Source organism: Centruroides vittatus, unplaced genomic scaffold, assembly GCF_030686945.1.
Source record: "Centruroides vittatus isolate TY-2023 unplaced genomic scaffold, ASM3068694v2 contig_549, whole genome shotgun sequence".
NCBI classification, from domain to species: domain Eukaryota; kingdom Metazoa; phylum Arthropoda; class Arachnida; order Scorpiones; family Buthidae; genus Centruroides; species Centruroides vittatus.
Genome location: NW_027122325.1, coordinates 5,633,934 through 5,706,022, shown reverse-complemented (window position 1 = coordinate 5,706,022; position 72,089 = coordinate 5,633,934). Strand labels below are relative to the sequence as shown.

The 72,089-nt window shown below is 29.7% G+C and overlaps 1 protein-coding gene across 2 annotated transcripts; it reads left to right on the top strand.

Annotated features, from left to right (window-relative positions):
* Positions 1-33,175: 33,175 nt before the first annotated feature.
* Positions 33,176-55,232, top strand: fbp (fructose-1,6-bisphosphatase). 2 transcript variants are annotated; one of them, XM_067274553.1, is made up of 7 exons: positions 33,176-33,282; positions 36,103-36,312; positions 46,740-46,995; positions 50,352-50,492; positions 52,944-53,081; positions 53,188-53,304; positions 54,897-55,232. In XM_067274553.1, the coding sequence occupies exons 2-7, from the start codon at positions 36,140-36,142 to the stop codon at positions 55,077-55,079; spliced, it is 1,008 nt and encodes a 335-aa protein (XP_067130654.1). In that variant the 5' UTR covers positions 33,176-33,282; positions 36,103-36,139; the 3' UTR covers positions 55,080-55,232. The 2 variants fall into 2 exon arrangements, with proteins under 2 accessions (XP_067130654.1, XP_067130653.1); XM_067274552.1 differs by lacking the exons at positions 33,176-33,282; positions 36,103-36,312 and adding an exon at positions 36,578-36,851.
* The last annotated feature ends 16,857 nt before the right edge of the window (positions 55,233-72,089 follow it).

Genomic DNA, 72,089 nt, shown 5'->3' with positions numbered 1-72,089 from the left:
ATCTGTGTTCCTTAATCCTTTTACTTAGGCTTCTCGTCGTGACCCCGATGTATTCTTTATCAATCTTTAACTGGTCGTTGCTGTACGGTATCGAGTACACACCTGGTTGTTCACTCGGTCTAATTGCATCTTTGTCGTTCCTTAGTAGCCTATATATCGAGGGAGCTCTTTTGTATACAATAGTGCTGTTCATGCGGCCCGCAATACCTTCCATGACCGATGATAGACGTTTATTATACGTGAATTTCGTGATACCGTTTGTCAGATCCCGTTTTTTCTTGTTTACTTTAGGATTCCTGTAAGCGGCAATCAAACGTTCAACAGTTCTTGGACCAAATCCCAACACCTTAGCCACTTGCCTGATTCTATCCAGCTCTCGCATCGTATCGAGTATGTTAGAGCAATACTGAAACGCTCTTCTAATTAAAGCTCTAAACGCTGAGAGCTTATAAGTAATAGGATCATTCGATGTTGACGGTATATACAGCGGGTCGTGTGTAGGTTTGATATACACCTTCGTATCTATTGACCCGTTCCTAAATGCAATACTAATGTCCAAAAAATGTAATTCGTCGCTACTAACTTGCTCCAAGCTCAGCTTTAGGCCATGATCGTTGGAATTCATGGCACTTAAGAATTGTTGTATTCTTGCGTGGTTCCTCCATATAACCAGCACATCGTCCACGTACCTTTTATACATGATTATGTCCTCCTTGAAGTTGTTAAGTGTGATGCGCTCCATTTTTCTTACAACTAACTCGCACAGCAAACCAGACATTGGGCTGCCCATCGGGACACCTTTCAGCTGTTTATAGACTTTACCCTCGAAAACGAAAAACGATTGAACACATACCAGATTTGCCATCATCTCAAGGTCCTTACGGTATTCTACAGCCGTTGGATGTAAGCTATATAACACTTCCATTAGCGCATCAAAACATGAGGATGGTTTGATCGATGGATACATGCTCTCAAAGTCCATTACTGACCCAACCTCATTATCCATTAAGGCCAACCCTTGCAGCTCCTTTACCACATTCATCGGGTTCTTTGTAACAAACTGGTGATCGCCAATCAACTCCGATAAATACGAGTGCATACGCTTTTCCAGTTTATACGTGGGGCCTTTACATTTCTCGACCACGGGTCTAATTTCCTTGTTGGTTTTATGCGTCTTTGTGAAACCAAACAACCTTGTTCAGTTAGTGTGATCGATTGTAGGCTATTAGACCGAGTGAACAACCAGGTGTGTACTCGATACCGTACAGCAACGACCAGTTAAAGATTGATAAAGAATACATCGGGGTCACGACGAGAAGCCTAAGTAACAGGATTAAGGAACACAGATATGACGTGGCGAAGGGTAAATGCACAACAACGTTAGCAAAAATGGCGCAGACTGAAGGGTCCGTGGTGAAATGGGATCTTAACACCGATACATTCGCCGACACCTGCGGCTACAACCGACAAATGTGAAATTTATAAGTCCGGCTTAACCAAAAAATGCTTAAATTACAAGGATGCGGCGATTTTACCATCAGCTTGGAAGTTTTTAATTAAAAAAGTCACAGGAATACATTAGATACGGCAAAAGGATTGCCTAGAGAACTATAGACTATAGATTTTTACAATGTACACATGTAACATTGACATATTTTATTTTATTATTTTCTATGTTGTTTATATTAGTTTTAGTTTACGTTATCCAGCGTAGCGCGTGAGTTCTTTTGTAGTTTATTTCAATTTGAAATTGCTTGTTCGAAATTGTATTCGAATGTAGTTAGCCTGACGATGGCTCATGGAGTGGGCCGAAAACGTTTGTTTTTGATTAAATTTAAACGTTCTCAGCATCAAGGTGTTTTTTGTCTTATGATATATTATTTCCGATATACAAATATCTCTGACTGATTTCTAGAACTACTTTTTGACAAGCACTAAATTAAAAATACGAAAGATTTTGTTTTAAAATTTATTTTATAATTTGTAAACAATTTATCACTTAAGGATATACGTGGTACGATCCAAAAGTTCGGGGAATGCAGTAATCTATGACAACAAAAGCATGTATTTGAAGTTACAGCGTATGAAAAGGATTCTACCACCACCTCTACGTGTTCAGGTTAATTTCATCCATGTCATGTGATTAAACCGCGAGCACTGCTGTTTTTTTTCCGGAGATAGTTACCTTTGTCCTGCGACGTAATCAAAGTGGAGTTTCAAGAACAACCTCCAACACTAAATTTTGTCAGCGTTTAGGAAAACACCTACGGAGATTTTAAAATTGCTAAGAAAGGTGTACGGTGATTCTACGGTGAAAGGTCACGGTGAAGTCGAAATGTTGGAGGTTGTTCTTGAAACTCCATTTTGATTACGTCGCAGGACAAAGGTAACTATCTCCGGAAAAAAACAGCAGCGCTCGCGGTTTAATCACATGACATGGGTGAAATTAACCTGAACACGTAGAGGTGGTTTGGTAGAATCCATTTCATACGCTGTAACTTCAAATACATGCTTTTGTTGTCATAGATTACTGCATTCACCGAACTTTTGGATCGTACCACGTATTAGATCTAGTTCCGATAATTTGGTTTCCGATCAATTTGATTGCAAGTTCAAATGTATTAATTTACTTCAGTATAACTTAAGAAGTTTCTGAAGGACTCGCTGTAAAACTTCTTATGCAGGAATTGTAAAAAATAATTAATTTATTTATATATTCAATTTTATTTCAATATCAATGTAATATAACATTGCATAGTGTAACCTAGTAAAATGGCAAAATGCACTTACTATAGCAGTTGCTTAAATGTCTGGTGTCGATATGATGTTAATGGACAACACGGAATACGGAGTATGGTCAAAACAATATGACCCTATCCGGCGCAAATTCAACGACCACTTTAGGTGTGCGGGTGTTTGATATACAATATGGTGAATATCTGGATTTACTTTATTCAAACTTTACGGCTTTTATAAATGATAAAGTTATGACAAAGAAACAGATTTTCAAAGGAAACTTCTTAAGTGGGAAAATATCATTGATGGGACCAATATTTTGGAATATTTTACACGAGAAAACTTGTTACGCGAGAACTTGTTATGCGCAAAATTTTCACACACATCTTAAATGCTGGGACTGGAAAATTTGGATATCTTTGCGGGAAAATCTTTTATGCGGGAACTTCTTAAAAGGGTTCTACTTTATATTTATGGAATTTTATACAGGAAGTTTTAAACTAAACATTACTAATATTATTTGTTGTACTATAAATACACATGTAATTAAAATTGATAAATTCTGATATGCAATTCTCGTACCGCCGCGTTAGTATTGTTCAAAAAACTTTTCAAAATTGTTAATAAAAGATTTTCTTTCAGAAAACCCCGATGCGTTTCTTTCATATCGCTTCAATGATGTAATGATGTAACCCCATTGTCAATCTTTGTTAGAAATGTATTCACCCTAATAATTAGCTATTTTTTTAGAATATCTTCTTTATGCTGCATAATCTTATCAATGTTTCGAAATAATTGCTTTTACGATAAGGCATGAATTGTTTTAAATAAGCTGTACCGTACAGCATTGTTCCGTATTCGAATATCAATTTAGAATATTGGAGGTTGATTATTCGGACAGAAGATTCTTATATATATATTAGTTTTTTTTTATAAGATATACAGATCCGATATCCAGGTGATCGTAAATTTATTTTTGATATTTAGTGAACTGAGCTGTTTTTATGTGTTTTAAAATAAATTTTGCCAAATTTAGCCTTTAAAACTACAATAATAGTTTGTAAATGACTCTAAACAGGCATGCCCTATCCAAATTAATAAGGATTCAGATCACGATTAAGTCCTTTTCTACCTTGACCCGTAAATTTTTCATCTTTTTTATCTTATAATTAAAGAAAATTAAATTAGAAATAAAATTATTATGTAATATAAATATTTATAAAACACTTATTAACATTTATGTAGAAAGAAAAATTGTTATCGAGTGAAATGCTTGATATAATACATCACTCAGATGTTTATCTGTTAAGCATAATAATTCATTGTTTTGACATTTTTCATTTCCGGAAAGAACTGTTCATAAGTACAACATATGCATTGCCAAATAGAGAGACTTTTTGAAGGACTAGCTTTGTAAAATTAGAATAAGTTTCAACCTTAGTATCTTTTTCCATAAAACGTTAAAAGAGTATCATCAACGTAAACTGCTTGACAGAGCTATTATATTAAAGAGCAATTAGTTCTAATTTATTTTCAACATTTTTAACAATAATAAAAAAAAATAGATGACTAAACATTTTTATTATTCGTTATTATTTTTAAAATTAATAAATCTTTCTTTAAATCATTTTTAAATATACTAATGAGTAACGAGAGTGAATATTTTTCAATATCTATCTTTGTCTTTTTCCTCTCGATAATGTTTTGAAATGAACATTCTCATTAACTAATTGATTTTTAAACAGATTTAACTTTTCCTCGAGTACCTAACTAATTTCAATAACAAGATAGTCTTTCCCACGCACCTTGAAATTTAGGTCAGCGAGATGTCATATCTACAAAAAGTGCCAAATCATTTATCGGTTAATGTTACCTATGGTTCCAAAATGGCAGCTCGTCTCTGATTCTAGCAAATAGAAGAAAGGAAACAGTGGGGACGCACGTTCTAACCTAACCTAACCTATTCTAATAATTTTGTTGGTAATAATTATGATTATTTATTAGAATAGGTTAAGTTAGAACGTGCGTCCCCACAGTTTCCTTTCTTCTATTTGCTGAAATCAGAGACGAGCCGCCATTTTGGAACCATAGGTAACATTAACCCATTTATCTATTCGGATTTCTCCACATAAGTAACATTCTTTTCCTTCCTTTTCATTAATCTTTTTATTTTCCTAAAAGTAATTAGACTCGCTTTACTGTATCCGCTCTGCCGAGCCAACTAAAGTGACTGTAATAAATTATATAATCGCGTTCTAAGAGAAAGTTTTTGAATAGTCTATGGTTGAGACTTGCGATCTAATGAAATTTATAATTTCAACAGCATTTTTAATATTTTTCGAACACAGTTGCACTTGGTAAGTTATATAACGATATTTAATGATTACGTGTGAAATTTTACTGGTAATCATTAAATATGTTCGTGTTCTACGTATACTAGACGGCCCTTTTTAAGCCTGGTTCTTCCAGGCCACAATGGGACGTCTGAATGGTCTGGGACAGACCACTCCCAAAAAATTCCTGAGTATTTCGACCTTCCCGGAAATGATTCAAGGTTCTTCAGAGCGGTAAGCTGCCTCGGCCATCCGGCCTGCAGTCATAAAGGTTATAGTGATTTTCTTAGGATATACTGTAAAGAGTTTTTACACGTACTTTTGTTCGAAAATTTCTAATTAATTTGCAAATAAATTGCTTTAACTGGGTAAATTTATTATACTAGTTATAAAAACAATAATAATAAGTTTTAGTAAATTATTAATTTTCGATTTTTTGGCCATCCTCTCGAAAATGTTTTAAATCCGCCTTACCACCGTGAAATACTTTAGCTACATTTCCTATATTATTAAATATCACGAGAATAACTAAATCGAACTATTCTATTCTCGTAAGCAAATTTATTTCATCTCGTGATCACCATTAACTTGTCATTTTTCCAATGTGTTTTAATCATATTTTATGATTTACAACTTCGTTAAAAAATAAAAACTGTAAATATTTGAGAATATGATTCCAAAATTTGAATTGTACTAATATCATTTAGTATCGAAGATGTATACAAGATCCATTTAATTCTATATTATTTAAAGCTCATTTATCATTATTGTATTGTCCACAAAAGATTATATTTAATTTTTTTATAATTCAAATAATTTTATTATTACAATATTAATTAATGTTCGTAATGATTGCATAAATGATTACATCAATAAATTCTAATCAAATTAACAAAAGATAAACGAGTCTTCTTAATCTTTATATAGACCTATGTATATATTATGTAATGTTTATATTATATCCATTTCAATGTAACAGAAATAGGCTTATAAGAATGGAATTCTAAAACTTCTCTTAACCTTTACTGTGGTATAATTTGAGTTTCACTGATCTAACTCAAATAAGAATTACGACTATTATAATAAAGTAAAACAAGTCACGTATCTATAGATATGGATAAACTTAAAAGAAATGTAAAAAATGTATAGATTAGTTTATCTTAATGCATGGGTTACGCGGGTTTCGAAAAATAATTATTTTGATTGCCTATAATTTAATAGAAAAAATAAAAAGTAAGAAAATTTTAATAATGAAATTGTATAATTGAGACCCTAAATGGTAAAAACCTGTTTTAAAAAATCGTTAAAAATTTGGAATATCTACATATTTACTTTTAAAGTAGTTTGCAATTTTTACTTGTCAATTTGAATAAATCTTTTATATTTAAAGTAAGATGCTTAACTTACATATTTCATGTATTTCTAAAGAATACTTTTAACTTTTACCTAAGACTTTAATTGATTTCTACATTATAATATTTTTACTTGTTTTTTTTTTTTTGTTTGAATAAAATTGGTATATTAAGTAACACTATAGAACAAAAAGAAATAAAATGCTAGAAAAACTATTATTAAAAAACACATTTATTTATTTGACATCGTCACAATACCGCACTGCAATTTTTAATCATATTTTTAATTTACTTAATTTAAAATCTCCATCTCAAATTTGTAATGTCTTGCCCCTGTACATCATACTTTACCGTTAGCAATGGAGAGTGCCGGTCATCTATCTAAATTTTAAAATTGAAATAACGTTACTTCCGGTTTGCATCGGAAGTTCGTACATAGTTTGTATATTAAATAATCAGGACCCTCCTACCCCTGAGGTTTCTACATCTAGTCTCGTCTTTTATCTATCTACCTCCGACGGCTGGATGGCCGAGCGGTCAAGGTGGCAGTCTGGGGGACCCGGTTTGAATTCCGACTGGTTGAAAAATCCCCAGGAAATTTTCGGGAGGTGATCTGTCCGGATATGTCAGTCCCTCACCACCCGGCCGCCCCATTGTCAGCCTGGCCGAACCCATAATGGGCTTGCTTAAAGAGGCCCTCTTAGTGCCCACAGGGCGGAGAGAGTTAAAAAATAAAAAAAATCTATCTAACACCGTGTTCGAGATTCAGTAAAGACTGACGACAGTGGGAATTTATAGGTCTACATTTTTTTCAAATTGCAGCCTAATCACCATTTATATATGAAAAAGATTTTTCTGATAGAAGTGAATATATTTTATTAAATACTAGCAGGTAGGCCCGGCGTTGCTCGGGCAAAAGTAACAATAGCGAAGATTGAGATTATTACGTTATAGTCACAAAAGAAAAAGAGTAATTTCATCAACGAACTAAGTTTTTCTAAAGAGTCGAATTTGAAAATCGAATGTTCTGTTCTGATATTGTTCGATTTTCACGACGTGTTCTGATTTTATCGTTCGATTTTCATCGAATGTTCTAAAGAAAAACCGAACTAATCTGTTTAAATTTGAAAACCGAATGTGTTCTAACATATTACTCTTTCTCTTTTTTCTTTTTTTTTTCCAGAGCCCATAAATCTTGCACGTCGCTTTCTCTTGTTCTCCATTGTTACTTAACACTTTGGTACTTAAATCTGGTACCCTAACTGTGTACCAAATTTCAACTCCTAACCGTTTTAGCGAATATTAAGATTATTACCGACCTATAGTTATAGTCAACCTTACCCGTTTTTACAGAATGCAAGAATTGGGTCCTCCCTGTTTCCAGACTAATTACAGAATTTTTAGATAGATCTAAAAATATGTTCGATTTCCCGCAAAAACAAAAAATACTGCATCTGCGTCTTGCACGTCGCTTTCTTTAACACTTCCATGTTACGTAACACTTCCATCGTTGATGGAAGTGTTAAGACTTAATCCTGTCCCTCTCCCCGTGGGAAAAATTTCGAAAAATCCTTTTAGCGTGCGTTCTCGTGACGTACCCTAACTGTGTACCAAATTTCAACTTTCAACTCCTAACCGTTTGGACACGTCTCGATAATGTAATATGAAGGCTTTAATCCCGTCCCTTCCCCCCGTGGAGAGGAATTTCGAAAAATCTTTCTTAGTGTGCGTTCTCGTGACGTACCCTAACTGTGTACCAAATTTCAACTTTCAACCCTTACCGTTTGGGCTCTGCGCTGATTATTATTAATTTTATTATTAACTCGTCTCGATTATATATATATAGATATGTATTTCTATTAATGTAACTTTAAAAATTAATCGAAAGTTACGATGAATAGTTGAATGTTACCGTAGAATGTCAATTTCAGTATCAATGTTGAATTTAAAAACTAATCATAATTCAATTAATATTATAATAGAAAATACTTTTCTTATAAATTTACAATCTGCTTTTACCAGAATGTATCTTATATAAAATGTTAATATACTGAAAGTATATACAATAGAAATATCCTCTTTCAAAATACAGTGAAACCTCGCTTAACGAGCATAATTCGTTCCAGAGTTTTACTCGTAATGCGAAACACTCGTTAATAGAAACAAGTTTTTCCATAGAAATTAATGTAAAATACGATAATGTGTGCCACGCCGAAAAATATACTCAAATATTTTATATATAATGTTTATTCAAAGGAAATTATACAATAAACATTGTTAAGGAGCGTGAATCATCATCATCATCTTTTCTTCTAGCGCGGAATAAACCAACCTGAAATGCGAATTTGATTTGCAGAAAACAAAAAAATCACAGATAATATGTTTGATAAACACACCAAATGATATGCCAAATTCTTGGGCTATGTAAGGCGATACAGTAGGACCCCCATATAACACGGTAGATACGTTCCGTGTTATATGAATCCGTGTTGTACGAGTCACTTAAATATATGAGCAGCCCGGCACCTGTGCATTTTAGGGGCTACGGATGTTTGAAGGGTTTTCTTCCATAAAATTAATCGATTCTAGACTAATTTGACTCAACATTTCCAAACCACGTATAATTTTTTGGGAATAATCCATATAAACTATGCTATAAACAAAAAATGGTAGGATTACTTACCGAGTGCGCACCGTTCGACGACGCCATTGCTTAAGCTTGTTTTCGTCGCGGAACGGCTGATCGAACGGCGGGCGTGTTTCCTGATCAGCGAATTTTTCGCAGAAAAATAACTTAACTTTGGAGACATCATTAATAAAAATATAATTTTTATGGCCGTTAATAATAAATTTTTTTAGTAGATCCAGTGCTCGTTTAAACTCAACGGTTTGTACAATATCCGCTATTAGTCCAAATTCGACTAATCCTGTCGCGACACGAGTCGGCGATGACGTTTTACCGTGTTATACGAGTCTCTTTTAGCGTGTTATACGAACACGATCGCAATTTTTTCGCCGTATTATACGAATCCGTGTTATATGAACCCGTGTTATAGGGGGTCTACTGTACTTAAATAATAGAAATTAATTAATTTGACTAGAGTTAAGCAGTTATGTTTCCATCTCGTATTAAATTTAATAATTATAAATAGTTAATTTTTAATTCAGACGTTTCTAAAATTTAATTTGGAATCGGTCATTAAATTTAATACGAGATGGCAGCATAACAACTCATTTAATACCATCCATACCATATCATGCAAGACCAAGCACAAGACTTAAATACATTTGTCTGAAACAGAACAGTCACAGTAGGCTGCATTTTTCAGTTACCCCTGCAACAACTGCAATTCCAATTTCTTCAACAGTGTACGTTTTAGCGATAAAGCAGTTTCATATTAATGCCACAATCGCCACAATTGTCATTAACTGGTCACCAAAAAATCCCCAATGGGAACATCAGATTGGCGTGTAGCACTAACTGAAACATTACATTTGGTGCGGCATTATGAATGGAGAATTCATTAGTCCATACTTTTTGAAAACGCTGTAGTTTCTGAAAAGTGGATAATTCTGTTGCTAGAAAATGTCGCCTTAAATTTTGAGTAATAATAAAATAGCATGATGGAGCACCATCGCAGTTTTTCGAGGTATCAGAATTTACTTTGACTAAATCTTTCAAATAACTGGATAAGTCGAGGAGGACCTGTTTTGTATGAAATCGCCTCACTTAACACTACTCGATTTCGTCCTTTGGGGTTACATCAAAGATATAGTGTATGTATCGTGAACGACCAACAACAACACAAAACGTGAAAAAGCGAACACTTGAAAAAGCATTTCTCAACATATTTTGTAGCTCTTAGGAATTTCTAGCAAAGAGTAAAAAGATCACTTGCCTTCAGAAAAATGGTTTTAATATCAAACCGTTTTTCTAATAAAACATTGAAAATAAACTCTATATTATAAGAAACACATTTGGATAATGGTGTTCGAAACCAAAAATTATGAAGTAAATCACACTTGGACACACCGAACAATATTCTCAAAGAAAGATGTAAATCCAATTGTGCAACCTCTATTAGGTACAATTAAGCATAGGTAATGCTGGTAGTACACACATTATTAAACGGTGTTGCTAAAAGCGCATAAAACTTATCAACGTGGCATATTTTTGAGCATGATGTTTTGTGTACTTTAACATGATAAACTCAGAAGTAGGGTTTATATTTAAAATAACAAAAAACGAAGCTACATTTTCTGTCAATCCCCAAAAATTAGATTTAGGCCTATACATGTTCTTGACTAAGTTAACATAGTCAAATTTTTCTTCTCTGGTAGGATTGATGGAATAAAGCAACGCAACACAGCGATCTTCCAAGAAGGAGTGTCTACCGGGATGACTTTTTATGGGAAACTGATCCAATTCAGGTGTCCCTTTACTGGTCTTTATAGTTTTTTATTAAAAGTAATTTTTCTGTATTGGTATCCCTTAGCTTTCGAGATATTTGACTGTATTCTTTTTTCCTTTAAAAGAATATTTAATCGAATTAAAACATATTTTCCATCGAATTAGAAATCAGTTAGCGATAATTCTTTTTATTGAACAATGCATGCAATTACCTTTCGGATATAATTTCTTCGGAGTAGTTTTTCTTTTTGTTACAATTTTCTATCTATCAAAAATGAATTCTATTATATATTTAAATCATTTGCCAAATTTATAATGTAAATATTTTCTACATTGGTGGCTTTTCCATTAAGGTATGTAAGAAATGATCAAGCATGATATCAATGGCGTAATTTCAAGTTAGTGGTCCCGGAAGCAAACAATTACGAGAGCGCCCCTCCTTGAATCTAGATTAGAAATCAGAATTTTCGCGTACCGCTACCGCCAGTAGCGATATATAGAAAATTCATCGTGGGCGAAGGAATGGTCACTCGATATAGTATTTACTTTCTTCCACCATGATGGATACAAATTCGAACTGACCTAAATCGCATAGCTTTCCATAAATAATTTCGGGGTTATACTCATTCATCATCCGTACTAGCAGAGTCTATCAGTTTGAAGTTCACTGCTATGGATGCGAGTTGAACACATGGCTAATTACGAGTAGGTCTGCTTTCCCGAAATTAGTAAAAACAAAATGTATAACCCACAAGTGTTAGTAATCAGGCAAAACTTCAACATTTTATATATTATCCCCATTATTCAAAGTTAAAGAAGTGTGTTTTGTATTTCTACTTTATATAATATTATTACAAATTTTGATTTATATCAAATCTCAAAATTTCAAAAAAATATTGTCTTCGAAAAGTAATCTATTAGCTTCGTTTTAATCATTCTTTGCCATTATTTTGCGAGATACTTAAAATTTTTTATTTGCAATTTTTTAATATTAAAAAATTTCATTTGAAGTTTCCTTTACATATAAATATTTATTTATAAATGATGATTTATATGTATTCTTTTATAAATTAATATATAAAACTTCGCAAACCATTTTTCTCAAATAATAGTTTATAGCCTATTAAATGTTATATTTCATTATATTCAAATTTAATTTGCATTTAAAAAAAAACTGATGTCGATAGTAAATAAACGAAGTTGTATATTCCTTGATTCACTTCTTTAATATCAGTAATATAAAATACTTATTTATTTGCGTTTTTAATCCTTTTCATCCTAAGGGTACCAAAAGGAGATTATCCGTACCCATCAGGGGTATATATTAACCTGCATTATTATATATTAAGTGGAGTTTTTTTCACTGTGTTCTAGCAGCTTTATTAAACAGCACTGTATGTAATTTTTAATACAATTTTAATGCTAATTTTATACTATTTTATTACAATTATATTCAAATTGCAAAAATTAAAATTTTTAGAGTCTAAACTCGTTTGTATTAAAGCACTAGATTAGAAAAATCTATTTATATATGTAAAAATTAAAATATTACCTAGACAAAGGCTACAATCGGTACTTGAAAAAGTTTCATGGCAAGTCAAAAATCCTTAGAAATAACCCATTTTTACTTCGCTCGTTAATAGAATCAAAAATGCGTCAAATTTAAAGACAGTAATTTAAAAAATAAAATAAAATAAAAGTCACTTGTATTTATAAAATCAATGTTTAATTTGTTGTAAATCTAATATATAAGTAAATAAATGTAGTCTGCAACTTTCAATGGTAATAGCAAAAATGATTATCGTCTAGGCAATTAAACAATAACAAACAGATAACATCGGAAATTCATTGCAATTAAATTCTAGTAGATTTTGAAGTTCGGTTTTAAAGGTCAAAATTGTAGAGACTTATACGTTATACAAAATAAAATATCGATCGAAAAATACAGTTTTTTGATAACCTGACATCTCTAGTTTTGTTTGTCGTGGTCGAAAATAAGATGAGTTCCAGACTAGACTATTTGATTTTCAGGGAATGGATGCTAGAACCATAAATAATAACGAAATATCTCAATATAATTTTCCAAAATTTGCAAAAAAATAGCAATTAAATTTTAAATATACAAAAATTGACAAACTATTTTAGATATATTATAATTATGCTTCTATTTTATTTTATTTAAATCAAATTACATTACAATTGCATACAGTATATAAATGAATGCTGAATTGAACATTAAGTATTATTATTATTATTTTTTAATTAAAACTAAATATTTTTTAATTTAATGAAATCTACGGGGAGAAAAACATAGCCCAGATCTATAGTCTAGCCCTTTTACAAGTGCAAACGGAAATTTTTGTGCCTTGATTTTTTCGGTAGTACAGTCCTCAAGGGAATTTTACAAACTTAATATTCACTAAAACTTTTTATCACAAAATTTATAATAATAACGATAGTAACTCATTAATTTCAAAACAAAATAAAATATTATCGCATAACGCATGTATTTCAGAAAAAATAAACTAATTAAAGTTGTTCTTAATTTTTAAGGATTGATCGGATAAGGCAATGGAACACGTGGGCAATCTGCCAAGAGGATCAAAGGGAAGTACCTTCCGGGAAGACCTTGTACGGGAAACTAGCTCCTAATTAGGCGTTACAAACTCGAAGAAAACCCGGAAAACTGCACGTTGCACCCGTTGAAGAGATACGAACCCGCGACCACTCGTCGTTGTGAAATATCTCCATATGTAAACACGGTTTGTAGAAAACACTAGTTATTGAATATTTTAATTAATAGAATATGACCACGATACATCATTTAAAACTAATATATATAATTTAAATTGATATGATAGTGAAATTTGGCATAAACATTTGGTATATGATACAGTGGAAAAATGAAAAAATATAAATACCCTTAAAACTTTCTATTTAATCAAAATAAAATTAATTCTTTAACAACAATTTCTTTGTTTGATTCGTCTTTATTAATAAAATATATTATATACTTATAATGTTTAACTCATTGAATATTTACAAAAGAAAAATAAATAAAGGAAAGAGAAAATACGTTTGAATGAGTGATTAAGGAAAACAAGATCTTGTTAGAGATCCTTAGAAAATTTAAAATATTTGAAAGCATTATATAATCTAGACATTAATTATCTAGTGAGGAAATAATTGACTAAATTTCTGAAGCAATCATTAAGAATTCTTTTACAATATATTCTAAATTTAGACATAGTTAAAAGGAATATTCCACGCAACTTAATATTGGCTTTTTTTCTTTTACATTCCATAAATTTATGAAAGCTTTTCCATTAAAACAATCTTTAAAATATAAAAACTTCTAAATTTAAATCACAGATTTCTACTCATTTTAGCTTTTAACAACTCTCAAAAGTACAAATTCTATGTATAATTGGAATTGCGATCGTTGTCACGTATATTTCAATATGGAGAATGGAGATTGAAAATCGACAAACTGAACACTATTAAATAAAGTTCTTTGATTTTGATCCTAATACAATTTCTAAACATTATGTTTCTAAATGCAATATAATATAATGAAAATTGAAGTATAATATCGAAATATTACTTTAATCAGAATATTTTAATACTAGCAGGCACGAGGCACATCTTTAGGCTACATAATATAATTTGTATTACATGTTTTTATATTTTAATGTGGATTATATTGTTTTTGTTACAGTTAAATAATTATAAGAATCTTTAGGAATTAGTTTATGGACCTTCCATAAATTACGCTATTCTACATTTCAACTATCATCTCACCACCTGTAGCATTTCATAACGAGTCGCCATACTCACCCCCAAAATTACTTTTCGAAAAGAAAAATCGAATCGCATTATTATAATGAAACCAGATTTGCCGCCATTATTATCGTCCGGAATAGAAATTATTTTCATCTGAAACGACTATAAACACTAAAGTAACTAGGAAAATATTTAACAGATATATAACTACTCTCAAAATATATGCAGGTTACGATGAACTTTTAACCCAAAATGTGCTGAAAGTACTTTAAATCTTCAATTAAATCTCGGAAAGGTGAGAGAAATAATGGCGAAACTTCCGGTTCGTTGTTTGCCTATCGGCAAACTACAGATTACGTGTTATAGATGAAACTCTGATTCTGGTTGGCTACGTTTGATATTTTCGAGATTTATTCCTGTATTTAGGTTTTACTCGAGACTTTTTAATGAACATTTCATTGTGTCAAAGTGCTCTTTTAAGTATATGTTGATAATTTTTTCTTTTTAACTTAAATTTTATTTCAATATTGCATTGCAGAAAACCCTTAGATTTAAGGAATAATTTCTTAAATTGGAAACACGAGAAAAACTAATTAACAATATTAATCAATCAAATTTAATATTATTAATTCTGAATAACTGTTATCAATCGAAAGCTCTGTAAAGACATTTCATGCCTATTGAGTTAGAGATAGAAAAATTAGAATATTTTATATTTTCATTTAGCACGAAGTTATTCACGCAGTATCTTCAAATGTCGACAACTATTATTTAAATTTAAAATGTTTTTTATTTGAAATCTAAAATTTTATTTTATTGATTTGTTTAAATTGCTTATTTTGACAAAAATTCCGTAGCTACAAAATATATGTAAATTCAAAACCTGGGTGAATAGCATTTCAGCAGAAAAGTCTTTGATCAAATAAAAAAAATGTTTGGAAAAAATGCAATTTCAGTAAAATCTGTTCTTTATTGATTACAGAGTAACTTAATTATAATTTGATTTGTAATCATTTCTATATTGGTAATCGTAAATATCTGTCATTTTCGATTTCTATAAAAATTGGATTGAATTGATGGAATAAGGCGACGTAACACTTGGGCAATCTACCAAGGAAGGAATGCCTCCCGGGAGGAGTTTTAATGGGAAAATAACCCTCTGATAGGTATTAGACACGTGAAAAAACCCGGAAAACTCCACATAGTCAGTCAGCCCTTTGATGAAGCGCGAACCCATGACCAGCCTTCAGTGGTTTTATCCACTCGGTTCTATAAAATAATCAATAAGAAATAATATCATTTCGATAAATGTATATATATATTTAATTATGCATAGTACACATTGTTTAATACAGGATATTTTCTAGATATGATGAATAAACTACAGAAATTCGGAGGTATTAGTGAAAATATGTGAATTCATGCTAAAAAATATTACGAAGACGTCATTTACAGAATAAAATGGTTGGATGAGTTCTTACCAATTGATGAAATGTGCAAAGTTAGGATTGCCAAAATTTAATCAAGCGTTCTGTTAGATTGTTTTACAGAATATTAAAATCATTTACATTTTTAAATCAAGGTTAGTTATATGCATTGTCTGCTTCTAAAATTGAAGATGTGTTGGCAGAGTAAAAGCAGATTTAGGTAATAAAATACGTTTATAAGATTTTTATCTCATGTTCGTGAACGAATTCACTTAAAGATATGCCTCATTGAGCAGCTTCACCACATATTGACAATCTGAAGAAATGTCCTATTTCTCACGACGAGATCATCTGATTTATCTCCTTAATAAAGAATCAGATCTATCTGAAATGCTTGATATAATATACTACGAAACATCGGTGTCGATTTGTGTAAGAAATATTTCTCGGGGTTTAACTGGATATAAAGAATAAGCTGTATATGGTAAGATTTGTGTAGTACTCATTTCTACTCCTAATTTTTTGTAGTATGGTGGAAAATAAAAATACTTGGAAGGAGGACAATTTGTCGGTACAAAAATCTGGGGGATATGTTCCCTCTGTCTTATATGAATTTACGCCCATGCTATGAAACAACATATTAAACTTATACTGTATTTCAGGTGTCTTTGAACGAGTCCATTCACAAATGCAGCTGAAAACGAAGTTCAGAAATTAATAAATTAGCATTTAAGTGGTTAAATTATCTTTGATGAATTTCTGATCTTGACTTTCGACCACGGTTAATATTAATAAAATATCGATATAGAAAACTTCATGATTAAAGCGTTTTATAGAATAAACAATATTTTGATCACTTAATTAAATAATAACATATCTAATTATTAAATATTTGTTTGTCAGTGTGTTTACATCTGAAATGAAAAAATCGTTATTATTGTTTTGTCATGTATACTTCTGTACGACAAAATAACAATAAGTTCGTATTGTAATTATTGTTAGAAATATAAAATATTTTAGAATGTATATATTTAAAAGAATTTATCTTGTATTATTACGTCGAATTTATTCGCAAATTTTAATGTACTGTACTGCAAGCGTTTCAATAGCATCCTATACAGAATCGGTTTCAATAGTTAATCCTTAAGGATGAAATTTTTCTCTTCCACATTGTGGGAACTAAAAGGGTGGAAGATTTATTGTGGGTTGGGCCAGACCATAATTAAAAATTTCAAGTATTTAAACTTACAAATATATAAATTTTATATCATCATTTCAGAATTCGTACCTGAGTAATTAATGATTATATAATGATTAGCCTCTGCTGGATGATGAGGGACAAGACGACATATCCAAGACGGACAGTCTCCAGATTCGATCCTGGATCCTCCAGAACGACAAGTGACTTTAACCTCCTCTGCCATCCGGCCAAGTTTAAATATCTTGGATATATAATGTTGTTTTCATTTTTGTGGAGAATACTTTAATGAATTAAATGCCATTGACTGCCATAACATTTACGCTTATTTACTTTCCTATTAGGTTAATAAATTCTTTAAAAGCTTGTATTCACATGATTATTTGTAAGAATTAAATAAACAAACCAATAATGAATAAAATACTTCAAGACATCAAGAAATAAAAATTAAGATATATTTCTTTGAAAATCGAAGAGAGAAGTAGTGTCGTTTATTTACTGTTGGCATATTATTTCATTTGAATGATATAATATGACATTAAAAATGGTAAATATAATTGTATATATAATAAATTTATTAATTAAAAATTGGTAAATGCAACTCTCAGAAACTGCAGAAAAAAATAGTAAATATTTACTGATTGGATGTCATATGATATTACATACAAATACATATACTGTATTTATAAATATGTTTTTTATTAAGTTAATGATTTACAAAATGTATATGTACGACGTATAAAAGACATTTATAACTATTAATAAGTATTTTCAGTCAGATCTCATTCTTAGTAAACGTTACATGACACTTATTGCTATTCTAATATTCATTCGAATCAAATTTTAAGTAATAAATAGTGTTATTAAATAAATTAACTTTCTTGATAAAATCGATGAAATGTTTGCTAAATTTTAAGAGGTATTTGTTCTTTAGATTTAAAAAATAAAATCAAATAAAAAATCATTTTAAAAAACTCTTAAGAAACGTTCTAAGATGAAAACTAAATACATTTTTTCGATAGATAAGCGTATGTAGGTGTAATTTTTAAAAGAAAATTCCATTTAAATGTTACATATTTTCTGGAATTATTTAAAATTTTTAATAATTGATCGTGTAATTCAATTTCATACAAGTAATTTCAATTAAGTACAAAAAAGTATTGAAAATTTTATATTTAAAATAGCTGTTTAGTTATATTTATTTATTTAATCAAATTTTGCTTATTTTCTAGACGAAATGAGGAAAAATATTAGAATGTAGAGGGATAACCAATGGAATCACCGTACATCTACATTATAATCGTGGATATAAATTTGCCAGACTAGAGAGACAGACATCGAAAGAGCTAAACTATAATGGATTCTATATATCTTTCTAATTCTCTTGGCAATTAATATAAGTCCGGTAGCATTAAAAATAACAAATATACATTCTCTACATATTTCACTTCTATTTATATTCTCTCAGTTTAAATATATCAAAATTTCTTTTTATTGTTACCTGATGTTGTACAAAGATGTAATTAAGTATTTAAACTTACAAATATATAAATTTTATATCATCATTTCAGATTTCGTACCTGAGTAATTGTCAAAATTTCGCCTAAAATATTTAAAGACCTTAAAGTTGTGGATAAATTGCACAATAATTCGGAATAATTAAATATTTTAATAAAGACAATAGTTTATTCTTATCAAAGAAAATATTATACAGCTACGTGCTTCTCTTTTACTCATAAAAGCCAACCGTATATTTAATTAGGGTAATTTACAAGTTCAGTTTTTCATTTTACATTGCAGCATTTGATTTTAATCAGATATTCTTTATGATTTCTAAGTAAATAAAATAAAGTATATGTGGTAAATTTCAGCAGTAAATATACATAGTTAATGTTTTCATTCTGTTGCTTTCGACATATTTTTTTATATATATATATGTTTAATTAACTGTAATTTCACTTCTGTTTATCGTAAGAGCATAGCAAATTCAATTAACGATTGAACAAATGTTGACTTGCTAGGAATTTGTTACTTGTATTTCACTTATTCTCTTATTGAACGTATTTTATTATTTTTAATCCATTTAAAATGCATGTTTGTTTATTACACTGCAGAAAAGATTAAATTTTTTGAAAATTTATATAAATATTTGTTATTACCATCTAGCATTGAGGAAAAACAAAAGGATCTTACCTAATATCTGTGAAACTAGTAATTTTCTTATTTGTTCTTAAAATAAAATGAAAGTTTAATTTAATTTAAGCTATGTAATCTTTTCTTATCCTGAATTATTTATCAATTAACATGCTATTACCTGGAATATTTGCTATAAAAACAATGTTTGGATTAAAATTTTTATTATTTATGTAGTAATTTCATTGTTCATAAATATGTTAATAGCAAAATATCACAACCGTCATAACGATATTCTTACCTGATAGTTTTTATTGCTATTAAATTGTAAGTTATAGAAAAGACATATTTCTCTGGAATTAAAGAGAATTCTAAATAAATATATATTTGCGTGTATTTTTTTAGAATTCTGTTTAGTGTACAAAATAAGAGTTTATAATAATTTAATTAATTAATTAATTAATTTTCTTAGTAATGATACTTTATAACCAAAAGAATTAGCTAAGAACACAAATTTATTAGCTTTATTTAATTAATTAATATAAAAATTTGAAATTATTCTTTTAACTCTTTAAATCATATATTTAACTAAAATTAAACACTTTTATTTTCTAAAATGTATTTGTTATTTCGATAAACAAAAACTATTACCTTTGTACTTTCAATGATTGCCATAAACTGTTAATATAAATAAAATTTACATACTCATTAAAATGCTAATTACCCTTTCTACCTTAAAACTAATAAGCGTATATTATAATATTTAATCAAATAATAATCATGTTTTAATTAGTTTTCGAATATGTAGAATACTGTATACTAAGTTAAAAGATCAATTTATCATCTTTTAAAACCTGATTAATTGAATAATAATTTAATCTTTATTTATTTATTAACTTTTTCTGTTCTGAAGACACTTTGAGGGCCTTTTTTTCCTATACCCATTGTGGGTTTGGCCAAACCCATAATGGGAGCAACATGGGCCCGACATATCCGGGACTTGCTGTCCATGAAAAATTCCTGGAGTGACTCGCCTGGATGAGATCTTGGACCCCCGAAACAGTAAACTAACGCCTTAACTGTCCATTTAGCTGTCTATATTTGCTATTATAATATGGTTGCCGCTCTTAAATCTTGCACATATATAAAAACTGTGATTTAAGCAATAAATCGCTTTATTTTTAAAAAGTATTCACGCAAAATTACATGTTTTAATGAGCAGAAAAAATTAGGCAATTAATTTAATTCCATGCAGCTTATAATTGGATATAATTTATTAGTTTTTAAGTATATTTTTTACGGTTTTCTAAATTATTAACGAAATTATAAAATCAAAACTTTCGTTTTTATTAATGGCATGGTAGTTTAATTAAAATTCTTTGTATGATAAACATGTTTTTATTACGTTTAAAAAAAAAAGATATCTTAGAAGTATATTAAAAAAACAATATTTTCTATAAACATGCAGTAAATTTGTAATTAACATCATTCTTTTTCTCTATTGATTGCCAAATAAATAACAAGATTAGACGTTTTTAACGTACAAATAGCACATCATCTACTTAAAATTTAATTTGTTTTCAATTTTTAAAGTAATATAAAATTATATTTACACGAGCATTTAATTAAATCATTAAAAGAAATGAAGTTTTACTGAATAGTATTGAGTTAGAATTCAGATTGGTTTTGTAACTAAGCACGAATCATAAAGTGGAAACATTATATTCTAACGACATCCATTTATTCAAGGATATTATGGTAATCAGAAGCTTTAGTCCAACATCACCGCATGCATTGCATTCTGATCAATTGGAAACATTTCAATCTATAGTACACAAGGGAACGACTGATAACTACTATGTAATCACGTGACTTCAGACCATGTTTTAATAATCTATTATTAAATTAAATAACAGAATAGAAAATTTCCAAATTGTCTAAAACTTCATAACTATATTAAGCATAGCTTAATTAAAACTTTTATAAACGAATGTGTAATGGGATGAATATGTATCAAAAATTATTATTAAACGAGGTTAATTAAAATTTTAAAATATAATAAACTTATATCGTAAATAAATTATATTCGAGAAATAACAATTCTGTACACAGTGTACAGAATTGTGTACAGAATTGTAACAATTTACAATTCTGTACACAATTTCAAAATAAATGAGGTTAGTTACTAAATCTAGAGAATTTGAAAAATCTGAAATAATGGAGGAAGTCATCAGAATTGCATTAATGCCTAAGCAAATATTGGTTCTCGTTTTAACTCGAAATAAAAATATTATCAAACACTATGAATGTCAAAACTAAAGGAGATAATTTTTTCTCTCTTTTTTAAATATTTTTAGTTCGAAATAGATTTTACATACGTAAAAAAGTATATGTAAACCGGAGAGTGGTGCGATCATCTTTAACGAGAATAGTTAGTTATACTGTATATATATTTTAGTAGAAATTGAAATTAACATAAAATTATTATACAGCCACGCTCTCGCCTAAGCACGTACAATCAATAATACGTTTATTTATTTATTTAAATTGATTACAATAACTCTACACTTAAATCTTTATTTGAATATACGATTGAGAACCGAAATTTTTCAAATAAAAGGTTTAATTATTATAAAAAGAGCTTCAAAAATTGTTATAAAATAATGTAATTTTTGGATTTATAATTTATACAAGGAAAAATACATTATTAATTATTTATTACGAATATATTTCGCCATACATTTAACATTTCTTTTTATTTTATAAATTTATGAATTTGAAAGTTACGTCGTTCTTTTAATAACCTTGCGAATTTTTTTTCGTGATATTCAGAACATTTTTTTGTTAGAAATATTCTTTAAAATGATTTCTAAATTATGAGAAAAGCATTCCGATTTTTGTTGCGGAAGAAATTATATTACAATCTTTGTTTAAATCTTACAATGTTCTAACCATTAGCGAACTTTAAATTACTTTTTAATATCAATTCCTAGTAAAAACTAAGGGAAACGAATCTCTAGTTTGGTAAACAGTAGCAATATCTTAACAAACTATTGTTGCAAAATCAAAAAATAAAATTCGTTGTAAGTAGAAAAAATGATGATAATAATAATAATAATAATAATAACTGTTCGGAATGGATTTACATTCGTTACAATTTACGTGATGAAAAATGATTTACGTCAAAAGCAAACTTTTCTCTTACAAATGTATTAATAAAAGCAATTATAATTTTGCAATTATTCGCATCATTTCATTGAAATACTGCTCTAATTAAACAGAGAAAACCACCCTGAACAACAACAATCACGTGATAAAATGTCATTCGAGAACTACAAAAACATAAATATTTTATGCACCATATATCTTTATTTTCGTTGTCATAAATGTCTATGATCATTTTTCAAAATATAACTAGATTCCAAACTATCTTCAACAAATCTTTTTGAAAGTGCACACCTACTTTATTATAAACTGTTATTAATAGTAATAATAATAATAATAATAATAAAACTATTCCCCGACAATATCCGTATTAACAATATAAATCACAAAAATTTATTTTACACTCAATTGTATAAATGAAATTTCAATAAAACTAATACGATTATAAGCGCGTATGTATAATTATTATTTTTATAAATCTTATCAAATAAAAATAAAAGAAGCAATTGTTTATAAAATGCAAAGGAATAAAAGTAATCATAACTTCTTTCATGTTGCTTCTTACAAAAACCAGTAACAGCTGCAGGAATTGAAAGTTGGAAAGAAATGATCTGAAACATTTTCTTCTCCTACATGACGTCATGAAGACAGGTATGGTGGAATTATTGATGGGAGAATTGTATAAGCAACAATGAAAGAAGACAACCGGTATTGGACTATTGTTCTGAACAGAGAAAGAAATCTATCCAAAACATCTGAACTTTTTTAAACACTGTCAAAGCTAAACTTTAAACTTTTTTATAAAATTTTATGTTTCGAAATATAGTAAAATGTAATATAAAGAAGACAGTTTGAAATCTTGTAAATAAATAAATATAAACTAAAATAAAAATTAACATTTTGCAACGTGCAGCTATAAATCTACAATTAAGAATTCAAAAGTTTTAAACATTTTATTAGAAATATTTCATTGATTAATCAGGTAAAACGAAATCTTTCTTCAATTCGATAATTTAATTAATGTGTTTCAAATAAATAAGTAAAATAGATAATAAATTAATATTATGTAAATAAATCTAGAATATAGTTATAAAACACTGTTTTAATTTAATGATAATTTTACTATTTTGGCTATAAAAATACGTGTTTTATTTTTAATAGTTTGAAAATGAATGATGTTGCATTACTCATCATAACTGAAATTATTATAATTACCTGACATTTACATAGAACAGGTTTGTTATACACAAGTATAAATATAAAATTTTGTAATAAAAAGTCAATATTCCGTGACACTACGCGATAACAGTGTTCAAGTATGGCGCAGCTTTTTATTACGATCCGTATCACGAACATTATTGAGCTTTGGAAAGAAATGACATTACTTTTCTCATTTCGGGCAAGATTCTCACTATTAAGTTATGAATAAAATAATATTTTATAAAACAAAATTTAATATATTTACTCTTCACGCCATCTGTTAGCATTATTCAGTACTAAAAATATTTTTCTGACAAAAATATATCAATTTTTTATTCGATTTCAGCATTAAATATATAAAATAATATATATAACCTCCATAAAAAAATATCTTTCCTCTAAAAATCGATCATTATAAGTAATTACTTCTTACAGCAAAAATATTTAATTTTTTAAATCGTTCGTATGTTATAGTAACGCATCAAAAATTTCAACCAGAATAAATTAACCGATATAAAAAAAAAGTTATAAAACTTACCTTGGATGTGTATTTCTATGATGGCTAATAGGTTCTAAAGGTATAACGTGATATACTTTCTTCCTAGCTCCTTTAAAATTTGTGTGCATGTTGGAAATTCTAAAAACCTAAGCCATTTTATAAATTAACTACCGTATTAACTTTAAATCATTTCTTTAATCCGGATTTTTCGATTGCCTCTTCAACATCTGTAATGTACAGTAATTGAATTTATATTATTACCATATAAAAATAAATTTCGTGAGTGCAAGAAAAAAATAACCTATTTGATCATTTTTTTCATTGTTATGTCATAAAAAGTAACCATGAATATGTATGAACGAAATGAAATTTATCATCAAAAACTGATAGAAATGTAAAGGTAAATAGTCTATACATATTGTATATGTTTATGTATATGTGTGTATATACACACACACATACACACCTTAAATAACGAATAAGAGTTTGCTATATATTCTCGTTCAATTTTCACCATTTACGAGCATCTTCATCAATGTATGCATTGTTCCTGTTAAATATGTATTACACATTCTTCTACCTATGAAATAAAGCCATAAACTTTTAACAATTGCTTTACACAATAGTTTCAATACTAAAAAATGGTTTAATATCCGAAAATTTCCATAAATTTATTAAAATAATTTCTATTTTTAAATGATTTTTCCGTATATATGCCACGACGAATTTAAAAAATCATAAATAAATTTACTATTTATGATTTATTCTTTAAATCTCTGTAATTTTTTTATTTTTTATTAAAATAAGAGTGAAAAAAATACAATAAATAACGTTAATGCTTTGAAATTTTTCATAATTTGTAATGATAATTCTTGTAAATGCCTTTTTAATTATACATCTCATAGCATGAACCGAGTACTTTATCAATCTGATTATTTCATGTTTAATCAATATGTAAATATAAATTTCTTTATGAGTAAGTAAATGCTTATATAACAGTTAATTTAAGTGTTGTATTATCGTCATTACTTTTAATAATAATTAAATTTAGTAATATATTTGGAATTAAATATTGTATTTAAAATTTAAGTTTCGATTAGCGATTATATAAATCAAAATAAAGTATTTTATAAGTTACTCTACTCGAATTTTATCCATGTAAATAATATTGAAATATAAAGCTTATTTTTTACTTGAATTTAAAAAATAGTTATTAAAGTTATTTTATATAAATAACTAAAAAAAATTTCATTTTTCTTTGGAGATTTTAAGAGAGAGATAATTAAAAGTATAAAAAAAATGCAAGATTTAAACTGATTTTTTAAATTCTATTCGTTTTTCAATTTAATTTTTCTTTAATGTAATAAATATTTTTTTAGAAAAAATTCGAAAATTTTATGAATTCTCAGTTAAAAGTAATTTAATACATTGAAAGAATTCATATGCTATCTATTGTGAATTTAATATATTTTTTTCCATAAAAACTATATGTAATTTTTTTCTTAAAACTTGAGTACAAACATTAGTTTAAACGAATAAAATATTTTTAATGAATTGCGTATATTAGATTTTAAAATTAAGTTAGATTACGATAGTAAAAAAAAAAAAAATCTTTACTTTCTCGCTAGAAATCCATCATAAAAATTATTGAAACACTTTTAAATTTACATTAATATTTTTGTTATTTATTATTGAGTATATAAATAAATTTTGCGTGTATATTTTAAAGAATAAACAATGTTTTAATATTATATAATATATAATTTTAAAATACAAGAATACTACAATTGAATTTATACTCTTACTCTTTAAATTCTTGTAATTTTTACGTTTTAGATTAAAAATGACAGTGAAAAAATAATATTTTGGAAAATTCCTTAAACACTTACCTGATACAAAAGTAAAGCATTTTCATCTGACGTAAGCAGGAGAAGCACATTCCAGGATACCATCATCCCAAGTGCATCGAGTAACTGCGTGTGTGAGTAGAGACAGTGCACGTGTACAATGTTGTTGGGCGGAGACTGGAGAAGATTCAATGGTTGGTTAGCAGTAGCAACTTACCTGCCTCGCTCTTGTTAATTGAAGAATTTACCTTTTTTCCACTTAAAAAATGGGAAAATCTTACTAAATCAACAACAGATACACAAATCAACACTTTCTGTAAGTATCATTCAAGTTAATTTCTATTATATCTAGCAACCGAATCTATACGTAGAGTAAGAGTAATTCTTTTGTTTGTACACAATGTATGAAAGAAACAATTTTAATTGCTTAAGATCAATATTAAACATAAGCGAATCTGTAACTAATAGAGGGAATTATAATGCATCTTTCAAATTGCGAGCACTTAAGCATAAATTTTTAATGTACAATTAATGAATTAATTAAGCGCACTTTAACATATGCACGGAAAATTATAATAAGCGTAGAATTTAAATTATAATTTTAAATATAATTAAACATTTAAAAATAAAAATTCAATTATTAAGAGAAATTTCATAACAATAGAAAAGGTTTCGTAATCGCTTAGTTAAATCATCATTTTAATTTTGGGTAATGCGAGTTGTAAAATTTATTTTTGTTGATAAAAATAAATGATAATGTTCTAAACGTTATTATTTAATTTTTTTCGAGGATTTTACCTCCATTCAAATAAGCACGGACGAGAAAATTACGTTTTAAATACCATCCTCAAATTTACCACGTAATTATAAGTTTATGATGTATTCAACGTTTAATTACAACCTATTTATTAAACTTAATTTCCAACGTATTGCAATTAATAAAGACATTTAGATGAGCATTATCTCTTATTATACAAATCTAGTATATTATCATCCTCAGGATATTTGTTTATGAGCTCCCTAAGTATAACAGACTCTATTTTAACACCTTGATATCCTAGATCCTTCTTCTTTAATATCCATATTTTTAAATAAAATAATTATATTCTCTAAAAATTATTATGCAATATAACTCTATAAACATATGATTTCGCTTTACGTTCCTTTTTAAAACTTTTAATTTGGAAAATTTTAATGTAATTGCGATTAAATTTACATATCGCAAATTAATCTTCCGTTAGCATTTTATTAATTTATTAAAATGCTTAAAACTATTTCAGATTTAATTAAGTAAATTTGTAGTATGAAATAGCATTAAAATTTTCAAAATAACTGAGGAAAAAGAGGGGTTAAGAATTATCTACGCATATGCAAATAATACGCTGGATAAATATGGGAATTTAAAAGTCAGTAAATGTCAAAATAGCAATATAAAACGCAAAATAATCAATTCTTTACAAGGTAAGGAATTAATTCTAATTTGTTTGCTGAAGGATCCAAGTCATATTTGCTTTTATTCGGAATGAAAGTCTGGGATGAGGATTACCAATGCGCATCTGTGACGTCATTGATAATATTAAGAAACCTTCCAATAGGCAAACAGAACTTATGAAACTAAGATGGAAATTCTCCTCGAAAACTTCTTAATATAAAATCTTTACAAGAAAATCGCAGATTATCAGTCTGTGTATAATTAATGTAATATTGGACACTCGAAAATATTCGCCCGTGGAAAGTAATACAATGATAATTTAAACAATTACAATACAGTTTCTGAAAGTTTGATTATAATTACACGCCAACTAATTAACCGTCGGTCGATTAAATTTTTTATTTATTTATTTTTAATTAAAGTTTAGATAATCATATATTTTCTATTTCGACATTACTCGGTTCCAATACATGAATGATGACACTAGGTCACGTGTTCGTTGCTTGGATACAAGAAAACGAAATGGAAGTATTTCTACCGGTGGTAGGCGATTTCAGTGCAGTTCTTAAAAGATAAAATTGAAAATATTCTTTTGTGATTTCCAGGTGTCCGCACCGAATACAATTTTCCTTTTCTGATATCTATTTTACAGAACTTTTTTTTAATATTCTCAATTTTTTTTTTTTTTTTGCTTTTTATTTTCACTTTCTTTCGTTGTTTATTGTGTTTTTGTTCTACACTCGCTGGCTTGTGATAGTAAATTGAAACGTCTGTAACTTGTTGGTCTGTAACGATAACAGTCATAAGAATATATTTCCGTATAAGAAAGATATCGATAATGTTACTTAAAGTAAAGATAATTTTAATAAATCGATAGAATCTTGAACTTCAAATTCGATTATCTATTGATAAAATGGTTATAAACTACAACTATTTTCGGATAGAATAAAAGAAGTAAATGTCATTCTAGTAACGTGTAGCCTAGTTAAGTTAACAATAAAATGTTTAATCTTTCGTTTTTGGCGTAACGCTTTTCCGATAAAAATCATTTTATTATGTAAATTCAATAATTAACAAATCATTGAAAAATTATTCTACCCATGAATAATTCAAGTTTCTCAGATATTGCTAAAATACTTTCTTAAGTAAAGTTTAATTTCGAATTTTCAATTAAAAAAAAAAGAAAAAAAGAAAACGCAGTTTATATAAAATTATTTGATTTAAATTCATGGATTTTGTATTGTGAATTCAGTTTACTTTAAAATGCTACGTCTCTCGTGAGTACTTGTATATATGTATCACGAACTAATAGATAATACCTCTAAAAATATAGCCTTTATTATATATAAATCTACATATTGTTCAGGCAGTATTTTATCTGTATAAAAATTCGATAGAAATCAATGCAAATCGTATATATGTATATCTGTTAGTAGTTTTATATTATGTCAGTTTTAATAATAAAATCATAAAGTTCACATTAAAAGAAAAAGTCAGAACGAAATAAACAAAAATATTTTAAATTTATCCAAACTTGTGAAGAAATAAAATAAATTATAATTTATATCAAGATTTTAGATTCATTTATAATGCAAAACTTTATAAAGATATTTTTATTTTCGATTTAATTGAGATTTTTTTTAAATTCTACGAAAGGATTTACTTAAAGGAAATAAAAATAATGTTCAAATATATAAAATTCTTCAATTTCCTTCAAAATTCTGTAAAGAAAGAATATAAAAATTAAATAAAATAAAAACTGAAATATTGAAGGAAATGAATTAATTAATACATCTTTAGAAATATAAATTTATTAAAAAAAATATGAATATTTGAGCATTTAAAAGTCAATATCTCATTTAAATAATCCATATAAATCATTCATATTTGAACTCATATGAAATTTATCAAATAATAATAAATAAGGAAATATTTCTTTTAAAAATAAATAACCCAATCGGACTGTATGATTCTTATTCGTCACATAAAGAGATGTTAATCGCCGCTGTCGTATTTGATGCAACTTTATTGATTTCCTAGGTTAAAGGTCATAATTTGTATGGCATGAACCTGAAGGTAGTCGATAAATGCATAAATTATGAAGGTACTACTAACCATTCGATATATAGAAATCTCGTAATTGTCCACTCTATCACGAATATTTATTTTTGTAGAAAATAAGAATGGAAATGTCTTAAATTAAAAATATTGATAACATTATTGAATTGTTCTCAAGAGGACTTGGAAAATTGTTTAAAAAATTCAATTGTGAAAATTAAAAATAGAAATCAATCTTTAAATTAAAGATTAAAATATATATATATATATATATTTCTTTAGTTTCTTAAGAAATTAATCTTTCTTCTAAAAATATCGATTTATACTAAAAGAAAAAACTTAATTTATCATTAGATAAATCTAGAATTTTATTTATTAACTGAACACTGTACAAATAAGAGAAAATTTGTAGATTCTCATTGAATATTATACGATATTACAAACCGATTTATAATATTAATATTTAAATATTAGTGATTTAATTAATTAATTTAATTATCCTTAATAATTATTAACCTCTTCGTTTAAATGAAACTGTCAAAGTCTTTAAAATTAGATAATGACATTAATAAATTTCTAATTTTATTGCGCAAATAACGTTCAATTATATAATGATTTTCTATATTTTCAAATGTGTTTTGTAATATTTCTTCTTGGTGAAACGTTATCGAATTATTAAAATGTCATTCAAAAAATTTATTTTTGATTTTAATCCCGATTCCAGAATTGATTCGAAAATAATATGTTTTCATTGTTTGTATTCCCGCATCGTAACATCCAAATCAAATCCTCTAGATTCTCTTTTCGTGATCTATGACCATTTTATAAAAAATTGCAAATAAAACTTTCTAGGACGGCAATGCAATTTCATGTTTAAAAATCGTACTACGCTTACACTTTATAGTAATACTGGCGTGCATGAGCTTTATAAATTAAACATGGACGAATTTCTTTTAATAACGATGTCAGCAGAAAAATACGAATATGTAAATTATTTTTATAATATTAATTAAGTACTATTTAAAATATATTCGCGTAAACCACTTAATTACCAAAGTGATTCATCGTTTTGCGCTGTCTCAACTTAAAGTTTAATTAAGTAAACATTTAGTTATTGCGTAGGTTTTAATGATGTTTCAAGTGTTTATAAGCCAATATTTTTCTCGGAAAGTAATTGATAGTACTGTACATAAATTTACTCATAAATGAATACGAAAGCAAATACACGAATGAGGAGGGAAAAAATATATTACAAATGATAAGTGAATTCTTATTTGTTTGTTTCTATACCATTTTATTTTATAAAATATTATTAGTAATTTATATACAAATGTCATATGTACTATACAGCAATAGGTGCAAATTTATCACTAGTAAAATGTTTATTAATCGAATTATTAATAAAGTTTCAAATTATTCGCGTGGATTTCGCATATCCTTGTTAGAACTAAAGCATTTGTTAGTAGCTTTACATAACATCTGTTCGCTTTCACGAAAGGGATTGATTTCGAATAATGAGAAACAAATGATTTAAACCTTTACATTCTCTTAGTATCAGTTTATTCGCATTTTCGAAAATGTATTCATTTCATTTATTATTTTCATTATAAAACTAAACAAGCAAAAAGCAATTGTTTTGGAAAATCCGCGCAAATTTATTGCAATTCTAAATTGTATATTATTTGAAAATTGATAATTAAAATTCCATTCAATCAAATTTCTATACATTAATTTGAATGAATTCATCGCGATGTTGCAACTAATTTATCGTAATATTTACTTTAATCTTATTTAATGTCATTTTTTAAAAAAGAAATATTAAATTTATTGTTATATATTAATGTTATCGAGCAATTTAAAATTCTGCATAAAGATTTAACATTAATACATTTTACTAAATATAATATCTTATTGTACTGTACATATCGCGATTGCATAAGTATTATGTAAATAAGAGAAAAGTTATAAACTATAATATGTATCTGATACAAATATGCAAGACGTGTTACATATTCATATAAACTTTATGGACTACAATATTAAATTTTTATATTATTTCTGAAAATAAGAGAAAAATATATATATTTTTTTCTAAGTCTAGAGCAAAAATTCTAGTATTTATTGATTTTCTCTTGTTCAAACTCTCTGTTATCTTAATTGGGTTGCCTCTTTCGTAGTATTAACCCGGAGGTATTCTTCAAGAGTAAGTCAGATAATCCAGTTAAAATACAATGGAATAGAGATTACGTACGGTTAATCAAAATCATCACTTTGACTTTTTTTATTAATATATTTTAATTCAGGCCGTTAAAGCTCTTTAACAGCAATTTAATTTGCCTGAACGAGTTCAAATTCTGAATAAATATCACAGCAATATACACTTGGGTTTTATCCTGTTAAAAATGAATATCATCGAGTTTCGTTCGTTTGTTGTTCCGACTGAAAATCGATAATCGTTATAGATTCCAATCTAGTTTAAAATGTACAGTAAAATATAATATGCGGCAATAAATAATTTAAAGTGATGAAAACGCTCTTCATTGACGTTAAGTTCAATTGCCGGTATGATAATTAAATGAAGCTTTATTGAATTAATGATAATGAAAGATGAAAGATATCGATGAAAAACATTAAAACTCTTGAAACTTTTAAGATTTTAAATTTTTTATAATATATTTAGATTAAAAGTTTAATTTAGTATTTTTAATATGTCAAATATTAAATATAATGTTCAATATAAATAATAGTTTAATAAAATTAAATATAACTTGAGTTCAAAGCTATTTTAATGTGTAGCATATAATATATATATAGTCTAATATAATTAGAATGTTAATCACATTAAATTTTGAATTTATACGAATGTCGAATGTTAAAATACGTATTTTTTTTTATTTAAATTAATAGCTTTAATCACTTATTACGAGATAATTGTAGAAAAGAATATTTTTCCTAATCATCTATGAGTAATATATGTTTAATAGTTTGGATATTATAAAAAATCTTTGGGCATTTTATGATATAAAGCGAGATATAATAACGATAAATTTTCTCTGAACTGTACGGTTTGCGTACCTTCGAGGATTATCGTGTATTATTAATACAAATAATCAACACTAGAAATTACTATTTTTCTTCTTGATTATTCTATATAAATAATACAAAAGTAATCTAAGAATTATATAGATTATACAAGCTATGTAATATAATACGTATATAGAAACTAATTTCAAACTATGAAATTCTCTAATCAATGTTAATGTCTTTCCTACATAAACTTTGATCTTTTGAATAAAAGCCGATTTCAATACAGATGAATGGTTACTTCCCTTGAATATCTTAATGATGACACGAAATTCAAACGAAATTCCTCTATAACAAACCTTTAAGACATTAATTAAATTTTTGAATTATTATATCTTATATTTAAAATAAATCTATTTGTAACATTAAAAAAATTAAACAAAGGAATGTATGTAGGCCTATATAATACTTTTAATATAGAATTTCATTATTTTGAATGTTTAAAAGTTACGTAAAGTCTTTTTAAAGTTTCGTTTTTGTACCAGTAGAGGGCTTTTTCTTGTTAAGGACAATAAATACTTTTGACCTTCAGCTGTATATTCAGTACTGTACTTTAGTTTGCGAATGGCCTGCAAAACTGTTAGCTTAAAATGTTAACGAAATCTTTTAAAACTCGAGTTTAACGTAAGCGAAAAGAAAACAAAAGGAAATTCCAATATTTCGCTAATGCATGTTTAGAATATCTTATTCTAAAAATAGATTTATGTATTTTTATAGTTGGGGAGTTCTAATGAATGTAACTTATCCTCATTAAACTATTTAATTTTAACAATAACCTCAAGTTTTAATTTAATTTTTTTTTAATATATATATTTAGAAAGTAGTGTATTATTTATATTAATATTTCAAATATATTTAGAATTAGGAAGAGTAAAGAGCGCATAAAAGAGATGATGAATAGTTACTTCTCTCGTATCTACTTATTCTAATAATAAATGTACTGTACTGTACATGCAGATTTTTTTCATTCAGTTTCTATCTTACTCTATTTTATTTTTATTTATTTATTTTTAGCTGAAATTATTGCATTTCCTGTATTTTTCTGGACGCGAAATTCATTAATCGCATAATTCTTACAACTGAATACTTAGTTTATTTAGAAATCTGTAATTTTAAATTAAAATTTAATGCAATAAAATAATTATTAATAGTTTTTTTTTCAGTAATGGAGCATGATATATATTTGAAACATGTATAATTTTGCTAAAAATTTTGAAATTATAAGGTATAAAATAATTTTAATCTTTTTAACGGTTCAATTACGTTTAAATTGCTATGATACTGTTTTATGTGATAAATTACTTTGTCACAATCAAGGAAATGACATTTTTAATGAAGAAAATTAGGGAAACGATTTGATAATTACTTTAGAATTTGGGCAGGAAATCAAAATGTTTGATTTCTTTGCAAAATTATAACATAATTATTATTTTTGCTAGGGCAATCTAGTTTAATTAAATATGTTTAAAATAGAGATAAAAATCACAGATTTTCGTTTTAAAAATTCATAATTTATTCAAAAATATTATCATAATTTGCATTATAAATGTTAAAATAACATTAATTTTTCATGATATAATTTCTTTTCAGCTTTAACAAGTAAATTTATTAAAATTGAAATAGTTAAATTGGTATTAATACCAGAGATCGGCATCGCAAAATTATTACTGAAACACTGTGATTATAATATCAGTAACTATTATTGATATAGATGTAACGATCTCATTAATATAATGAACTATTAATATTATGAAACTTATATTATCTATTGTACAATTCAGAAATGTATGATTTATACCAAAAACAAAAAATAGATCATATCAACCGGAAAAAAATAGACTAATCAAAATAAATCGTAACCAAAACAGTATTTTCGAGGAAGATTTCACATCAGAACGATTTATAAAAGATAAAATACAATTGGAAATTTCAAATGTATTAAATTTTATTGCAGAATATTAATAAGATGCTTTATGTACACGAAAGAGTAATTTTCAGGAAGAAAATAAAATCCGAAAAGTCTGCGTATTGTTCTGATACGAACCATGGTGATATAAATTTAATATAAACATTTCTCCTGTACATAATGGCAGTATCTTACATTGTAAACAAGTTTACTATTACAGTATATTTATCCATTAATTATTTTAAATTTGGCGCTTATATATGATTATTGTTAATTATTTTTAATTATTTCAAAAAAGCAAACGTACACTAACATCAGAAATATAACCTGACCGGGAAAGGGTTAAAAATAATTTTAAATTTTTAATAATTGATTTTTAAATATTTATTTATAGTATAGGACTGTATGTAGTAATTTTGCAACTATTAAAAAGAACTTTACAAATTTTTAAAATTGGAAGAATAAAGTAATCAGAATCGACATTTTAAGCATATCATTCAATATCATATGTAGGAAAATATAAAGTAACATAAGTTACTTAAATTTTCTATAGGCAAATATACATTCTAACAGTTAAAAAAGAGACTTTCTGTAATCAGTTTGAAAATTCTATCAAAGTTTAAAATACAATAAAGTGGGAAAATGTTTTTAGCATTTTTTTTCTCCAGTAAATTCGATATGGAATGAAATGTAAAATTGCTCGAGGCTGAAGTAAAAATGGAAAGAAATTTCTGTAGTTGAAAGTCAAACGAATAGAAGTATCTTGTCTACAAATTCTGTTGTAACAGCAAACTTTGTCGCCCAGTAGAAGTGTCTATTCTCCTTTTTTGTTTAATCGACATACTTATAGAAATAACCAAAGATAAATAATCAAATATAAATTATATATTAAACAACGTGTTTCTATACTTTATATAAACATATCTTTAACTTAACTTATTTTTAGAAAACGAAACCATTTAAATAAATAAAAAACACCACCAAGAATACGAATAACAGTTTTTTTTAATTAACAAGAACTCGCGTTTATAAATAAGGATTTTTTTAAAAAAATCGTTTAAAATTATATTTCAGTTTTTCAGGCTTAAAGTTATAATTAGTAATTTTTTTTATATCAGGAATTCGTTATTATATAATTTTACATTACAGTAATAAATAATTAATTGAACATAAATGCCATTGAAGATTTATAACAGTAATTGTTCTGAAAACTACTCATTCAGTTCATTTATACTACGTTTTAATTGAACATTTAAATTCATAATTATGTTTAGTATTGTCAAGCATTGCAATTGGAATGACTTGAGGGTATTCCTGGAGAGTTGTGGAAATTCGGATATTTATTTAATCATAAATTAATATTTTGTATTTAAATAATGCAGTCGATAAGTAAATTACAGTAATTTATATCTTTTTAAGTGAGTCTAACTTCGTTGGATCTTAATTGTAATAATACTGTAATGTTTTTTTTTTTTTTTTTTTTAATATAATGTCTTTGTAGTGAAAGGTATATTTATATTTTGTTTCCTTTTTTTCAGTTCTAGACAATAGGCGGGAATAAAGAAAAACTTCGGCATGACGAGTTCTCAAGTAATTCAAACCAATTTTATGACGTTAACTACATTTGTAGTTGAAGAGCAAAGGAAGGTTCCTTACGCTACTGGCGAATTCACAACTCTTTTGACAATTATATTAACGAGCATCAAATCAATATCGTCCGTAGTCAGAGCTGCTGGATTAGCTAATATGTAAGTTTATAACGAACCAACGTTTTGCTGCGAAAATTCCGTCAAAAGTTTAATTTACAAATTTAATGATTCGCGGATGGTTAATGAATTTTAATATGTAATAAATTTACGCGATAAATAGTAAAGGCGAATATTTAACTAATTGAACAGAATTTTATGAAGTTTATAGAAACTTTTATATGTATTGAATTTCAAGGGAAGGGGCAAAAAAAAAAAAAAAAAAAAAAAAGTTAAAATAGTGAGATGGCGCTAACTAATCAGCTGATTATTTCCACGTGATAAGAATCGAGGCGAGTTGGAGGTCAATTTAGGTGGAGGCGATTTCGATTCGTGTGAGAGTTTCACGCGCGTTAATTTTACAAAATGACATCGACGGGACCATCTATCGATACTAATTGTATGACATTAACTCGTTTTGTTTTGGCGGAACAACGGAAAATACCAGGAGCAACAGGTGACTTCACCCAGTTGTTAAGTACTATTTTGACGGCCGTTAAAGCAGTTTCTACTGCAGTCAGGAAGGCAGGAATTGCCAAATTGTGAGTCCATTTCGATATGTTGCAATTTATTCTTGCAAAATAGGGTTATATGTGAATTATCTTGAGGAATTGGGTTTCAATTAAAATATTATTTGTATATTTTCTTATTTGCAATCAAAAAATGTTAGTTTGTTGTTTGTTGAAGTGGTTCATTTAGTAAATTTGATTAATTAACCTGCATGTTGAATTCATTTTCTAATATATTTATTATTTAAAATGTAAAATTGGTAAGTTTATATAACTGCATTAATAAAAATTAATATGCATTTTTTATTTCAGATATTCATTTGATAAGTTTTCTTGATTTGTCGAGATCAAAAATAAAATGCTGGTTACAAAGTTTTCTATTTAATTTTAATTTTAATTAATCCTACTGATGTATTTATTGCATCATCTTTAATACATTATTGGTAGAATAATTTCCATATCACTTGAAGTTGCAAAAATTGATTATATTTCAAAGCATGAAAACAATTCTGATTGCCTAACACCATACATAAATTTATATCATAGTAAAGATAAGCCTAATTTACTATAAATGATATGAAGAATTTTGTAATTAAAAATTTTGAAATAAAATAAAAATAGTTTTTTAAAGAATGACATTGTTACTGTAAATAAAATAAAATAAAATTTTTAACTTTAAGATTAGATGATTTTTTTTTTACTTATGTTAGGAGACTGTGTATTACAAAAAAGACAGTCTCAAGAGTGAATGTTGTGTTCTGCTTAATCGGCAATTTTTTTTCCAATATTATAAAATTTCTAACTAAATCCCAATTGATCATAACATTTTTATTTGGTGTCATCTTCAATAGTTGTAATGCATTCTTTTGTTTCAAATTAGAAATTTTTTAAAAAATTTGTTCAATATAAGAACTGTAAATAAATTTTATAATTAAAAGTGAGCTTAATACTGTTTTAATACATCGTTTATTATTTTTATTTAAATCTAAAATTTAAAATAATATATAGTACTTGATGATTATGAAAAGTAATAATAAAAATATTAAATAAATGAGCATTCAAATTATATGTAAGGATTGTTTTAAGATCTCCATAAATTGTAAATTGCTATGACAATCTAGTTATGCTAAAGATCAGAGCTAGCTTCATGGCTGTGTATTAAAAACATTGACAGGGCCTGGGCTCCTTTCACTTTTGTTAATGCTTACTCTAAGTTTTAGGAATGCCAACTGAAATGAATTGTATAGTGCTATCAGTTTAGTAGTCATTTCCTACTAATCTTAGAGATGAATATTTCTATATTTTTTTGGCAAAATTAATTTGTCAATAATTGTTAATTAAAATTGGTGAAAACACAAGGCTGTAGTCATAAAATCAGAAGATATGCACTTAATAGGTTTATATTTTCAAAATATTGAAACAATATTTAAAAACAAACACTATTGGAGGATATATACATACAGAGCCTCTGATAAAGCAGTTTGTTTTTATGGTGTTTATAATGGTATATAAAACAATGAATAGAAAAGTGCTATCAGAGAAACAGTTTAGTTTTCAAAAGTTTAAAAGGTCTAAGAATTAATTCTTCTATTATATAATGGATTCTCCTGAAGATAGACTTAAGAATCCAATAATGCTTGAGTTTAATTTTGCTTAATCTTTGTTTCTAAGTAGAACCCAGATTATCTGATGTAATGGGAATTGATGTTACCTTGGATAATCAAAAACTCAGATAAAACAAATAGCCATAGTCAGAGCCGTAACTAGAGTATGGCCAACATGGCCCCCTCCATAGGCACTGATTTAATAAATGCGCCAACGAGAAGGTTTTGGAATAATATGTATTCAAAATTAATAACACGAGAAAAAATGTCTATATTTATATAGTTTTTATGATCTGTAATTTCTACAAACATATATTTCAAAAATAAACCACCATTTTTATTTAATAACAAAAATTAAAAAGGGGCCATTTTTTTTCTTTGCCATAGGCATCCAAACTCCTAGTTACGACACTGGCCATAGTCATTTTGGATTAAAAATAGGAATATATGGTATCCCTTCTAAGTCTCTCTTTAGTGAATTTAATCATTTATAAGAACAAAAATTTTTACATCATTTTATTATATAGCTAATATGTACAATAGTTTTAAGAATAACAATGTATATTGTTGTGACATTTTAATATGAATGAATTGTCTCACATTTGAAGTTAATATGATAAATGATATGAAAAACAAACCATTTTGTTGTTATACATAGTATTGTTTTTAAACTTTCTTTTATGAATTATGGTATAAGAAAAATTGTTTATTCATTGTAGATTTGCCTTGGATAATGTGAAACCTCAGATAACTGTGGGGTTCTATTATATCTGATTGTTAAAAAAGATTTTATTGAGTTGATTATTACAAATAAGTTGGAAAAACCTATTAAAATAGGTAAAAATATTAAAAACCTTAAAAATTTAAATCTTGTAAAAAGAATAGATCATGTGTTATATTTTTTTCCAAGTAAACAAGAAAACTTGCAAGGCTTAATAATGAATGCTTCTGTTCAATTGTTTGTTTTGGTAACTGGTGACATTGATCATTTTTGCATAAATTTATGGAATTAGTTATTCATGAGAAGTATTCCTGATTATTCTAAATCATTGGGTATTTATTTTTACTGGTACTTATGGATGTCAGTAACATTTTGACCATAATTAGAACTTTCCTGTAAGCAATGAACTGAATCCAGGCATTGATGAATTTGGTTTAAAAATTTAATTTTGTGATATGAATGCAGTTGCACACTTGGGATTTAGCCTTGGGGAGAAGAGTTGAACAGATAAAAAAAATTTTAATGTGAATTCAATAAAATTCTCACCATGTATGACTGCTAATTCATAAGTAGTATAGAAATAGATGACACACAAAGAAGAAAAATGAATTTTCCAAAAATCTCTTTGTAATTAAAATTTTTTAGTATTTTTTTTATCCTGTTTTGTTGCAGAGTTGCCAAGGGTTTTGGCTCCTCTCTGGATGTCTCACTGCATAAATGCATTTGAATTTTGACAAAGACAATCACAATATATTCTTTAAAATTCATTCAGAAATCTAAAAGCAGGGACAGATCCAGCTACCTCCAAATCTGTATCAATTACAAAATTTTATTGATTTTTTTCCAGTATTCAGCACATTTAGTGAATGATCTATTTTTAAAACTGGAAACTATAAAAAAAAAAAGAAATTAACACTTTCAAGAATGACTTGAAAAATTTATCAATAGTTTATATTGGACATGAGATATTGGGTAAAATTAACATAGATATTGTTATATCTAAAATTGCACTGCAAAAAGCTCAGAAATATTTATTAAAATTTTGTACTTACTATAATTAAACTTTCTAATGTTGATAGTTTTCAGAGAAGTTATTCATTTATCTTTAATGTTATATGATATATACAATACTTCGTGCTGTAGTTTTTACATGCATATGTTTCTGTAAAAGATACTGTCTTGTTTTCTGAAGGGAAACTGTTTCGGTAATTATGACTGAATAAAAACTTGTTTGTTTACTGTAAAAATCTATATTTGTTTTTCTTTATCTACACACCTTTTACTCCTGAAACAGTGAAATTATTTTTGTACACATCTATCTAGGTGTTGCTCTGTTAACAAGATCTGTAAATAAAATAAAATAAATTATTCTCCAATTTTATTTTCTTGTTTTCTGCCTCAAGCCATTATGCAGCTCTAATTATGCTAATATTTGTGACAAAGATCATTCAAGCTAAACTTGACCAGTGAAAAGACGAAAATAAACAATGTACAATCTGCATGTGGCTGGTATTGCTTATGCTTTTGAGGGGATGGGGATTGGTGAGGTTGAGTTGGGAGAGGGTGATAAAAACAATAGTCTTAATAACTAAAATGTACATTTATTGATCTCCATATTTACAATAATGAAACTACAAAACAAAAAATTGCTCTGACTAAAGTTGATAGGGGGATATTCGGTCCATAGACTTAACCTTTTGCCATTTTGTCACACCTGAACCATTACATTGTTCTTGAATCTCTCTTCGGCAGTATCATCTTCTGGATAAGAGCTTTAACATGATACCTGACCATATTTTTAACTCAAACTAAGTCAAATTGTGGGGGTTGCTTTCTTCACCTCACTCTGTCACTCTAATCAATTAAAAGAACCACCATATCTTCAAACACACTGTCTTCTTGGTCTATCTCTTCTCCTCCCAGGAAGAACTGTCTCATCACACATTTTCTCAACATAATCCAAAAGTCTTCTTTCAAGTGAATGGTCACAATCTTGATTTTAATTTTCTTAGAAAGTTGATAAAAATTTAAGTCCCTCTCACTATTCTATTTTTGATCCTATCCCTTCTTGTAACTCTCATTTTGCAACATATACATATACTTTTTTCTGAATTCAAATAAATCTATTAAAATATTTGTTTAAAATTTATAGTATTTATTGCATTCATAAAAATATACATATTGCTTATTTTCTGAATACTTTGTGAAAATTTCTTAAAATAGAAATGTTTAATAGATTCTTCTTCTTCTTCCTCAGCTTTTCCCACTCTATGTAGGGTCGCTGTTTCTGATGAGTCGCCTCCACTGCTCCCTGTCTTGGGCTGCCTCCACATTCAGATGCCTCCCTCTCAAGTCCTCCGACACAAGATCCATCCACCGTCTCCGCGGTCGTCCCCGCCGCCTCCTCCCCCTCACTGACATCTGCATAACCCTTCTTCCCACATACTCTTCTTCTCTTCGTACCACATGACCAAACCACTTCAACCTTGCCTCCTGTATCTTTGCTTCTATGTTCGTAACTTTCACAGTCCCCCTCACACATTCATTTCGAATGTGATCCCTTCTCGTAACCCCACACATCCAGCGGAGCATCCTCATCTCCGCCACCTCCATCCTTTTGACATGGGTTTTCCTCAAGCTCACAGTCTCAATAGCATACAGCATAGCTGGTCTCACCACCACCCGATAAACTTTCCCTTTCAACCTAAGCGGCACCCTCTTATCACATAACACACCTGACATATCCCTCCAATTCCTCCAGCCAGCCTGAATCCTGCCTGTCACCTCCTTATCCACACCTCCATCCTCCGCCACAGTTGACCCCAGGTACTTAAAGGTATTGACTCTGCGAAATACGTCTCCCCTCAACTCCAGATCCCTCTCCCGGGCACCATCCACCTCCCCACTACACATATACACTGTTTTACTCCTACTCACCCTCAAGCCCCTCCCTTCCAACGTGCCCAACCACCTTTCCAATTTAACCCTCAGCTCCTCTTTAGTCTCGGCGCACAGAACGATATCATCTGCATACAACATGGTCCAAGGCGCCTCTTCTCTGACCCTGTCCGTGATCACCTCCATCAGCATGTTAAACAAGAAGGGGCTCAGTGCTGACCCCTGATGTAAACCAACTCCCACCTTGAGGCACCGGGACACTCCAACACAGCTCCTAACCTTTGTGGCCACATCCCTATACAGTTCCTGTATCAATCTAACATACTTTTCAGGAACTAGCTTTTCCCTTAGACACCTCCAGAGTTCTTGTCTAGGCACCGTATCATAAGCTTTCTCCAGGTCAATGAATGCCATATGCAGCTGGGTTTGCTTCTCCCAATATTTTTCCAACATTTGCCGAAGGGCAAAAATGGCATCGACTGTTGACCGTCCTGGCATGAATCCAAACTGCTCTCCTGCAATGGTCACCTCTGCTCTCAACCTTCCGTCTAAAACCCTTTCCAAAATCTTCATCGTGTGGGACATCAACTTTATTCCTCTATAGTTTTTACACTCTTGAACATCCCCTTTTCCTTTGTAGATAGGTACAAGTATACTTTCTCTCCATTCGTTAGGTATTTCCTCCTGCTCAAAGACTTTTTTGAATAGGTCCCATAGCAGGTCAATGCCCTTCCTCCCCAATGACTTCCACACCTCTACAGGAATTCCATCCGAGCCCTCCGCTTTACCGTTCTTCATCCTCTTTAGGGCCCTTTCCACTTCTTCTCTGGTTACCATCTGTACCATGCCCGTGTTTTGGCTTCCTTCCTCTCTGTTCTTTGTTTCATTCTCTGTATTCAAAAGTCCCTCAAAGTATGCTCTCCATCCTTCTCGTATATCGTTCTCCCTTCGAAGGACCGTCCCCGTTGTGTCCTTGATCTGCTTTACATGCGAGATGTCCTTCGTTGCCCTATTCCTGATTTTGGCTAAACGATATATTTTCTTCTGTCCTTCCCTTGTATCCAACTTCTCGTATAAATTCGCATATGCTCCTGCCTTTGCCTGTGCCACTACTCTCTTAGCTTCACGCTTTGCCGTTTTATACGCAAATCTATCTTCCTCAGTACGTGACCTGTCCCACTTCCGTTTTGCCTCCTTCTTTACCTGAACAACTTGTTGCACATTTTCATTCCACCACCAACCTTCCTTTTGCACCCTAATCTTTCCAGATGTTACACCAAGCACCTCCTCCGCACAGTTCCTGATAGCCTGGGCATTATATGCCCACCAGTCCTGCACCCCCTCCCATTCTTGCGAGATTTGTAGCAGCACCCTCTCCACATACTCCGCCCTCGCCCTCTCCTCCCTCAAACGAAACCACTTGATTTTCTTCATCTGTGTATTTCCACTTTTCCTATACATTCTTAACTTCATGTCTATGCACATCAACCGATGTTGCGCCGATACCTGATCTGTTGGTATAACCTTACAGTTTATCACCGTCACAAGGTGCTCTCGTCTAGTAAGGATATAGTCAATCTGCGAACTATGAGGCCCACTGTTGAAAGTTATCAGATGACTTTCCTGCTTGGTGAAAAACGAATTCACAATCCCTAGATCAAAAGCCACAGCAAAACCCAATATACTCTCCCCCTCCTTGTTGGGTTCCCCAACCCCATGGCCTCCATGGATCCTTTCATAGCCCATGTTCCGCCCCCCTATGTGCCCATTGAAGTCGCCTCCCACAATTACTCTCTCCCCTCCTTCCAGTGTCCTCATTTCTTCATCCAATTCACTCCAAAAACATTCTTTCTCCTCTGTTGCACATCCTACCTGGGGTGCGTACACACTAAACACCACAAGTAGATCATCTCCAAAACTCAGTTTCATTCGCATCATCCTATCACCTCTCCTGTACACCTCTAGTACCTCGCTCCTCCACTTGCCAGCCACCACTATTCCAACCCCATTTCTTCCATTCCTGTTTGCACTGCTATAAAACAATTTACATCCATCTCCAAGTTCCTTCGCCTTGTCTACCCTCCACCTCGTTTCTTGCACGCACAGTACATCAATCCTCCTTCTCCGCATCATATCCACCACCTCCATTCCTCTTCCCGTCATACTTCCCACATTCAGTGTTCCCACTCTCAACACCTTTTCCTCATGTAGGGCTTGCTTCTTTAACCTCATCCGCCACTGGTGAGGTAGCCCTTGCCCACTTTTCGCAGTTTTAGGGCGATCTAGCTGCGCGTCGCCTACAGGGTACGCCCTAGTTCTCCTTCTATCACAGTTTCTGAGACTCATCATGTAGTTTTGGCAAGATGTTTTACGGCCGGATGCCCTTCCTGACGCCAACCCTCCTCCTTTATCCGGGCTTGGGACCGGCAACAGCCATTTTCAGGGCTGCGTAAAAGACAATAAATATTCGATAAAATCGATTAATTTCACTTTCGAACGAAATGTTTAATAGATTAAATAGTATTAATCAATTACTTTTTTGGAACTGATGTTTTTGTTAAATTGGGAGTATAATTTTAACTATGTAATGTTTTTAATATTTATTGTTAGGTTAGTTTCCTTGATGGATTTGGGATCACGAAATTAATTAAACTTAGAAATGAAATGATGCAACTAGTAAATGGTGCAAATTCCAAAACCTGGTTAATTGCTATTGCTAAAGTAAATATTTAACTTACTCCATTATTAGATTTAATTTTTATTTTAAAGTTTAATGTTATTTCTTCAATTATTATTCCAGAAAAATTTATAAATTTTCATCAACTTTTAAAATTTAACATCCAAATAAATATTGGAAAGAAGTACAAAATGTAAGTTGTAAAATATTATAGGATAGTATTCTTGTGATCAGCAGCATAGCTAGCATGGGTGGCACCCAGTGCAGATATCGTGGTGTCACCCTTTTTAACTCTTTTATAAAACACTATTGAATTGTATTATCTTCACACTTGAGCAACTCGAACGCTATATCGAATATGCAATGTCGTGATGTATAAGTTTAGATTTACAAAATAAATCATAACCATACATCAGTACTGCCACACACAAAAATTTGCAAAACTGTAGTGATTCCATAACTGCCCCTTGTAAACATTTTAATCTGGAGTAATTATTTCATAGCTTACATGCATTTATAAATTATCACAGTTAATAAATTAAATTATTTAATATATATAACTTGGTTAAAATGGCTTCAAGTCTAAGTGATTTATTGTTGAAAAACATTGTGATGGTTTGTTTAAGTTTATTTTTTTCACGGTCGGGTCACCGGACAGTGTGGGCTGCCCCCTCTAGCTACACTTGTGGTGAAGATTGTAATTATTTTTTCCTTGTTAGTAATTATTATTGTAACACTTGCAATGAACTCATTATTAAACTGAATCCATAGGATGGAAATTGTCAAATGGAGACAAGTCTTAAAATCTGATCAAAATATAAACTCCAGACAGCCAGAAAATATTAGAACAACAAATTCTTTAATATTATTTTAGTGAATTTATATAGAAATCGATATAATGAATTTTTAAAAAGTCCTCTTTAATACAAAAATAGTCTTAATAAAAAAATTTAAGTATTTATAAAATATGTAAATTTAAATATACTTGATACTTAAGAATTAAATTCTTTTCATAATTTTTTAATTTCATTTATACCAAATCTAAACTTGAATCAAAATTAATAATCACAAATTAAGTAATTGTTTAAACTGAATTTTAAAGTTAGTTTTCATTCCTGAATATATATTATATATTGATAAATATATATAATATATTAGTTTAAAAACAAAACTACAAATTCTATAAAGTAGAACATCATAGAAAAAAACTTAGTTTTGGATTCACTTTTATATTACAGCCAGTCAAGTTTGTATTAAAAATCAAAAACCAAATAGATTTAGAAGAAAATTTTAAAGCTTTAAAATTTCCTTAGCTTTAAGCCTTGCTTAAGTATTTTATCTTATGATAAATTCATTGATTATTGACCAACTTAAGATAAGGTGTACAAGTCTCTCTTTATCACAACTATTTTTATTTTTTATACAATAATTTAATGAACACTTGTATAAATGCTTTAAGTGATATATATAATGTTTATGTAAAATTATACTTTCTTATTGATACAATTTTTAAATTAGATAAAAATAACTTAGGAATAACTTAATAAAAGTGTTTTTATTGCTAGAATGTCATTATAGTTTTAAAAATACTTTAAATATGCTCTGCAATTTTTTAAATTAAAATGTACAGTACGTTCAAGTAATAAATTTATTTGAAAAAAGTTTATGCAAATTGTTTCTAAAACTGTATTTTAGTTTAATGAAATTCAAATGCTAAAAATTATGAAATGAAATATAAATTTGCTAATAATTATTACCAAGGTTATGGTTTAGTTCTGTTATGAATCAAGGATAAAAATTTTTAATTTGTAGCCTTGATTTCATTTAAGTTTTATTTTTTGTTTTAAATAATTACTTTAAACTTACAGTTCTTATCTCAAAAATATTTAAACTATTGAAATTATCAAAAATTCTATAGATGATCATTTCTTAAATGCAGATAGAACAATCTTTAGATAATGTTTTAAATATATTTTAAATAACTTCAGGTTTTAATTCACTTTTTATTTTATATACTGCAGGTATGGCATTGCTGGTCAGACAAATGTTCAAGGAGAAGAAGTGAAAAAATTAGATGTTTTGGCAAATGATCTGTTTATTAATATGCTAAAATCCTCTTATGCTACATGTTTACTAGTATCAGAAGAAAATGATAATGTTATTGAAGTAGAAGTAGAAAAACAAGGAAAATATATTGTGTGTTTCGATCCCTTGGATGGTTCTTCCAATATAGATTGTCTTGTCTCTATCGGTTCTATTTTTGCAATTTATCGCAAGGTAATTTAAATAAAAATAAATTTGATTTTTTGTAACTTTTTAAAATATTTTCAAAACTAATATTTAAGTAAGACATTATCAGAAATGATTAAATTCAATGTTTGTTTCAAAACCATTGAATTGTCTTTAACAAGTTAGTTGATTTTTAAAGATTAGTAGTCCAAAGTACTGAATATTTAGGATTATGAAATTATCAAGTTATTCGTATCTTATATCTGAATTTACTACTTACTAAAATATCTTATAAACTAATAGTTTTTTTTTCTTTTAAAAATATTGTCTACATTTTAAATATGAAGAGATTTTTATATTGTCTAAACTTTTGTATTGTGATTATTATAAATAAGAACATTTAGTATTTTTTTTTTCTAATTTATATAAAATTAATCCTAACTGATATTTTATATAGGCTGAAGTTAGTGTTTACATAATGATAAATGTGATATTCAGATTCCTTTAAAAAATTTTTTTCAGAATTTTAAGCATTAAGAATAAGTTTTCAAATTATTTGAATTTTTGAAATAACTTTCAAGTATTTTTTTTTAAGGCCAAACAAAAATAAAAAATACCCGTTGCAAAATCAAATTATTATTAGTTGACAGTATTTATTTTTAAGATGTATTAATCATTTATGAATTTATCAAAACACAGCTTTTAATAAAAATTAAAATTATTTTCTAATTTAGAATGTAAATTAATTTGAAGGAAAAATATTTTAAAAGATAAATATATTATAGAAATTGAATCAATTGATGATGATGATGATAAATATATTCAAAATACAATTTTAAAAATACTGTAGTTATATTCATTTAAAAAGTAATTAGTCTAGCTGTACATAGATTTTTAATAACTTTTGTTGCTATTTACTGAATTTCATTGCTTTTGCTTTTAGATTGTTTATTATTGGTATTTTTAATGTTTAAAATATTTGACTAATATGAGAGATCCTTTATTCAATATGAATTATTTTTCAAAAAAATTTGGAAAGACATATAGAATATATGCTTTTCAGTAATACATTTGAAATCATTGAATACAAAATAATAATATCAAATTTATTTTAAAATTACAGTATATTCAATTAACTTGCCAAAAACCTTATTTTAACACAAAGGAGGAGATCAATTTTCATGTGGACAAATATTTTTGACTTAATTATAGGTCTGCTTCAAGTCTTAAACCTTTTGTTCTGTTTTGGAACTTAAAGGAGAACAATATAATATTTCAAAGTTTGAAATGATGGTGAAATTCAAAATCATGTTTGTTGTTCTTAGTATATTGATTAAATATTTACAAATTTAAATCTCATCAGACACAGCATTCAGGCAGAGCATGTGAAAGTGCTGAAAGTCTTGAGATTTACAAAGTGAGATTGAGAGAAGAATGCCTCAATTTTGAGGAGGAGGAAATAATTTCAAGTAGATGACAAACATAGTGATCCAAATGGGATGCAGGAAAATGGATTTCATTAATTAAGAAAACATATGTAAAATATTTGTAAATTTATGTAACATCCATTTAAATTTATAAATATCTATATAAAATCAATTTAAATTTGTAAATATTTATTCTAAGAACCAATTTTAAATTTCAGCATCATTCCAAAGTTTGAAATACATCCCACAAAAGTGAAATTGCAATTCCACAAAGGAATGCATGTAGCCATGTGCACATTGCGGGATTGGTTTAGGTGACAGAGAAATGAAAATAATTAAAAAAAGAAAGGTAGGCAATAGACATCTATTTATTCAGTAATGAATATGGCTCCCACAGGCCATTATACGGTGAGGCATACTATCAATGTGGTGATTAATAGTTGCCTGAGATATCCTTTGCCAAACTTTGCATCCACTACAGCATGCAAGTCATCCACAATATGTGGCAGTGGTCCTCAGTGCACTTCATGTCAGATGAGGTCCTGTAGGTGTTTGATGGGGGAGAGATCCAGCAAGGCTGATGGCCAGAAAAGGATGTAAATATTATTCAGGCAGGTGAGAGTTCAGTATGTGATGTGCAGTCAGGCATTATGCTGGAACACCATGTTGAGTGAGGCCAATGGCTGAACCACAGGCCCCACAATTTATGTGATATACTGGTCCTCTGTTAGAGTGCCTGAAATGTTCACTGGGCAGGCTGCTGATCAAACATGATGCTCGATATGGGGCCAGTGTAATGCTTCGCAAAAAGGGCTGGCATGTAGCATTTCCTGGGATACTGCCATACCCATTCATGGCCATCATTCCTCCACAGACAGAAGTAGCATACATCGTAAACAATACCTAATACCATTCAGTGGTCCAGTTGTGATGACAATGACATCATGCCAGATGTGCAACCCTGTGTTGAACAGTTAATGGCGCCCCAGTTGCTGATTGCCGTGCATGCAGCCTGATTTCATGCAACCTGTTGCAAATGGTTTAGATGGACATAGATGCATCCATTTATGGCAACAGGCAGTTTCAGATGTCATGTGCCGTGCTGAATGGGTCCCAATGGGCCATTTGACAAATCTGCTGGTCTATGTGCTCTGTCATAAACAGGTGCAATCCACTCCCTTTTTGGCATGTTCAGATGTTCCTACATCCATCATGTCACACATCACTGGATGGTACTCACATTTTGCCCAACACACGTCATGCACACATTGACAAATCGAGGTCATGCAGCTCCAGGATGTAATCTTGTTCCCCAGCCATTAACTGATGGTATTCAGCTTGCTGTTTCTCCAAGGCACTTTCCATGCTTCTTCAAAAGTTTAGCTGCTGTGAATCATCACTAATAGCATTTACAGCCTGAGCCGGCTGCTGGTCTTTATAGCCCAAAACTGGGCACTACATGACCTAATGCACATGCAAACTTAAATAATTTGCATATTTGTCACCTACTAGTCCTGCAATTTGCAATTGGCTATGTGCCTTCCTTCATGGTGTTGCAATTTCACTTTTGAGGAATGTGTTATATCATTCTCATTCAAGTTCCAAAATATGATAGAACAAAAGGTTTAGATCTGAAGCAGACCTATAACTAGGTCAAAAACATTTGTCCAAATAAAAATTAATTTTCTGCTGGTGTTAAAATAAGGTTTTTGATGTGTTGATCAAGTAATCCAATATATTAAATTTTCTATACAAGCTTAGTAGCAATGATCTGAGAAAATAGAAAGGCTGAAAGTTAAAGTTAAAACCTATTTTTCTAGTGTCAAAATGTCCAAGTTGAATTATTAAATGTAAGAATGGATACATTTTTTCACTAATGTCTCATTTCGGTATTTAAATTTTTCCTTGAATTTTATTTTAATGATTGTATATTAACATAATTTTTGAATTATTTATTTTATTACATTTTTTGCATAGACAACATCAGATCCCCCTTCATTGAAAGATGCTTTACAAAGTGGTAGAAATATTGTTGCTGCAGGTTATGCATTATATGGGAGTGCTACTATGGTAGTTTTATCAACTGGAACAGGTGTAAATGGTTTCATGCTTGATCCTGTAAGTTGTTGTTACACTTAATTATTCATGAATACATTATCGGTAATATTTTTAATTTTATTAATATTTATTTTTTTTAAGCTAGTAAAAGCATGTACACTCAAAAATACTTACACATTACTGGAGTGAAATTCAGTTTTTTTGGGTATTAGGGGATAAGAAAAGTAAACACAAAAATTAAAAATATAATTCTAACATTAATTATTTTCAACATTACAAAATAGCTTCACAAAATTTTGTAAACCATTTTTTCTAATGAAGTCTTGTAAACATTTATTTTTCTGAACTCTGTTAAACCCAAAAAACTGAATTTCACTCGTGTTGACATATATATATATATATATATATATATATATAAAAGCATACACCGCATTAGCGTATATTACTTTTCTTACCAATCCAAACTTTCTATTAATCTGAACTCCATACAACAATCTAGATATAGAATATGTTAAGGTGTTTGCTTGTGAATTACATTTTGTTTTGTACATTATTTTAAAGCATATTTAATGGTAGATTAACTCTGTTACATCTATTTTACTGTTCAATTTCATTTAAAATAATCAGAAGCAAAAAATATGTCCCAGTTTTAGTGCAAAATGATTCCCCTGCCATTCTGACTATTGAACTTATCCTTATCCAGTACAAAAATACTTCTGAAAATAACTTCTCAAGTTGCATTTTTTCATTGATTTAGTTATTTTTAATTTTGTTATTAACAGAAATATTATTTTAAATTAAATTTTGGTCAGAACGACTGATGTAGATATTATTTCATTTGAAAGAAACAAAGCAAAAAATATTCTTACATTCTTCTAATGCATTAATTATATAATATACAGTGAAACCTCGCTTAACGAGCATAATTCGTTCCAGAATCTTGCTCGTAATTTGAAACACTTGTTAAGTGAAAGTTTTTTCAATAGAAATTAATGTAAAATACGATAACGTGTTCCATGCTGAAAAATACTCAAATATTTTGTATAACATTTATTCAAAGAAAATTACACAATATACATTGTTAAGAAGTGTGAATCATCATCATCTTTTCTTCTAGCATGGAATGAACCAACCTGGAATGTGAATTCGATTTGCAGAAAACATCAGACATATCTGTGATTTTTTTTTTTTTTTTTGAAGACACCAAACGATATGCCAAATTCTTGGCCTATGTAAAGACTATAATTAAGTATTAGAAATTAATTAATTTGATTAGAGGTAGGCAGTTTTGTTGCCATCTTGTATTAAATTTAATAATTATAAATAATTTTTAATTTAGACATTTTAAAAATTTAATTTTGAATTGTCATTAAATTTAGTATGAGATGGCGTGTTTATTATATAATGGGCAATGATTGTCGATGTTTATATGTAATGTGTGAACACAAGTTTATAAAAATGTGTGATCACGAGCAACACTAAGGTGCTAGCATGTGCACAATCTGGGATTTCCCCTCTCCTTGTCACTTGTTATGCAAAACATCGCTTGTTAAGCAAGTCCATTTTTTACAATTTGTTTTGCTCATTAAGTGAGATTCCACTGTATTAACAATTACATATATGTAATAATATATTACTAATAATACAGTAGAGAGATAGGTGAGAGAAACTAAAAACTACATGATGGTTCAACTTTTATCTGGAATTTATGGTAATGGAACTGTGTATTTTACATAGTCCCAATTCATTTTTTTAAGGTAATCTCCCTCCACATATATTAACACTTGATCATTTTGATAATGATTGTCTACAGAATAGAAGTATTTTGACTGGTGTTGGAGCACAACCCTTGCATGGTGGAGGCAATTAACAGACTTCATTAGGAAATTCTGGATCTTTTGCCATTTGATTATCACGTGTTTTTTTTCTTTAAAGGATACCTTGGAAGACTCGTCACTGCATTTGTCTCCAACACCTGTCAAAATACTTTTATTATGCAAGCATATCATTGTTGTCAAAATGGTGGAAGGAGTCAGTGTATGGGGGATAATATCTAGAAAAAAATTGCAAATTGTAACTGTATAACATAGTTTCATTTCCATTATTAAAATTCTGAATAGAAGTGGAACCATCCTTGTACATTCAACTATATGTAATTGACTTAATTTGCATGCAGAAATAAGAGAATCAACTCCAATATTACAAGAAAAGATATATATTTCTAAAAGTATTTACACACACATAATATTGTGTATCAAAAAAAATTTTATAAACTTTACATTAATAAATTTTATGTAAATAAATTTAATTTGCTTTATTTTTTTTTGCTTTATTTTTTCTGCTTATTTGTAATGTACAATTTTTTACAGTAAATATTTTGCTGTAAAAATTGTTAAAACTAGGGTACAACTAGCTAGTTCAGATTAGGTAGAATGTATGGTACTATACTTTTGTTATCTTTTTAAATTATCAATGACATTCTATGTAATAGCATAAAAATTTTTTTCATAGGCTATTGGAGAATTTATTCTGACAGATCCTGACATGAAGATTAAGCCAAGAGGAAAAATTTATAGTATAAATGAAGGATATGCTTCAGTATGGGATGATGCTGTTATAGAATATGTTAAACAGAAAAAATTTCCTTCTGTATGATATAACTAATATTTTTAGCCTTAAGAAATTAGTTTAAAGTATCTCCATTTTTTTTATTAATGATTAATGATTTATTATTATTAATTATTTTCATCTGTAGAGTGGAAAACCTTATGGTGCTAGATATATTGGCTCAATGGTTGCTGATGTTCATCGTACCTTAAAATATGGAGGCATTTTTATGTATCCTGCAACTAAAGAATCCCCTAAAGGAAAGGTAAGGATATTTTTATCTTTCAGATAAATTATATATATATATATATATAAATACATTTTATAAAAAATTTTCATCACTTAAACTTTTAGTTGTAACAAATTTGAACAGAACAAACAAATTAAATAGCATAGCTAATACACACGAAAAATTTCTGTTGAATTTGAATAGAGCATGTGCAAGTATTATCTGTTCAATATAATAAGGATGAATGGAAGTGCTGGAATTTATTGGGTTTATATAAAACTCATTTTATGTAGATTCTTGAACTGTATTGTTTATTGAAATGACTAACTAAGTCTGAAAGTTCCGCTTGCTACAGATATATGTATTAGCATATTTATGACTAAATTGAATAATTCAAAATGACATCCTACAGATAATGTCTGAAGTATTGAAATATTTAGTCTCATAATTTTGTTTGTCCCATAGAAATAGTTGTCTTTTGACGCAAAGAAAAAACTATCTTGTATGATGATATTAAGTTTGATGATATGCACAATACAGTAGAGCATCGTTTATCCGAAAACCGTCAACCGAAATGTCAGTTAACCGAAAGCTTTCCAGTCAGACTGTGTCATACTGAATCGAATGTTTTTGATACTAGATTAACTTCTAAAGTATAATTTTTTTGTTTTTATATTTTTCAGTATTTTTGTTTGTACAAAATAAAGAAATAATTTTTAACAATACAGTAGCCTCGATTATTATTATAAACATTTTTGTTAGGCTTAAAATCTACGAAAATTCAACACGAAGTGACACGCAACGGAGAAAAATTTCAACATCGAATAGGTTAATATATTTTTTCGTACATAATCGGTTATCTGAACAACCCCAGTCCCCAATTGATTCGGATAAACGATGCTCTACTGTATTTTGTTTTCTGTTTCTTCATCTTTTTTGTTGCCCAGTATTACTGGAAATGAGTAGAGTTAAGTTAATTAGAAAATCAGTTTATCTAATAATTATATCAGTCATTCAAAACATTTCAGGAATGGATCAAAAATATCAAAACATGTTAGGATATAAATTTATTTTAATATATGAAAATTTTGTGATCCTTGAATGATAGTTTTTCTAAAATCAACCCACGTTTCAATATACTTTCTCTAGTACAAGAAACATTTAGAAAAATCATCATTCAAGGATCAAAATAGGATTCATACAAGACAAAATTTTAACTCAAATTCTTTTCATTTACAATTTTTTCAACTTTGGATAAATTAAAAAGGCATTAGGAGTAACACTAGGAAATGAGTGTTACAGATTAGCGGTTCCATATTTCATTAATTAGTGTTTGTAATGACACTCATGGAGTATTAATCTGTATCAACATATTTTTCATAAAATTCTAATTTTGATTTATTTTTATTAAAATTTTAAAGTATAATGAACAAAACACTACTTGTATACTGTTAATTTATCAAATATTGCTATAAAAATAATAATGAATAATTTATCATTAGTTCTTTTTTTAATTCTCTTCTAGTTTTTAATTTAATTGAATAAAGATATTTTTTTTCTTAAAATTCTGATTGTTTTATTTATTATCAAAATTATAAAATCATTAATTAGTACAATTTTAATTATAGCTTCGCCTTTTATATGAATGTAATCCTATGGCTTTTATTATGGAAAATGCAGGAGGATTGGCAACTAATGGGAAAAAACCTATATTGGATATTGTCCCAGAAAATATTCATCAACGTTCACCAATATTTCTTGGCTCTAAGGAAGATGTTGAAGACATAATTAATCTGTACAAAAAGTGTTAAGAATTACGGTAGAAAAGTTTTACTATGAAAATTTTCATACTAACAACCTAATCACTTATGTATTCAAATTTTTATTATCAAAATGTGAAATCATATTTTTTTGAACTTTTTTATTGAAATTCTTACAAAATAAAGTCATGTTTATAATTTTGTTTTAAGGAGTTCATGAAATATGCAAACATGCTTTGTCATCTGTGCTTTCTAGTAAAAATGAATATAATATATTCAGAATATTTTCCTTTATCAATAGTTGTTAGGTATTTCGACAAACTTTAATAAAGTTTCACTTAATTTCAATAATTAAATTTTATACTCCAAAACCCTTTCTTACATAACAAAATAAAAATGTTTTATCATAGCTGTTACAAAAATTTATTCAAATAAATAAATGCTTTATCCATTTCATCTACCCATCAAAAAAATTCATCCAATATTCTAATTTCAAAATGTTTGTACTGAACACAAGATTTTTGAATTGTTTCACAGTTTTGTTTCCTGAATGACTAATTACAAAAATACTATGCAGATTGAAGCACTGGCCTGATATGTTTAGCTTTAATTTGATATCAATTGTGTGTGAAATCAGAAATTGAGATTAACACTGAAAATATATATACAGTAGAGCATCGATTATCCGACTTAATTGGGGACTGGGGTTGGTCGGATAACTGAAAAGTATGAAAAAGTACATTATTAGTATAGTGTATTAGGCCTGGTTTAAATACTAGCCTCCCTTTCATGGTCGAGCCAGTGCTGCCAGCTAAAACATGCAAAAATTTAACAAAAATAATATTAAAGAAGCCAAGACATAATCAAATATTGTAGCGCCACATTACTAGCGGACATTTAAACTTGCCGACTAGAACGTGGTCAGTTAACCAATAAGTCAGATAATCGATGCTCTACTGTGTGTATATATATATATGCACAGTAGAGTATATATATTGAGAAAATGTAAATTAATTTCTCTATTAAGACATGAAAATGAGTTTATAAGCAAATTTTTCTAGGTATTGCATTTCATTATTTCTGTTTATAAAGTGTGAGTGTTAAAAAGTATTTATGTAGAATTATTTGTAAATCTGAAAATCTAGATACACAAGGCCAATTCTGAGTTAAACTCAAAACAGTTATCAGTCATTAAGAAGCAATTACAAAAAACAAAAAAATTCTTCCATAATTCTTTATGGACTAAGCTTTTTGAATTTGATTATGTTCAAAACTTTTTTTTTTTGAAAAAAAATTCAATAATTACATACTTAAGTTTTTTTATTATACGAACTTTATCTGATGATCATCAGATCTTTTCGAAATTTAGTTTTGTTTGTAATTTACTGATAATTCATTGAATTCTTTAATTTTATTATATTTGATTAATATCTGAATTACGTGACATCAAACTGTAAACAGTAATGTAAGAATTACTGTTAAAAATCTTACATATGATATAGCACAAAAATCTAGTTCAAATTGTCTATTTAATGTACTAAAATGTCACCAAACCAAATTTGCATTTGCACTGTTATCTATCTGTAGATCAGGGGTCACCAAACTTTTTTCACAGCAGGTTCAATACAGTATACTGAATACACAAAAAATAAAGATGACCAACATATTTATTTACCAACACACAAACACAATGGCTGCAGCAAGCTCATAATTGTTTTTCTTAGAAACTTCATTGCAGGCACTTACACAAAAAGTGCTCTGATATACAAAGTTGCAAAAAGTTGCAGTTTTTTATTTCACTGATTTTCCTAAAAATTATATTACTGTCAGATGCAAAAATCAGATTGGACCAAATTTTGCATTTTTACTTATTTTAATTTTTTCTACATAGTAAGTTTATCTACAATCTATAATATTTCCATATAAATAATTATATTTTAGCTCATTTGTGGCACAGTGCAGTAGTGGGCCAGATGAAGGAATCACCAAATTACAGGATCCGGCCTGCAAGGACTGATCCTGTAGTTTGGTGATCCCTGCTCTAGATAATTTAGTATAGTAACTATAAAAATTTGTTAACCAAAGATTTGTATATCTTTAAATAACTGTAGGAAGTGTTGGATTTTTCTATTCAGTTGTGGATTTAAAAATATGCAAGTGATTTTAATAAATACAAAATGTTTTTGGGCTAAATGTATTTTTCTAATAACTTACTAGATTGCAAACTTCAGAAAAAAATTGTGAAAAGTCAGATAAAACAGGACCAGTCCATGACATTGAGCTTTTCAATCTAGTGTGTGTTGCATTTGCATGGTTAGGCATCTGGTGCATAGACACTGCTGAAGACAATAGAAGACCCTGAAATTGGTTATTTTTTAAAATTTAACCAAAAACATTGCAGAATTGACCCATGGAAGTAAAATTTGTATTTTTCTTTTCTAATTTTAATTAGTAATATATTTTTGATAACCCATCATTTCTATATTTCGTCCAAAAAAGACATGCAAGATTTTATATTTGGCTCTAATGCATATGTTCAGCTTTTTCATTTTTTATTGAGTACTAGCAGATAAGCCCGGCATTGTTCGGGCAAAATGTAACGATAGTGAAGATCAAGATTATTACATTATAGCCAATCTTACCCATTTTTACAGAATGCAAGAATTAGGTTCACCCTGTTTCCAGACTAATTAAAGAATTTGTAGATGGGTCTAAAAATATGTTCGATTTCCAGCAAAAACACAAAAATTCTCATCTGCACCTGTAAATCTTGTACATCGCTTTCTTTTAACACTTCAATTGTTAAGAAATACAGTTCTTGCATCCCCACGTGGTACCCTACTAAAACACAGTTAAAAATAAAAAAATGCATTTAAAATAGTACAGTAGAAGCCAAGCTCTTTAGGATAAGCCTTAATCCTTTTCCTCTTCCTGCAGGGGGAATTTCAAAAAATCCCTTAGTGTACATTCTCGTGACGTAATCTATTAAAACGCAATCAAAGACGCAAAAAACTGCATCTAAAATAGTATAATAGAAGTAGTTATTTTTGATAAGCCTTAATCCTGCCCCTCTCCCCCGCAGGGGTAATTTCGTGTGACGTCTATATAATAGTAGGTATACAAAAAAAAACATTTATTTGAATGCAACATTGTGTCAAAATTTCAAAGCAATCAGTGAAGAACTTTCAGAGATTTTGATCAGAGAGAAAAGAGAGAAATCTTTCAATTTTGTGCTTGAAGTAGTAGCCTTGCATGTAACAGAATTACTCCTCATTATTGTCCACAGATGAGAATATTCAGTTTGGCTAATATAGATGTAGTGCAGTGTTCCGCAACCTTTTTATACTTGTGGCACACCCATGACTCAACACGGCACACCAAAATGTTATCCTAAAATATGTATGATATGATACTATTAATAGAATTATATAATGCCATTAACCTATTATTATTATTATTAAACAGACATCAACACCTGTGAGCAACTTTATTTTACATTTAATTTCTTATTATACATAAAAATGCGTGGCTTGTAATCAAGGCCGGATTTACATAAGGGCATTTGGGGCCTGTGCCCAGGCCCCCACAAAACTAAAAAAAAATTATGTTTAAACATAATTTTTTTTTCTATTACCGCGACAGCCTAGTGTGGCCTAATCATGAGGGCAACAGGCAGAGAAAACCAAACCAGGGAAAAAACCTATGAAACATTGGAAAATTTTGGGAAAAAATTTCACATAGGTATTTTTCAGTTAAATTAAAATAATTAGTTTTACGCTATAAAATATATGTATGTTTACAATAACCTTATTTTTAAATGAAATTTACAACTTCCTAGTTCAAATCTAATTGAAAGTACACAAAATACTGTAAACTTTCTAAATCATCAAATTTGCCTACTCTTAAAGGGGGACCCCCACCGAATTTGTGCCCAGGGCCCCTGGATTGGTAAATCTGGCCCTGCTTGTAATAAAGAATAAACAATCATCATCTTATTTCATCAGTTCTGTGGCAGAGAATGAAATACAAGCATAAGAAACACAGCAACTGTGATAAAAATATATAAATAAAACTTGACAATTAATAGAATATATAAAAGTTCACGTTACACCTTTCATCTTGTGACGGCACACCAGTTGCGGAACACTGATGTAGTGGATGGAATCGCCCAGGTGAGCGATTCCCACTCTGTTTGAAAGATAACGAAAACTTTCGTAATTCAAAATCGTAGCTGTTACGGAAGAACCGTTAGAGAAGATTCGTTGGGAAAGCCGTTGTGGTTTGAATCGACGATTGGCTGTCAGAGGATGGCCGTTAGCCGGACTTTATGAAGACATCGAAGCTGATTGGCAGAGAATTTGAATGCCGGCTACTATATAAGAAGCAGTTTTCGGCGGGAAAAGAATCTCTCTTTGGGACCTTGCGGAAACCTGGTGTAAGTGGACTCCCGTTGGACTATCACAAACTTTTCCTGACTCAGAGGTGTTGCGAGTACTAAGTCTGTTAGCGGAGGTCGTAAGGTGTTCTTCCAACAAACTTGTACGGAACATAGTCAATCATAACTTAGATTAGTGTATTGTGGATACCTAGTTGTAAACGTTATTTTGTATTTATTTTGTATGTTTGTTTTGTCAATATAAATGTTGTGTTTTGTCAACCCGACTGGTTATTTTGAACATTACTGGCACAGTCAACAGGATTACGCAGGATCACGTTGGATTACGTTGGATCACCCTGGATTACACTCCAAAGAATTGGAAGAACTGAGCTATGACAGAGAAGCAGACATACTGTACGTACAGAGCATCACCAGCAATTAGACCCAGGTAAATTATTGTTTTCTTGCTAGCACAAACGCACGAAATTGCGGCAGTTAGAGGCTAGGAACTGGGAAGATGATGAGCCGGGGACGGCGCATAGGACAAGCAAGTCGAGTCATGAAATTGAAGCACGTAGGTTACGGGCTGAGCTCGCGAAAATCAAATGTGAGATGAGGAGAGTCAAGTTTGAGACCAAGGCGAGGAAAGCAGAATTCGAGACAAAAAGAGCAAAAATAAAATTAGAACGGCTTACGTTATGTCGAGTCATCAGAGAAAATTCAGATGATCCGAGGCACAAGGAATGGCAGATGCAAGAGGGAGAGGGCAACCAGACCCTCAAGAGCAGAGTAAATGCATCTAAAAACGAATCGCTAGAACTCAAAAAGGCAAGGCTTTGTTCGGAACTCGCGAAAATCAAGTCTGAGGCCAAGGTGAAGGATAGCAAAAGCCAAGGCGAGAAGAGCGGAGATTGAGGCCAGGGTAAGAGAAGCAGAATTAGAATTAGAACAGGTTAAGTTATGTCTCAGTACTAGAGAAAACCTAGATGATTCAGGGCGGCAGGAACAGCAGACACGACCCGAGGGGCTTAAAGGCAAAGGGAACCGGGACTGCGGGGATAGAACAAGCCACGGGTGGAATTGGATGGACCAAGGGAAACTGACCGGCAGAAAAAAAGGGTGTCCTGATAGGCGGGTAGACGGTGAGGCCGAACGCATGCGAACCAAGGCAGCAGACCGCATGGTGGCAGAGGTGAGAGCATCCAAACTCACTGGGGGAGCGGGGAAGCAAAGGATTGAGTCGAAGCAATGTGGGGAGAAGAAAGGCCCATGCCTGTAGCCGGATCGAGGATGGGAACCTCTAGGGTCAGGGTGGCAAAGGTCCCCATAATAGTAGAGAGAAGGTACAACTCACAGGTAGACAGGGACATTAGAGAGCCTAGTGAAGTCGCGGCAAGACAAGAGGAGGCAGTTCACAATATCCAACCCGAAGTTGGGAGGTCGCCGAGGGGGACTAAGATGGTAGGCGGCAGAAGTGGTCCTCCAGCTAAGGATGTTTCGGGAGCGAAAACGTCGGGTATAAGGGAGTCAAGGGTACCAGCAGTGATGGAAACAAAGGTGAAGACACAGTTAGTGGGAGCCTTCGGTCACCGGGTAGAAGCAGTCTTAGCGTCAGTACCGCTTGGATTGTGGGAGGAAGGACGCAAAAAACGCCGAGATCGGCACGAGTGATGTGTGTGATTGCCAATAGGTTAGGGCGAGCGACAGACGCTCTCTTAACGGAAAGGGACTTCCGAGCGCTGGTAGAACCAAGTGAGAAAGCAGATTCTGAGGCGAGAAAAAGGGAATTAGCTGAGGAGCAGAGTATATTAAGTGCTGTAGCGGGGATGTTCATGGAAGCGAATGAGGGGGTTAAATGAGAGCCATCCGATGACAAGAACAGAGGGATGGTCGTAGGACTGCCTGACCTGACACAAGAGCAGCAGTGCACGGCCCAGTGTGAGCGGAGGGCGCAGCCCAATTAAAATAGGGCAGAAGATGCAGCTCCGATTCTGAGGAGGTATTCCAATAACGAATCGGATGGCCGGAGGGAACGGCCCGCCACGAACAAGAAATGGGAGTGCGAAGATGCTGATGAAGGGAAGTTGGAAGGCGGAGGAGTAAAGAAAGGGGTAGCAGGGACGCCCCATGGTCAAACCTGCGGTGTTGGGGTAATACTCGACTTGGGAGATAATGGCCGAGAGCCCGAGACTCAATTGGCACAGCACGCCAACGACCAAAGACGGGAGATCAGGGAAACTAGCGAACCTCTGCTAGGGTTACTGAATACGACACGGGATGAGCTTCCGGATGCTAAAAAAGAGTGTCATTCTGCGGACGAGTTGGCCGGATTGATCGAGCAACAGATGGACTTGATCTTGGTGACCGTGTGCTAGTTCAAGGAAAGCACGGCGCTGAAGACCCGGAGGTTGCGGGCCACAACGGGTGTGGTCAGGTGCCAGTCGAAACAACCCACGCACATGCTATTTTCTGAGGAAGGCATATCGCCGGTCCGGAAAACGACGGACAAAGGGCACAACCGAGCTTGCAGTAAGAAACCGAAATTCCATGAGAAGGGCCGAGCATCGTCTGGTGACCAACAAGACTGGATGACGTGCCAATGGCTACGGGGACGACCTCCTCGTAGGGGGACCCACGCGGATAGGTCTCTGGGACTGAAGAGGTCCTACACTATCACAAGGCATCTCTGTGCGTGGGTTATAGCAAGTTTTCCCGGTTGTACCGGAGGTAAGGGTCAGTCCGCACTAACGGACATTTTTAAAATTGCTGCGTGTTGTTAATGGATCAAACAGGCTTGAGCTAAGCTCAGTTTGATCCTTGGCCGCAGAGGTGTAGTGGATGGAATCGCCCAGGCAAGCGATTCCTGCTCTGTTTGTAAGATAATGGAAACTTTCGTAATTCAAAATCATAGCCGTTACAGAAGAGAAGATCCGTTTGGAAAGCCTGTTGTGGTTGGGATCGACGATTGGCTGTCGGAGGATGGCCGTTGGCCGGACTTTATGAAGACATCGAAGCTGATTGGCAGAGAATTTGAACGCCGGCTACTATATAAGAAGCAGTTTTTGGTGGGAATCTCTCTCTCTTTGGGACCTTGCGGAAACCTGGTGTAAGTGGACTCCTATTGGACTATCACAAACTTTTCCTGACTCATAGGTGTTGAAAGTACTAAGTCTGTTAGCGGAAGTTGTAAGGTGTCCTTCCAACGAACTTGTACGGAACATAGTCTGTCGTAACTTAGATTAGTGTATTGTGGATACCTAGTTGTAAACATTATTTTGTATGTTTGTTTCGTCAATATAAATGTTGTGTTTTGTCAACCTGACTGGTTATTTTGAACTTTACTATAGAAAAGCCTTACATGCCTTTTCCAGCACAGTAATTTATTAAAACAATATTGATTTTGGCTTTGATGATTGGTGATGAATGATATCATATGAAAATAATTATAGAGCTGAGAAGTTAGAACATGCTGATCACAAAAAATAAGAATTGAATTAAACAATCTTTTGTATCTTAGGGTCATTGATTTTTGCATTCCAATGTTGTTTTTTTCTCATAGATTTAGTTAACCTTTCAACAGTGGGATAGTCAGGTATGGTGCTATCCCAAAGTAGTGGAGAATAAATGTGGGAAATTTTTAAAGTATTTTTTCACGTGTTTTTTCTCATAACTGTTTACAAAATCTTTTTCCAAAACAGTAATGTTTAGTAAAGAAAAGTCTTTTTTTTATTGTTACATAATTCATTTTTTATGTGAATTTTTTTTTGCAGTAGTTTTTGGCAATACCCTCAAAAGAATTTAACAGATATATCCATCCCTCACCACTGTCACATGATCGCCCTTGACAGATATATCCATCGGTCACTGCAGAATGGTTAAGAGAACCATTTTGCTTTAGTTATTAATGTTTACCTGTCTGTAAAAGTATCATTATAAAAATGTTATGAATTTACCAAGGTGTTCCAAATTGTAGGGTACCTTTTGGATTAAATCATGAGTCAAAGTAATTTTTTATAATAATTTTTCACTTAGAACATAATTATATGTTTGTCAATAATATAACCATCCCAAATCAGTGGTGATCTACCTGGGTCACCAATGCATTGCTTGTAACACTTTTATTGAAATAAAATATTGATGAATCCAGTATTAAAACTGGTTTAAAACAGTTAATCAACAATGAGTTTTACATTTGAATAAAACTCTGAAAAGCATTGAATTTAGAAAGATATTCATTTTATTTTATGGTATTGAGCACAGAAAAGTAAATTATGGCAAATCATGTATGGAAGAATGCTAATTATTGTAGATAATTGATCTATAGTATTTTAATCAGGTGGCCTCCATGCATACAACAGCTACAGAAACATACTTTAACTAATATGTCAGTTTAGATTACATAAAATCGTAATTCCAAACACCAGAAATTCAGTAAAAATCTAATGTTTATTAGTGAAACATTTTTGACCATATGTAATGGTCATCAGATTCTAGAATAGAACTTGGTAAATCACAAAGAAAACAAATTTGAAAATATAATTTTTTGATAAATTTACATAGCAAGTCACACGCACAGAAGCATAACATAAATATGTTAAATAAAACATAGAAAATAAAATTAACAAGAAAATAGTTAAAACAAGACACATTAATATAATGAGTAAAAACATAAATGTAGCAAAAGGTGAAAAATAGAACACTACAAAACTTCAAAAAATACCCTCCATGCACACAACACCACTGCAAAGTGCTTAAAGTTAATTGCAGTCCCTTTTTTGATAGCTTTATAAATTTCCAGATATGCCAGACCAAAGACATGATGTGTCTTGATAAAGCACATCTACATCATCATTGTCACAAGCAAAGACTGTCATGGAAATTGTACAGTACATAAGCTCTTTCTAAGTGTGTCATGATGTGATCCTAGTGCTCAAAGGTCTGCATGCTGCCCCAACATATTCATACTGGTGATCCACTCTCATCCTGTAAAAGAATGGAGTAGACTCCTTGTAGTGTCCTATATTAGTAGTATATTCATCATTTCTGAGTAAGGAGAAGGCAATAGAGCTTGGCTCCATTTTTATGCAATTCTAAAGTTAGAGAGATCTGCTATTTCCTTGTAGATACCACATGCAACTTTATCACACTCAAATGAATTCCAGAAGCAATGATGGTAAGCTCTGTAGGACTGTCACCTACAATGTATCATGGTCTTAATAAACTTCAGGCAATAACCATAGGCAGTGGCTATATGACCTATAGCCACTTGTTCAATCTTGACTGATGGAAAAAGCAATTGAAAATCACATACCATGAAGTAAACTTGCCCCTGCATAGTAATGTTACATAATCTTCAAAGTAAAGGTTCTGGACCAATGATTACATGTGGAGATCGACCACAATAAATTGATTTAAGAATTCTCGACATAAATCAAAGGAGAGACAGACTTATCCCCAACTGGTCAAGGCTCCCAGCTTTCCTTGTGGATCTTAGCAAACAAAGATGTGTGATGTAGGAGACGGTAGAGCGTGTGATCCTTTGCATGAATAGAATACCAACCAAGTGTATTTTAGTGAGTCTCAGGATCCTAGATTGGATCTTTTCCAAAAAACCTTGAGAAGTGGATATGCATTCAGCTTCATGTATATATTCTAGGATAGTACTGTAGATGGACCTCAACAGCAACACAATATTCCTTAACCATCTCAAGAGATCATCAGAGATGGTTTCACTAACAATTACTAGTGAAGCCATTTTTTTGATTGATCATATTTAGTGAAATAAACTTTCAATTTTTACTGGATTTTTGTTTTTTGGAATTAGTATTAGTACTTACATCCAATTTTTAGATATCTCTAATCTCATTTTTCAAGTAGTATTCAATCAATATTATCCAAGTTTGGAAATTTTATTAAGTATAAATAGCTTAGTAAAAATAACATATTTTCTATTATTTTGATAAAAAAAATTGACTTGATAAAATAAAATCAAACTTTTGAAATAAAAACAATTTAGAAATATCTTCAAATATCATAAAGCTTTTTCAGAAATGCATAATAAATAATCTTGCATATTTAATTCTCTTTAAATTTTAAATTAAAATGATTTTGTTAAATTATGCAAGAACTTGTAGGATGACATATTCTCCATAAATTATTAAGCTCTGAATTTATAATTAATTTAATATTCCATCTTTTCAAAAGAGAAAAAATATTCAGATAAATATATTATACTTCACTAAACCATAAAATCATTTCTAAAGATGTAGTTAAAAATAATTTCATCTGTTAGATTTAATGAGTAATGATTTTAGTTTTTAATCATTTTTGAAATCAATTTGATAAAATTTCTTTCATTGACTTTTTTCCCTTATTTTACTTCTTAGGTAAGTATACTCCTCGGAACTTAAAACTCACAAAATGCTTTGTTTGGAACTAAAAATTTTTATGGATAAAACATTTACATTTAAGTTTTTACATTTATGTTCTTATGAAATGTCTTTTAGCAGTCAACATTGTCAATGTTCTTGTTGAACAGGTAAAGAATAATTTTATGAAGCTGTTAATTAGATATAAAAAATAGAATATGACATTCTATTGATTGGAAACGTCAGGCATATTTTGAAAGCCAATTCATTTAGATATTTAATAGAAAATTTTTTATGAGAAAGTATTTACCAGTTTTCTAGAACTAGAGCTGCCTCTGTTTCCAACTCGTTGTTCCAATTCATTTCATAAAAATTTTACCTATATATCTTTTAAAATAACAGCTACAAAAATTAATGTTAGTGTCTAGCTTTTAAAAGAAACCCTACCTTTCAACTTTTATAATAAGGTGGGATTCACATTCCTTACCATATAAATTATGATGGTAAGGAAGGTTAATATTCTACAAATGTTGAATTTTTAAAATTCCTATTATTTTTATTACTAGAAATAAAGAAAAGTTTGAATATGTAGGTGTTACAGCAAAAAACTGAAATCAGGATTTTGTCATACAGAAAGAATATTAGAAAAGAAAGGATTACCAGTACTAGCAAACTTGTACAAGCAATGAGTAAAAACATGACTGCATTTTGGGCTAAAGTTTTAGTACTTATTAAACCAGTGTTTTAGTATTTATTAAACCTTCTAAAGTTTATATCTACAAAAGAACTTTGGAACAAAAGTTCAGATGGTCAGAATCCATTGTGAATACAAGGGACTCTGATACCTTCACATTCCTTGAGAGTAGCTCATTTCCAGGAGTAGCCATTTTCCTGTTTCAGTTAGGATTTCCATAAATTCATACAAGGTTGACCATTTCAGTTTTCATTTTTTAATTTTGTAGTTTGTAGAAAATCAGACTAATTAATTTATTTAAACTAAATTTCTGGTTTCTGTAGTTTTGCTACAGCAATTGTCCTTGTTCTACTCATTTGTTCCTAAATACAAACAAACTTTTAATAATTAGATGGCTGAAGTGGTAAAGTGTCAACTTACTTCTCTGGGAAACTTGGGATCAAATCTGGGTAAGCAACCCTCAGAAATTTTTCATGAGTGTTTTGCCCTGGATATGTCAGTCCTCCATCTCTCATCATCCAGTCTGTACTTGAGCCTGAACCTGGCTAAACCCACATAGATATTATTAAAAAGAACTCTCTTAGTGCTCACAGGATAGAATTAAAAATGAAAAAAGTGCAGACTCAAGTGTTTATAAACATAATTTTTTTCTAAAATCTTTTATAAGAATAAACAGATTTAAACAAACACAGAACACAACCAGTTCTTAACAAAGTATTTCATAGGTTTTTCCTTTACTATATCTACAAAAATATCAGAACTCTCAGAAAAATAATAATAATAATAATTAGCTTAAATTGAAGTATTTGTTCAAGATAAAGAAATTTTAATAGGTATAATGATCATATTTTACCAATTATATAGTTGAGTTCACCTTACAGAGCACTAGTAAGGGAGCAGTCTGCATAATAGAGCACTATTCTAAGGAAGATTTAGAAAGATTTATCTTTAATCTTATGCTACATTAACTGCCCAGGACACATGACAACAGAAGTCTGTAGTTTATGGTATACATTATATAGAGATTTGGTGAAATCTTTTATTGATCAGTTTTCTAATACATGAACAGTTAATTTAAACAGTAAATAATAAAAGATTTATTACATCCATCCAACAAAACGATAATAAATACAAATATGTCGCAATAATCTTGTATAGCTTTGCAGATAATATTTAGAACATAATACTAACGTTTTCAACATAAGAACACCTGAAGATGATCCTAGAAACGGGTCAATAACGTTAGTGTTATGTTCTAAATATCTGCAAAGCTATACAAGGTTAATGTGACGTATTTGTATTAGATTTATTACAAAATCATAATGAACATGTTTTATTGAATACATTTGAAAAGTAATTACATATTAAAAAGGTGTCATAAAATTTATCTGAACAAACAGCACAGATGACATACGCAGTCAAACCTCAGGTTCCAAATGCCTCACTTCTCAAACAAAATTTTTAATGCCATATTTGCTCTGATTGCCAAACAAGCTACTCAGCAAGAGCCAGGCACAGATTAGGGAGAGACAGACAGTCAACTCCATATATTTCCTGTGTTAAAGAAAGTTGACAGCTGGACCAATCAATGATGGGACTACTGATTCAGAAGTTAGTGGCATCGAGATCACCTCACGTCATTAGATTCACAACATGAACATTGTGATAACATTGTTATTGAAATTAAATTTCAATGCACATGCAGGTAAGATACTACTTCTATTTCCAAGGAAACAAGGCAAGAAATAATTAGCAAACAGATTTTGGAGGTCACATGATTTCATTTTGTGGTAATATAATTGTTTCTTTATACCATACATTCCATTAGAAAGCATTCAGAAATTTTGGAGGAAGGATGTCCATATCTTTCAGCTAGACATTCTACTGTATTTCTGGGAAGTAAGTAATATGACTGGTATAATATTGTATTTACTGATTATTTGATAAAATAATAGATTAATGATATACAGTAAAAATATGTGATTATGAATTTTAACATTTCCAAATGTATTATAAGTTATGTAGAGCTCCTAAGACGAAAAAATGAAGAGAAATGAATACTGTTAACAACTGCCTGGTGATCTTGTTACTTTGGATAAGAGAGCAGTCCAGATAAGGGAGCATAATGTAGTGAACCTGAGGGAGTTCTCTTAAGTAAAGTTGACCATATTGAAAATATGGATACATTTTGAATAAAAGTATTGCTGGAAATTTATAATTAATGTTTTATAACAAATTTATATAAACTGCTATTTCATTTAAAAATAAATGTATTTCTAATAATGTTTTAACTGAAAAACTACATTATGTTTCATTAAAATTTATCAACTTAAGATGACAATGCACTTTAATATATTTTATACAATGATCTATTATTATCTTGTCAAATTATTAAAACATAATGTCATTGTAAGAGAGCATATAAATTTTAATGAAAATGATGATGTATTTTTGTTTTAAAATTGGAATAATGTTAAAATTGATTAATATAATTAGTTGTCATTCTTGAAACTTTACAAAATTTAACACGTTAATTGAATATTATATTATATTTGATGCTGACAAGCAAAGTATCAATAATACATTATAAATTGCATTAATATTTTTACAAATAAAAATCAATACTTAAAATTTACCATCTAAATTTATCTATATCATAAATACTATTTATTCTGTCACTAATCAATAGGCAAGTGATGGCATACAAACAAGGGTGTCGCCAGAGGGGGGCAGAGGGGCAGTTGCCCCTCCCTAGACATGCGAAAAAAATTATTTAAATGCTAAGTCATTTATTGCCCGATTTATAATTCCCGCGTGAAAAACCCAAGATTATGTTTTAATTAAAATAATCTTCTTAAGCTTCTTAAAATTTATGAATCGTTTTTATTTTACCTATATACAATTCATATCCTCTATCAATTTATATCATCTTGCCCCCCTGGCCCATTGGCTGGCGACGCCCTTGCATACAAACAAAATTATTTTTCGTAGTATACTGTAAAAAGTAATTTTCCAAGGACAAGTTGTTATTATTCTCAGGATAAAGAAATTAATGGGATATTATTCGATTTTTATAACTCTATAGACTATAACTATGGCAACCATAAAAGCGAAGGAAATTATATTATATTATAATTATAGTGACACTTCAAATTTCACTTTTTAATTAATAAATTTACATGTTAAATGCCAATGAGTAATATAGTCTTTTAGCAATTTGCAATGCCATGACATTACAAATTGGTAAAAGATTTAATTGAAGTGTGAATAGATTAATACTAGATAATAAATAAAATTCAAACATTGTTGTATACAATATTATATAAGTATTGTATTGTATGCACTAATGTATGTATATTAAATCATACATATAAAATTTATGTCAATTTTAATTATCACGGCATTTCATTGATTTGTACATAATACGATTATTTACAAACACAAACCAATCAGAAAAAGGTGGCAAAAAGGTGTACTTTCTTTAAATCTATGTTTGGTGCAATTTTGGAAAAATATATCATCATGGATGCCATAGGAAATATTGACTTCGCTTGGCATGAATTAACTGATAAATGCATGAACAGAGTGTGGAAGAAGTTATGGCTGAAGTTATCCAAGAATTCTCGACAAGAAGAGCCTATCGCCGTATCGTTAGGTTGACCAAATTGTCAACCTAATCGATACAGCAGGACTAGGAGATGTAGATGAGCAGGATATTGAAGATTTACTGCAGATTTCTGGTGAGAGTCTTACCAACGATAACCTTCAAGAACTGGCAGAACGAGGAATTCATGTAGAACTGGAAAATAGAGATTCTGAAAACAAAGAACCCAAAAAATTTCTCTACAGATTTCCTTAGTAAAAGTTTGGTAACGATAACCAAAATCGTTGATCAAACTGTAGTGAATGATCCAGATTTTGAAAGGCAAAACAAGGAGTTTTGGATGAGATCTTCTGCTACCGATATTTTCTTAGGGAAAGAAAAAGCGACAAATGAAACTTTATGACTTTATTGCAAAAGAAAAAAAAATTTCAGAAAAGTCAGGACTTTCATCACAAAAAATAAACTTTACATTTTTGTGTGCATATGTTTATGTATATTATGCAAATTAATATAAAAATTACTTGAAATTAAAGTAAAATCTGTTTATTTTTGGTCACGTGTTCACCTATCCCTATTTACTCTATGTTAAAATGACCTTGCTTAATGCTGTTTTGCTTAGCACTTTGTCATCTAGGAACGCATCCCCATGTTAAGCAGGGTCTTACTGTATATATATTTATGTATTTTATTTGATTATTATAAGAAGAAATTGTATCATTATTTCTTCAAATAAAATAAAGTTTTGACAACACAGCTCTAACAATTTCTTTAATCTAGATGCTTTTTTTAAACCATTTTTTCTTGTTTGAATTAGAGATGTGCCTTAGAATCAATGTCACCTTACATTCATAGTCCAAAATAACAGTGAGCAGTCATCGCAAGTAGACCAAGTGGTCATTATGCACCAATAGTAGATATTTTGAATATATTGCTCACTTCAGTTCAAATAAGCTTTTTGGTATGTGTGTTTATAGATTAAATTCCTTTTCAATATTTAAAATTCCTGCAAGAAGACGTCATTATGCAGCATCAGAGAAACAGGGAAATAGAGCTACCAAACATTACCTGTCTCATAACATTTCTATTGTTTTTGTAATTTGTTGTTACTTAACAAGATTTTAGGCTCCATAAAAAATTTTTGATATTTGATTTCAAACTTCTGGTACATTTTAAAATTGAGGACACATGATATTCATTAATTTATTACAAATGTGCTTCAAGGAGCAAAGAATTATTTCCCTCCGAACAAAAACTCCAGAGAGAAAAGCTATAACAATAAATATAGTAAAAAATAACATTCTTAAGCAGACAAAAACTGCTTAAGAATGTTATGTATAAAAGCAATTAAATACTAAAACATTAAATAAATAAGATATAAATTTATATTTATTACTTTGCAAACAGTTATTTTATAAATGTAAGAAAAAGGTTTCATTGTAAGACAAACTAAAAATACTTCCGATAAATCCTTTAATATTAAATTCTACATAATCCCAATAGTTAATGAATTCACTTTTCATTATTATTTAACAAAAAAAGATAAATGCATATCAATCAAATATGTTTCAACTTGACAAAATAATATAACTATAATTATTAAAAAGCTTTTGCAAAAACATGTTAAGAATGATTTGTATAATTATAATTTCTTATTAAATTTCTGTTATCAGATTAAAAGTTATAAAGTTAATGATTGGTAAGAAGTTAGTTATCAAACTTCAAGTTTATATTATATGATATTTATCTCATAATTCCAAAGTTAAAATATTTAAAGCAATACACCAACCAAACCCGAATTATCGGGCTAGAAACGGCTATTATAATAATAATAATTTAAAATAAATTAGCTCAGAAATGATCTAATTTAAAACCAATATTTTTTCAAAAATTTTTTTTATTTCTGCATAAAATTTATTATTAATGTTAAAAGAATAATTGTACATAAAGTTCATTTAATTGAAAAATATTTTTTTAGTTCATTTTTATCAAACTACAAAATTTCAAAAATTGAGTATTG

Bases quoted from the DNA above. Each gene is read 5' to 3' on its own strand.
- fbp (XM_067274552.1), top strand. From the start codon at position 36,676: ATGACATCGACGGGACCATCTATCGATACTAATTGTATGACATTAACT. The intron at 50,493-52,943 runs GTAAGTTGTTGT...TTTTTTTCATAG, and splicing joins ATGGTTTCATGCTTGATCCT to GCTATTGGAGAATTTATTCT. The intron at 53,305-54,896 runs GTAAGGATATTT...TTTTAATTATAG, and splicing joins AAGAATCCCCTAAAGGAAAG to CTTCGCCTTTTATATGAATG.